At 41.6% G+C, this 72,089-nt stretch overlaps 2 protein-coding genes and 1 non-coding gene across 3 annotated transcripts; 1 reads left to right on the plus strand and 2 right to left on the minus strand.

The window, feature by feature from the left end:
- The first annotated feature begins 1,437 nt into the window (after positions 1-1,437).
- On the plus strand, positions 1,438-1,556 carry LOC145391795 (5S ribosomal RNA). The gene has a single exon (XR_013895910.1). It is a non-coding gene; the product is annotated as a 5S ribosomal RNA (ribosomal RNA).
- Positions 1,557-9,650: 8,094 nt separating this feature from the next.
- On the minus strand, positions 9,651-33,981 carry nes (lysophosphatidylcholine acyltransferase 3 protein nessy). The gene is made up of 11 exons (XM_080266227.1): positions 33,879-33,981; positions 32,375-32,482; positions 32,103-32,225; positions 31,115-31,230; positions 30,473-30,613; positions 29,043-29,183; positions 27,033-27,141; positions 21,991-22,138; positions 12,026-12,173; positions 11,503-11,651; positions 9,651-10,326 (listed from the first exon to the last, which is right to left on the minus strand). Exons 1-11 carry the CDS (start codon positions 33,979-33,981, stop codon positions 10,188-10,190), a joined length of 1,425 nt encoding a protein of 474 aa, XP_080122353.1. The 3' UTR covers positions 9,651-10,187.
- Positions 33,982-37,417: 3,436 nt separating this feature from the next.
- Positions 37,418-46,787, minus strand: LOC145391759 (uncharacterized). Its single transcript, XM_080266297.1, has 4 exons — positions 46,701-46,787; positions 43,145-43,421; positions 40,258-40,476; positions 37,418-39,168 (listed from the first exon to the last, which is right to left on the minus strand). Exons 2-4 carry the CDS (start codon positions 43,397-43,399, stop codon positions 38,539-38,541), a joined length of 1,104 nt encoding a protein of 367 aa, XP_080122423.1. The 5' UTR covers positions 43,400-43,421; positions 46,701-46,787; the 3' UTR covers positions 37,418-38,538.
- Positions 46,788-72,089: the final 25,302 nt, after the last annotated feature.

Raw genomic sequence — 72,089 nt, forward strand, 5'->3', positions numbered from 1 at the left:
TCCTCGGTCATCTACAAAATCCAAAAAATATATTTTTTGTCGTCTTGGGATAAAATTTTCATTGTATACATTTGTGCTAATACACTAGAAAATGTCAGAACTTTGTTTACTTGCGCACCGCATATCTCCGAGCCTAAATCACTTCTCAAGTGATTGCTTGAATAGAATGTTTCTTGTACTGTATATGTAAGCAGAGTACATATACAACAAATGGAGGTGGTGAAGGCCGATAGGCTTCACATACACCTGTGTTACCCTATCATTTAAGTCTTGTCCTCCATTTTATCAAGAGACCTTCTTACTCCACATCTTTGATGAATAGCGTTCACACACACACACACACACACACACACCGCTCGCTGGTGCAGTGGTAACGTTCCCGCTTGCCAACTGGTGGACGGGAGTTCGCGCCTCGCTCAGGTTGCGAAAAGTTCCACTGACGAAGTGGGTGGTTAGTCCCCCTTGAGCAAGGGGACGGGTGTGTGCGTGTGTGAAAGTCACAGCCTTGCCCTTAGATCGGACTATATGAGCTCTCAGTTCCCTTCCGGGAGGGTAAAAGCTGATGATCACGACCATCAAGTGATCCTGACCGACCCGGTGAATTACACACTGTTAACGAAGACATCAATACACTTTTCTGCAAACCCAATACACAAGCAATGAAACAGAGAGACTGACAAAAGGTGTATATAATTTATTTGTAGGAATTTGTAAACAGCCTGTAATGGTGTTCAATGTCAATACAAATTTCATGAGGTTGTAATGTAGTACATGCATACCATCATTTATGCATACACATATATATATATACTGTATATACTGCATATATATATAAGTATATACAAACACACTTGCTTGGTACAGCCATGAATGAGTATGTCTTATAAGGATGGCTAGTGCTGAAAATGGGCACAAAGAACATGCTACAGTAGAGACTTGATTATCCAAATAAAATTGTATCCAAGGCATTTGCATGGTCAGTTGTTAAAACACCCCAATTGGAGGTTATGGTCCTGCATAGGTGTGATTCCTAAGAGGCTATAATTTTTTTCTAATCATGTAATGCCATCAGTGGAATAAGCTGGTCATTTACTCATCAATGGAAGTAGGCTGGTCATTTGTCCTTAACTGTACTGGACTAGTCTCAGGCCCCTACACCTCAAAATGGATAGTGGGGGAGTGGCTGATACCGTTTGTAATTCTGTAAAATCAAAGAGCATCAGCTTACACTTAACTCTCTCGGTACATATGGACTGCTTTTAAGTAATCATTTGTTAACTGATGAACAAAATGGTGACAAAATTTGGATTCATGACACAGAAACAGCGACAGCTAAGTCCATATTAATTACCCTTTATAATTTGTTGGGACCCAAGATTAGGCTACCAGTCAAGCAATTAGGGGCAGGTAACTGTTCTAGATATTTGGTGGCATTATGCCAACGGCCATACCACGTTGAGTACACCGCTTCCCATCCGATCAGCGAAGTTAAGCAACGTTGGGTCTGGTTAGTACTTGGATGGGTGATCGCCTGGGAACACCAGATGCTGTTGGCATCCCTACGTGTCAAGTGGGGTTGGTGGAGGATTAGTGCCCCTCCCTGTAAAACAATTAACTCTAAGCCCTTGGCCATCCCGTTTGGGATACATGGCGTCTGGCAATGAATGAATGAAATGAATATGCTTAAAAAGTCACCCACTGTCTTCCAAGGACTTGAACCTGCATGCAGCACATCATCATCATCATCACCCTGTTTCCCAACAACACATGCGGTGGGAGGAATACACGAGAACATGCAAATACAGACAGTCCTTGTTATAGGCCAGGGATGTCTTGCTAAATATCAAAACTACACAAAATAAACTGTAAATTGAAGAACTGGAGAAATTAGTGCTATTGGTAGCAAGGCAACTTTCACGGGCAATTTTTCTTGAATCTGCCAAGGACTTAACCCTTTTACAGTTCGGACAGGTCTAGTACTCTTTCCTTCTAATGAATGGCGGTTTCATTCAGCTAAGTGCACCACAAGAGACCGAGAATATTAATACTATGACCATTGCCACTCATGGTAAGGACAATTCAAGTACTGTACAGGATTCTATTTCACCTAATGCAAGATGATTTTATTCTGATCAGAAAAGCTCACACTAGCCTAAGAGTTAACAGCCAAGAATGTCATGAAAGGTTGGCTCACAAAGACTTACTAAATGGTGCTTGATAATCCTTGGAGATAACCTAGTATCTGAATAATCACACCTCTACCATATCATAGGAGGAAGATATACAAAATGGTACATTTGTTAAAACTGGCTCTGTTATCTACAACACACACAAGACTTGCTACAAAAAATTGGCCTCGGTCATAAAACCCATCTATGGTACTGTACTATCGGGAATTTATGGATGAAAAAATTCTTTACAAAACACTGGTTGCTACAACTATCCGTGTCTCTACTTTGTTCTCTAGGAATTGTAATGATATATATTTTTCTTAGTAAAGATATAAACAATGTGTATGATTTACAATAACTTTACATAAAATACAGTTTATCTTGGCTATTACAACAAATCACTGTACTTATAACCTTGGAATAAATTATCTTCACTTCAAAACAACCTACATTTGTCTAATCTCACTCAACATCTATCTACATAAAAATTTCTTACCTCCAAAGGTATATCATCTATCTGAATAAATTAACTTTGTCACAACAACCTAACTTCGGCCATCAAACATGAGAAATTCTCCAGCAATGGCCGTTACAGGGAATTATTACTGGATGATGAAAGACCTTAAACCACTGACATATGGTGAATTAAATGCATACATATTACAACATTAACCTCTTCAATCCTGGTGACATCTTTACAGTTTACTCCAGCTGCTAACACACAGTTTTATTCAGCTTAATAACAAATTCTTTCAACTGGAGGGGTTTCCCACAGTAGCAGTAGTAAACTAGTACCATAGCAGTAACTGCAGTCCCAACTTCTTTAGAAATGTGAACCCAATGGACTGCAGGCTGAAATTACCCTTCTGTAATCCACCAACCTCTTTTTTTTGGGGGATATAGAGTGAAAGGAGGGACATTTGCATAACCAAGCATTAGAGCAATCTGGTCGTCTTCGTACCCCCGTGTGAAGGCGTCCCTCTCCAGCACCATGAGTTAGATGTTACATTAATAAACACCTTCCATATAAACGGTCTTTCCTAAGTTGAATAAAATCATGTGGTAGTACCAAGACTAAAGTAAAGTAAATATTATGTCATCAGGATTCAAAGGGCTAACCCCTTCAATCTGAGGATGTATTTTTAATGTTCTTTTTAATACCCCCAGATGATTATAATTCAGCTTAGGAGACCCTCTAATGGTGATGATGTGGTAAAAGAAGTCTCTATCTAAACCCCAAGTTCAGAAAGACTCTCCCAGACTACTGTGACATTGCCTGGAGATCACAAAATTAAAAATACATCATTGGACTGAAGAGTTTACATGGCTACAACAGGCTACATGAGATTAAGTACAGGATTCATGTTGGCTAAATGTTCTCATACAATACTAGTAAATACAGCAGAAATTATTTGTCCACAATGAAACGATCCTCAGGCCTTTTCAAATACTTGAAATTAACATTACTGAATTGCCACTAGTTCTGCACAGTATCAGATACCTTTTTATACCATACACTATTTTCTTTCTGCAAACAACCTGGTAATAAAGAACTGAAAAAGAAAAAGCCAGAATCACCATCATTATCCTGGCCTTTCTTCCCACTGAAGTATGTGGTAAGAAAGCCAAAATTTTGAAGGGATGGGGGGAGAAAAATAATACTAATAATACTGGGACCAGCTTTCAGGCAGGTAAAATTCAAGTATAGAGATAGTCCATATTATCAGTAATGAAAGTGTTACAAAATATCACAATTTATTCCATACACCTGGTCCTGTGCAGGGAAAGAACTGGATAAACAACTTCATAGGCAGCACTGGAACTTTAAGAGGCAATCTTTCTGTATGATCATTTGAGAGAAGGGAGAAAAGCAAAATAAAAGGGAGGAATTATAGTGAGAACTTCCTTTACAGTATGTTCGAGAAGATAACTTATAATTACATAGGCTATATGTTTCTGGTTCATGGCTGAGGTAAAAAATAAATAATACAATAAATCATGAGCCAACGTTTAGCCCTTCACTATGATATCTTCTACATCATATTCTTGGTGACATCAGATTATCTTAGCTTGGGAGGGATTTCGTGAGTTAGAGGGGTTAGATACAGCCTTCCTCAACCCCTACCTTAAAACAAGTCTCCCTCACTTTAAATAAAGCATCTGGAGGTACAAAGTAATAAATATACCATCACACTGAGGGGACTGGAGTGAAACAAAAAGTTAATCATCCACAAAATTAACCCACTGAGCCAAGGGATATCATTATCATATTATTATCTTGAGACTATTTTATTCAGCTTAAATTTCCAAACAGGAAAAGTTATTTATACAGCACTAATAAACTCCTTCACTATCTGGCCTTTTCCTCATTACCCTCTTCACTGCTACACAAGAAGACCTTTCTTAAGCAAAATAAGACTGACTGGTAATGAGAAAAGAGAAAAAAAAAGAAGAAAAAGAAAAAAAAAGTCCTCTGACAACCAAAATATCTTGTAAGCTGAACAAAATCCTAGTACTGTACTAGCCTAAGTGAAATATTTTAATGCATCCTTTGAAAGCATATTAGTTATCTTTTGCATGCAAAATAGCAGGCTATCTGTCACAGCCACATTACATCAGTTATGCTGATAAAAAACAAGCAATACTAAAATGAACCAACAACACAATCAAAATAACTTATTTTAATATTTGCTAAAAGATGTAAGCAGCCTGTCAGATCATTTGAGACCTGGAAAACAAATACTGCATTATATATATATATAACTGGTAGGTGGGGGCGCTCACCATCCACTCACTCGATGTAGTGCTGCTCTCGGGTGTCTGCCCTTTCCTCTCCTGCATCCTTCTCTCCTTCCATCCTCTTCTGTCTTTCTTTCCTTCATTCGTTCCTTGTCCTTCTGCCTACGGTTGTCTTTACACTCTCTCTTCTGTCTTTCCTTCCTTCATTCTTTCCTCTTCCTTCTGCCTGTGGGTGACTCTACACTGAGTGACAAGCCAAATGGTTTCCTGTACACCATGAAACCATTCATTACACTGGGTGGTAACCATATAACCAAATTTTGGCGCCTGGTGGTTTAATGGGTAATTGTTGTGCTCCAGTCGGATTGAGCTGGTGAAGGTTTATATCCAAGGGATGGTTGGGGTTGATAGCTCATGTAATGCCACTCAGGGATGAGTGAGGCTTGTCACTCTCATCTTAAATGTCGGGGCCAACTGCCTAGCCCCGGGCTCCTACGTTCCTCATGGGGCAATGCAGGATTGGATGATGGATGGATATATATATATATATATATATATATATTTGCTACATTCCTGTTATTTCTAGATGATTTACACACAACAGCTCTTTCAAACAACAGCAATTACAGATATCCTTCATTAACCCTTTCACTACAAGAGATCTACTTATAGCTAAACAACAGGCATCTGGAGGGAACAAGAATATGAAAAATGTCTTCGGGCAAAGCTTATCCCGTGATATTACACAATGAAGTAATTTACTCTTGCTACTTCCAAGCAATTACATTCACTTTAGGAATAACATCTTGTATTGCAGAGGTTAATTATCTTAAAGTTAGAAATGATTTTTTGTGCCTTTATCCCCTACGCCATGAACCAGAAACATGTCTCACTTCAAAATGCTTCATTAAAAGTAGAATTTTACCTGCACACATCCTAGACATTATAAACCCTAGGTGGCAACATGCCCATCAGATGAGTGCCGTTGTATAGGAGATCTGGGAAAAATGGTACCTTTTCACTTTCCAGAATTTTCTGACAAATACAGTACTAACCATATACTAATAAAAACCAATAAACAAGTAAATTCATCTTTCTACTTGCAACTGAAACAAACTGGAAGACTTTATGTGCCACTATTAACATGCAGTGAGTTGGAAACACTGACTGTCAGAGCATGTTTTGGTCAACTATTGCCTAGCCAAAATAGCCACCATAAGTCATGGTGTGTGATACATGTTGCATAAACCTGTGTCTAATCAGTCATTAAACACAAATACTTTGCACCACATGAAAATCTAGAAAATGTGAAAGATTATGCGAGATTCTGGAAGGCACACTGCGACTACTGGAAATAAACAGAATGGTACTTATTACCAATAACAGTAGCATTAAAAGTTAACCCCTAAACCACCATAACATCGTTTACTTAATTCTTAATGCCACCAGGCAGTTTTAATCAGCTGAATGAATCAAAGCCTGAGAGTTATGACTGTCACCATTAACCTTCTCATTGCTTAAAACAACTCTAGTATTCCAGCTAATGCCAATTTTATTCATTTGAGGCATATTAGATAGAGCCAAGATTCCAGGGCTTGAATGATGAGTGAATGGAAGTGTGACTCATTGGACTGAGCAAACTTGGGCTGTCTGGATGTTGCTACTCCTAACCCTGCCCTGGGGTGAGAAAGGAGGTCTGGATGATGATGATGATGATGATGATGATGATGATGATGATGATGATGATGATGATTGATGATGATGATGATTATGATGATGTGAGTTATAGGAGCCTGAGTTAATAATAATGATAAGAAGTGATATAATGAGGATTAACTGTACACGAGCCAGTGGACATACAACCTGAATATTCCTGTAGCTTAACAGCTGGCAGGCAGTATTATTATACATCTGAATCTGGTGATGGCTTTATAATGGTTTATTTTTGCTCTCTCCAGACAACTTCATTCAGCTTCAATTTTTTTTTTTTAATTACACTGGCAAGGTCATCTATAGTCTTAGTAAACCCCTTCAATATGAGACTCCTTTTGTAAGCTGTATAAAATTGCCTGGTAGCAACAAGAATTTACAAAACAGGACATCACCTCCATTTGCGAGTTAACAGCAAAAAAGAACAAAAAAATGGTGATTTATATCAGTGGACAAACAACCTTATTGTTCTTGTAGCTAAACATCTGACAGGCAATATTAATCCCTTCAGCCCCAGGATATCTTTTTCAACCATTCTTGCCACCACCTGTCAATCCTTCCCTTTCACCTCACAAAAAGGGGGTTAGGGTGGGTTGGGGGGAGAAATGGTGGGAATCCTTTCATAGAGCTGAATGATGATTGATTCCAAGTCCTTCACTGTTAGAGGTTTCTGTAAGTTTAACAGTGTACTTTGGAGGAAACACAAACAAAATTTTAAAAGATGCTACCTGTACCTTTCTTCAGCTTAATTTATTTAGGCCCAGATGATTTTATTCAATTTAGGAAACAACTCTCATACTGAAGGGGTTTGCACTCCATAATTCCAACAATGCCTCCCAACCTGGATAAGGTCTTCTGATGGCAGCAAGAATAAGTTAAAATGATGTCTTGTGACTGAGAGGGTTAAGAAGGGAAGACAACCTCAAACTCTGTGGGAAGGAGTGACCTGTGGGAGGGTACGATGTGTAAGGCAGGGAATCAAGTTCTACAAAGTAATGATAAAATATTGATCATTATCCATCTTGACATATGAAGACATGAAATGACAGTAAGTATGATGGTAAAGAGAACAATTACTTCTAACTGAGGGTCACTATGCATTATGGTTTTTGACAATGGCATCAACTTACACTGTAGTTTTCATGACCATTCCTACCCTCATGGTTATTTAACAAGGAATACTTGTATAGTGTTCCATCAAGTATGGTAAATCCCCTTTATTACGGGATTTAACACCTTTAATCTGATGACATATTATAGCTTACTCTTGCTATCTCCACAGTTTTAATCAACTCTGGAGAGACTTTTGAACTGGTGGGGTAAGATTTATTGCAGCCTTCAGTAAATCCTGCAATACTAGTGGGGGGTCTCCCTTAACTCATAGAACATACACCACAGAACTGATGGGATTAAAGAAATAAATTATATAATCTCAAAGTGTTATGGAAATAACTTACATTACAAAGGTCTTTATGCATAAGTCATGAAAACTGACATTCCAGTATCTTTATTTTAAGGAAATGTACCCATTGAGACAAAATAGTATGTGTTCAGAAGTTATGTCAAAGTTCATATGGAGGCCGATCATTGACACTGCAGCCAAGTCTGTCCTGAGGTAACCATAGCTGTCTGGTGATAGAACTGATATAAAATACATCATCAGATTGAGGGGGTTTAAGTCAGTATCATTACAGAAAATGATCAAACTTTTCTGTCACAATAATTCTAGATCAAAGATAAGATACAGTCAGTCCTTGTTTTAAATTAGGGATGTGTTCTAAAATACCACAACATTTTCCATACAATGGGCAGCAACCGCAAGCTGGGGGAACTCACATAGCATCTTTATTCCCCCAACTCTGATGACCTATTCTATTATTCTTCTTACTACTTTAAGAGGCTTATAATCAAGTAAGGGAGAGACTTTTCTACGTGAAATGGTTAGATGTAGCATCCATTAACCAATCCACTGCTAGAAATCTCCCCTTAACTGAAAAGAATACAGTAATCACCAGGCAGCAATGATGTTACAGAAAATGCATCATCAGACCCATGGAGTTATTGGCAGCAATAAAACTTTTCTGGGGAATTTTTCTTTATGTAATATAATACTGATGTAACAGATTAAAAGAACTCAAAAAAAAAAAAAAGTGGCTTATTACAAGGACTTACTGTACAGTTAGGCATTCAATAAATACATCGAATCATACTAAAGATGATGTTAATTTAAAGAGGCTTGGGACTGTCAAGAAACGATGATGGTTGGTTGTTCTAGTCTGCAATTACATTCATTTACAGAACCAGTATAACGCAGCTCATTTTGCAGCATGAGACTCATACTATGAGTATCTATTTACCTCACCTTATTCATACTACCATGTACAAGCTTCTTTCCCACTCATACTGTTCTCTTATTCCATACCTCAGCATTTTTTGTTTTGTTATGCCATCATGACCCTCTATTACTGTCTTGTAAACAACTACTGTTCTCTGTTACCCATCTGAGTTCCTTCGTGTTACTTGGATTCACTGGTCACTTAAAATAACTTAATGCTTAATGTCTGTTCTATAAATCTAAACTACTATATAATAACTTATTGAAGGTTGTACTGGAAAGTATTCAAAATATTCCCTTCCACAATCTATGAATGTCAGCTGTCTGCTTTTTCAGATTTGAAAAAAATAATAGTACTGCATTTAAACTGCTATCTCTTCAAAATTTCCTCCTCATCTCCTTCAAAAGACATGATTTCCTGCATTCTTATTTTAGAGGACTTTCTAACTGTGCTGCTTCTGCCATTGTTATTTGCTTGTTCCCTTCTCCAGTTTTAATTACCTTTCATTTCTTCTTGTACAGTATATTCTTGATTCTTTGGGACATCCTTCATTTTCTTAATCAATTCTTCCTCCTCCATATCAGACATTCTGTTGACCCATTTACAGTACCACCAGTTACTGGCTGTTCTTACATTTCCTTTTATCTCTAAACTTTACTCATTATTCTCCCGTTCCATTTCATGTCATCTTCTGTCCTTTATCTTCCAAACTATTTTTGTTTACTTATTAATATGAAATCTCTTCAATTACCATATACAGGTACCCATATTTCACCTGTGTTAATTTTTATTCCTTCCTCTGTTCTAGCCTTCTTTTCTTCCAATATACATTTGCTTACTTAACATGTATTATTTACTGTTTAGCATCAGTTTGTTTTACCCTGTTCCAGAATCTTCTGTCTCTACCCATATTGTACTCTACCTAGCTATCTCACATAAATCCAGCCCTGTCAACCTCTTGTTATCTGGTCTTTAGCTATCTCAAATAATTCTGGAACTACTGTATTGGTCATTACCTATTTTGCATTCTCCCTAGCTACCTCACATAAATATGGTTGTTGCAGTCTTTTGCTATGGGCATTTTGTGTTCTCTCTAGTCATTTCACCTTCTTCTGGTCTCGTTTGTCTTTCATTATTTTGCATTTCCTTTACCCATCCCACATTCCAGCACCTTCTGTCTTTTGCTATTGTCTGTTTCACATAATTTACCCATGATCACTCATGTGTGTGCTCACTCCTTCTTCTTGTCTATCCTGACTCGTTCACCCGCCACGGTCTTCAGGATAGCCTTCACTGCTGGGGCATACAGTGGCCACCCGGCGAAGAATATGTGACCCGAAAAACATAATGACTGGTAGAATTTCCACCACCTGTGAAAAAATAATTTATGTTCACAATGCTGAATAAAATTACTACTACAGTACTACCACTACCACCACCACCACCACCATTACTACTACAGTACTATTAATCATCATCTCTGACACTTGCTTCCTTCCGGGAACCCCAAACAGGAGATGGGTGTGACAGAAACATCTTCAGGCTACTGTATCCTGAACTTTTTGCTTACATCCTAAGGACCAGGTGAGGTAGAATTCAGAAAAAAAAAAAAAAAAAAAAATATTGTACAGTATCTGAATAAATATCCTATACCCCTCTACTCTTAATAGGATGAGCTGGATCACACACACACACACACACACACACACACACACACACACACACACAAAAGCATATGAATCATCACAGTGCCTAATGTATGGAACCAAAGACCCATTCATTTTTTCAAGCAGTCAAAATTCTTGGCTTTACCCCACACATGAAATGAAACTCACTTATATGCTTCAACTTATTAAAAGGTTCTCATAACACTTGTGAGGTATGGTCTTTGCTTTAATGCAGGAATGTGCTTCTAAATACCAAAACTACTACTGTTACTTGAGAGGAGTATGTGGAGTGACGTGGAGGGACAGGTTGACGAATGAAGAAGTGAAGGAACGTTGTGGGGTAGATGTGGATGTGGTTGAAAAGATTAGGAGAAATACACTGAGGTGGTTTGGACATGTGGAGAGGATGGAGAATGAAAGACTGACTAAGAGGGTGTATGTAGGTGAGGTGGAGGGAGGGAGAGGGAGGGGTAGACCGAGGATGAGGTGGAGGGATGGAGTTGAGAGGTATATGAGGGAGGGGGGGGTGAGTTGGGGGGAGGGGAGTCAAATGGTGGGTGACAGAGTGACTTGGAGGCGTTTTGTCTGCGGCCACCCTTTGTGGGATTAGGGCGTCGGGCTATAGATAGATAGATAGACTACTGTACTTTACAACTGGTTCTATACAACAGGGGAACAGACATATCAGCTTTATAGGCAGCAAAACTACAACAGGGAATTATTAAGGAATCTAAAGCTGACAATAAATACCATATAAAAAGGCAATATATAATGAATAGTAACTGTACAGCCATTCAAGTCATCAATGAAGTGGCAAGGCCTGAAGGGCAACAAACTACACATCATCATCATCATCCAGACTTCCTCTCCTGGACTAACCTGTGTAGCTTCAGCAGTACAAATGGGCCAAGACAGTAACCCATAAAGATGACCACATAAATCTTCAGTACAACAAGCTTTATGTACTTGAGAGGCCCTGCATTGAGGACTGACACCAACCGTGGATACTGGTTCACAAAGTTCGACAGCTGGAAGAAATATTCATCATCATCATCATCCTGATCTCTTTTTCCCATATATGGTATTGTCCATACATATATTATTACTGGTAAACAACAAAATAAATAAACATAAAGGTAACAGCAAGTGCTATTTTACCTCCTGAGAGGTGTAAGGGTTTGAGGCTACATTGATGTAGTTTTAAAAAGTACGTCCTTATGGGATTAAGGTTAAAGACAGATCTCCTGATGGAGAGCTAGTAAATTGCAGTGCAGGCCCAAACAAAAGTTACTACAGTACAATGCAACAATACTCATAAGTCATTATGAAAAAAGTTACCCAAGCATCAGGTCAAGTATCTTAATGGCTTATCAAGACCCATCCATGGCTTCTTGAAACTCACGTCACGCTCAAAGTTCATGACGACAAACTCCATGAAGAAGCAGGCATAGTAGCCGGAGTGGAGCCCATGCCACACTGCCAGGAACACCAGTGCTGACACCTGTGACACATACCGGTTGTTCAGGAACCGCAGCCGCTTGTACACGTATCTGAATGAATGGGTATGGGGTGGAGACAAAACAGAGGAAAGGGAGGAGGAAACAAAATAACAGGGAAGGAGAGATGGAGATAAAATAAAAGGAATGAAGGGATTTTGATGGAAGTGGAAGACCAGGTGGAAGGAGAATAATGGCAAAAGGAAGGGGAAAAACACAAGAAGGAAAAGGAAGGAAGAGAAAGACAAGAACAAAGAAAGGTGGATGAAGATGGAGAAAGAACATGAAAGATGAAGGAAGGTGGAAGGAGAAAGAGGGAGGGGAAGGAAAATGATTAAAGAGGATGGGAATAAGACAGAAGAAGAAAAATCAAGGAAAGAGAACAAAGATGGAGAAAGGAGGAGAAAGGCAGTGGAAGGAGAAGAAAGACAGGGGAACGAGAGGGGAAAAAAAAGAAGGAAATACAAGAAAGACAAATGCAGGATGGGGAGAGGAGGAAAATGTGGGAATTATGAATGAATATTGAAGGGAGGGAGGAAGGAAAGGAAAGTTGAATGGAGCATGGAAAGAAGGGTGGGTGGGAAAGGGGGTGAGGGAGATTGTGATTTAGAGTTGGTGGGAGGAAGAGGGAAGGATTGTGAATGAAGGTAGTAGGAATGGAGAAATGTGGGGAAAATACATGGTGAAAGAAAGGATGAAAGACGAGGAGAAAGAAGAGCGTCAATAAAAGTTGGAGGGAGAAAGGGAGGAGGGAAAAGAAGAAATGCAAATGAGTTACAGGAAAGAAGGAAGATGCAGGAGGGAAAAAGAATGAGAAAGTTGAAGGAAGAAAGTGAGGGATGAGTGAGTGGGAGAAGACAAGAGGCATATATTAATAAACTTTTAGGAGTTTGATCCGAACACCATCTGGTCTTATTACAGCAAAACAATCAAAGTAAACGGAATATCAAATAACTGTATACTGACACACTAATTCCAGGATGTTATATGTGTCCTGAAATACATAAAAACCTAACATGTAATATCCGACTTAAAACCTTTGTTGATGTATTTTAAAGTAATATCCTGTACATGTACAGTACATATATATATATATATATATATATATATATATATATATATATATATATATATATATAATTGTTTTTTTACATCACAGCTAATAAAGATCTAAGGGATATGTAGTGCTTATAAGGGCAAGGTAAAACTTTTAAAAATCTGGATATTTACAGACAAAATCAACTTTTTTTTTTTTTTTTTAATGACTGTCCAAGAAATAATGACCTAGTGCTATGGAAGATCAGCCATGGTGTTTCTGTCTCATCAGACTGACTAAGAACAAGTGATAAACAGTCCTCTCTGAACCATCATTACAAACACGAGACAAATGACTGCCTCCACTGTTAATCTGTTTTTATCTCAATGAAAAGATGATCCAACAAGATAAGCTTCATTGGTAAGGTTAAGTGCTCTTTAAGGATTCTATGGTAACCGTTCCACCACTACTTATATTTATGGTTCATATGCTAGCAGGTATCACTGCCAAAAGTGACCGTTGAAAAAGAAACAGGAATGGAAGGTTCACTTGCTGTCATCTTGACAAAAAGCAGAGACTATGGAAGCACCCTAAAGTTATAAACAATTCTGGAAACTTATCTGAAAAATGAGATACCATGAACCACACACACACCATTTATCAACACTGAAATAATCATCAATAAAATAAGAAATAACAAAACAACATTCAACATGATGTTTCCAAAAGTTACCAAAATCAAACAAAATTGCCAACAAGCTACGAAAGTTATATACACAGCAAAAAATGACAATTACCATCAAGATAAAGGTTCCTTAACACAATTATAAAAAATAACAACAGAAATTACTTTCACAAGATATGAAAAAGATATACTTGTATATTTAAAAAAAATCAAAAGGTGCTAAGAATTAGATATCATCCAATTAACATTATCCAAATTCTTTATAAAGTGACGGAACTGGCCAAAAAATTTACCACTACATTCTACCTAACTCTGAAAAGTAAAACCAAAACAGGAACCAACAATGAAGCACACCTCACACAAAGAATGTTAAATGCGATACAAAGAGTCTCAAACAACACCATAACAAATTCCATGTGATATTAGTTTTCTTAACTTTTTCAGCCTGAGGACATCCCTTTTCATTTTGTTCCACTATTTACTTAACTTAGGAGAATCCCCCAATGGAGAAGGAATTAATGATGCTATATTTTACCCACTTGGTATACAAAGTCTTTCCTAAACAGAATAATACTGTTTAAAAACAGCCACACAGAGATCACATCATCACAGCACAAGGGATATTCAAGGGTAAAGAAGGAAACAGCAACATTAGTTATTCCTGTGATAACCAACACCACTGGCACACAAAAATCAGCATTCATCAACAAAGTGCTCTACCAGTACAACTTCTGAGCCGTCAGCAATGGAGAATCCTGGCTGAAAGGAAGGTATTAATAAAAGCTTTTAAGTGGATGTTGTGAAGATATTTATCAAACCTAAGGAGTAATGGGTTAGTCAGGCGTGGAAGATAAGGGGACATGAGATAGAAAGAAAGAATGAAAGAGAAACATTGACTGAATACCCAACCGCTTAAAGGATATAAACGGTAACCTCTCAATTATCTGGTGTAATTCAGCCAAGCCCTAAGCTGGTTAAAGGAAAATGCCAGACAGTACACAGTTCTGTACCCCCCATCAGCTCAATATTCAGCATTGAGCCGGATAATGCTATCAATCTCAAACCTTTATCCTAAAAACTTTCCCATGAGTACAAGATGAAAATTATGCATAAAATACAATAACATAATGATATCGTGCAGCAATACAGCACCGGTTGGCTGCCGTTTACAAGCTGGTTGATACACCTCAACACTGGATTTTGCACAAAACCGCCAGTTACCTCCCGTTTTGGCACTGGATATTGCATAATTTTGCCGAACATTGCATTAATAGAGCCAAGCCTGCAGTGACGGATTTTGTGTTTGGCCGGATATTGCAACACCGGATAATTGAGGGTTTACTGTGCAGTATGAAGAGTAGATAACCATCCTTGTAATGCACTATATTATCAAGTGACAATAGCACATGAGTGTTGATAAAAATACTGTGTGATGTGCAGCGCTAAACATGAAATGATCAAAACCTATGTGCTAAATTATTATAAAGTGGCCATTCATGTAACAGCAGTACAAAGAATGAATATGACTAGGGGAGCAAAGAGCATATTCTACAACCAGACTATCCAAACTACTCAGGAAATGGCTGTTGTTGTGGTGTCCCTAGCTCGTCTGAACTTGAAGTTGGCATCTTGAATCTGGCCTTATTCTACAGTTTGCCATCCTCCTTTCAGGAGATTATGGAAGGGAATGAGGGTCATTTATGTTACTGACTGTGAACAGTTCCACTATCCAGTCAGATTTGTTCCACCATGTAAAGGAATCCCTTTCCAACACCTATGGTGACTATAGAAACTAAACAATACACACACTCTAGCTATTCTTAAATCATTATGCAACAGACAAAGCTAATGGAACAAAGAACAAGTACAGTGTGATCATCAAATGCTATGTAGCTACAACACTATCCCAGTAAAGTAATACTACCTACAGTAACTCATATACCTACTGCACAACAGCTATCTAAATTACCAAGTAACTGATACGACTACTGAAGCCAAGACAAAATATTTTTGAAATGATCAAAGGCACTGTACTAGAACTAACTATATCCACACAGTACTGCAGCAACAAATGCAAATGAAACCAAGCTAATCTTGATCCCTTCAGTCCAATGACATGCTCTTAGTTTACTTTTGTTATCACCAGACGATTCTGAAAACACTGGTTGTACTGGCAGCGTTAGACACATTCTCCATTAACCCTTCACAACTTGATTTCTCACTCTACACAGGACAAAACTGTCTGAAGGAAACAAGTGGTGACATGGAGGTGAAACATGGTACGGCTGGCTCTTTGGGAACTGCCCCAAGTCAGATGCATAAAATAATAAATACATAGAATAATAAACTCAGTGGTAGGTGGTGGCGACCATCATCCACTCACCTGACATAGTGCTGCCTACTTCTTCCTTCACCCATATCATTATTTTTCTGTGTCTGCCCTCCTCTCTTCCTATTGCTCCCATCTTTCCTGTCACTTTTTATTACTCTTCTTTCCTTTTCAGGTGGCTTTACATTGAGTGACAAACCTAATGGTTTCCTGTAAGCCATAAAAGCATTTACAGTTCTGGGTGGTAACCATATAACCAACCCATGCATGTTCCCTATGTGTCAACAAGTGGGTTGGCAGAGGGTTTAGTGCACCTCCCTGTAAAACAACTAACTCAAAGTCAAATGGCCACCCCTTAAGGGATTATGGCATCTGGCTATAAAGAGATAGAATAATAAAAACTTCAAAATATATCACTGGACTGAAGGAATCACTAACCAACAGACAAGGTGGAGGGATTACAGGACAAAGGCTTACTTACTAGTCTATCCAACTGCAGGTAGGAGGTGGGAGTGAAGGAAGATGCGAGGGGGTAGGAAGGCTGAGGAAGCGGGAGCCTACTTACTGGGCGACCCATGCGTTGGTGTTAGTGTTGAACGAGGCAATCATGTTCCCGAATGACGTGGCACCCTCGTAAAGTCCAATCTTCACGTTGGCGCATCCATCCCAGCGACAGTTGCCCAGCGAATCACGGCCAGAGTACGACAATCCTACCCACAGTGACAGCAATGCAGGTGTGGGACCAAGGAAGGAAGGAAGGGAGGAAAAGAAGGACAGGAGAGGGAGAGACAGACAGACAAAGTGTGAGAGGGAAAGGAAGTGTAAGAGAGAAAACAAAAGGGAGAGTATAAAAGTAAATACAGTACTTTCCAATAAAAGCATGATGCCAATGAACAGAACAAAACAAAATCTGAGAAAAAGAAGAAATAGCTTAACCCCTTCACTATGATGACAAATTTTAGTTTATTCTTGCCAGATAATTATTCTCCACTTGGGAAAACCATCTCTATTGAAAAGGCAAACAGAAGCCATACACATCATCTCTAGTTTGAAGTCTTCAAAATTATGAATAAAATGGCCAGGAAACAGCAAAAATGTACTTTAAAAAATGAATCATAAGATTAAAGATATTAAATTAATGCGAGTGTCAACTGAAAGCAAGACCTGGGAATAACTCTGTAATTTTCATCTTGCCATCTCCTGACAGCTTTATACAGTGTAGGATAGATGCTCCAAACTAAGGGGGTCAGATAGAGCTTCAATAAATGCTTTCAATCCGAAAGGCACTTCCTGAACAGCATATACAGGTAATACTCTGGCAGCGGTAAGAATAAGCAAAAAATGATGTCGCCTGGATTTAAAGGGTTAAGAGGATGCCAAAGTGAAATAAGATGAGGAGTCTGGGAAAAGCAGGGCAGCTAAGGTGAAGTAAAATGAAGGGTAGGGGAAAAAATAGGGGAATCTGAAGTAAGACAATATGAAGCCAGGATGAAGTAAGATGAGGAGTTTGGAGAAATATAGGAAAGTTTGAAGTAAGACAATTTACACTGCACACAAGCTAAGCCTCACTGAATCCCAGAAGGCACAGCATATCTTGTATACAGCAAGCAGTCCATGCCTATGGCAACACCACACTAACAACATGGTCAACTGGAAAACTCAAATTCCACAACAAAACTACAAAACAAAATCCCACTAAAATTCGTCAAACTCAGCCCCATGCAACCAAAATGCCTAAAATACCTAAATCAAGGGAACATATTACAATACTCCTCCTCCTCCTCCTCCTAATCTTTTTTTCTTTCCATGAATGGAAAGAGAAAACATATATTCAGTTAAAACACAAAACTGTACACAAAAAACTGTAAAGTAAATAAACTGCAAAATCCACACAGCTGTACAAGCAGGACAAAAAATTTGCAAACAGTTTCCTCCTTGACAGTTTCTGATATTCAAAGAGTAGTGACAAGTAAGGACGGCTGAACAGAATGCTGGCAAGGAAATTGCTGGTAATTTTTTGTTTGTGACAATTCATTCGGAAGTCATTGTTTCTGCTCACACATTACCACTACCCCTACACTGGAGGACAGGGAAGAAGATGATGGACATCAGTATAACCAGGCAGTTGAGTCACTTGGTTATGTTGGTGCCATCACATGAAGGCATCCCTCCCCAGTTCCAGTGTAGCCTGCAAATACTGCTAACAATTCAAAGCCATGCAATACCAAAACAGCTACAACCACAAGAAAGTCCATCATACAATCATACACAAACCTGAAAGACTGGATACGGGCAAAATTCAAAATACCATGGCAAAAACTTAATGTGCTGTATGATGCAATTTACATAAGGAACAAATAAGGTGCCAGACAGTGCTTGTAGTGAAGGGTGACATCAAGGTACCTATGCATCTATAGTAAGACCTTGATAGTCACCTTTTTTTTTTTTTTTTCAATAAGCTCTTTCAATGTGATGACTAATTTTTTATCATATTCTTGCTACTGATACTGCATTATGCAGCTCTGAAGATACTTTCTGAACTGGAAGGGTAAAATATTGTTTTTATTTACCCCTTCACAGCTGTGTGATATTCTTGAACAGAATAAAATCATCTGGAAGTAGCAAGAATAAAACCAAGAGTGTCATTAGATGGATGGGGTTTAATCATCAGTTTTATATATACAGTGAACTCTCAATTATCCTCAGCCAAGCCATATGCTGGTTAAAGCAAAACACTGGATATTTCACTTCTGGTGCAACATTTGGCTTTGAGGCAGATATTGTGGTTTTATCAGTCTTGACCCTCCATCCTAAAAACTTTGCTATGAGTAAAAGATGAAAACTACGCATATTAAAACAACACAGTAATGACACAGTTCAGTAATACAGTACTGTACATAGCGTAATACTGCACTGTATGTGCTCACCAAGTTTTGGCATCAATGGGGAGAAACAGCACTGGGGGCTTTGCACTCGTAAACAGTAGAGTAAACAATACAGTACAAGGGTAGTTTAACAAGCACAACTGACTGCTAGGACATGAGCACTGACAGGCTATTAGCTTTGCAATACAATACAGTACAGTAACTTGAACATAGGACGCCACATAGTCAAAGCACCAGGGTTTTGCGACCGTATTGTCTTAACAATCACAACTGACTGCTAGGACAAAAGTACCTTACTGACAGGCTATTAGCTTTGCAATACAATACAGTACAGTAGCCTGAACACAGGACACCACACTGTTAGCCAAAGCACTAGGGTTTTGCGACAGCACTGTCAGAATACTGGATTGAGATGACGGATAATTGAGAGTTTACTGTATTTAATGAAAAGTCAAAGTTCCACTACAATCTACAAAGTCACTTCTCCATATTCCCATAATCAACAGAACCAGTTTCTATGCAAAAAGTTGTGATACTTTACAATACATACATGACTTATAACACAGACCACTTTTATTTTACTTTGCTAATCCTTTCAGTATGTCAGTACGGTTTTTCTCTTTTGCTTCATTCTTGCTATAAATAGATGATTTATTTAGCTCTGGAGAAACCTCTATGGCAAAAGACTTAATGAAGGCTATATCTGACCCATCCAATTCAATAAGCTACTCCACTGAATATATTATCAGGACATCAGGAGACAGCACAAATAAATATGACATCAAGGGACAGAAGCGAACAACTGGCAATCCTTTGTACCACATGCATGATCTTAAATCATGTTGGCAATACCATACAGTTTTCCATAACAAGTCAGTACAAACAACATGATGGGTGCAATTTAACTATCAGCCAATGAAAATATGAGTAATATGCACACAACTTTATACACTCTGGACCTGGAATATAAACTTTCACAAGGTGCTATCTAACTTAGTACACACAGTCCTTGTTAAACAGTACATCAGGACAGTTTCCCAAAATATCACAATGTTTTCCACTGAACTGAAACAGTAAATTAGGGGAGCTGACAAAATCAGCTTTATTGCTAGCCATGGAACTATTTAACCCCTAGGCTGCTGCAGCAGGTTCTGAGCTACGTTGTGCCCTGCTGTGCGGCTAGTTTGGGCAAAAATCGGTCATTTTCAACTCATGTTTGTTTACAGTTAGAGACAAAAAAATAAAGGTAAAAAGCACATGCATCAGAAGTCGACACCTTTCTACTTACCTACGAGCATGTTTGTGAAGAGGTAGAGCCTTTTACAGCGTCGTGGAAACAGGTTGAAGAGAGGTCATTTTTAGCTGTTTTTTCAGGTCAATGATTCTGTGGCTGCCTCGCAATTCACCCCGCGCGATTGCCACCAGCCCGGGGATGCTGGGTGACTCAGTAAACCACTGTGTGGCAAATCTGTGCTTGGAGGGGATGATACATACCGCATTCCCACCGAAATCAAAGGCGCAAAATTTAAAATCAAAGAGAGCCTTCTGAGAGGTCTGTAGCAGGCTATCGATAGGTCCGCCTCAGAGGCTCTTAGCAGCCAAAGGGTTAATAGACAAATTTTCTGTACCATTCACTCATGATCATGATGTTATGATTTTCCTAATCCCTTCAATATATTGTTCATATTTACACCTGGAGAGAACTGATCAAGCTAACACGCATAAGTCCTACCACCCGATGGTAGCTCTCTGTCACAATCACCTGCTCACCACTAAAAATCATTTCCAAGTCAATGTAAAATAAAGCCATCTGGTGGTAGTAAGAATAAACGAGTAATAGTGAAGTGATCTGGCTCACTCTTCAGAAGCAAGCCCAGCCACATGGAAATAAAGTCAAAATCTACTGTATGCTGAGATTCTTAACACTACTATCGATCTTATTAACTAAAGGCTATGGAATTTTTGTTTTCCCAAGAGTTTCTAGCAATTGTTGGAATGTAACTAGGTGATTTATCAATTATTTCAGCTTCCAGTCCATAGAAAACATCAGCTGTACCACTGCCAACCTCAATAAGGGGATTCCATAATGGCACCATATGATTCAATTTGAGTGATGAAGTCCTCTGGCTGAAGAAGTCAACAGACACAACACACTAGCAATATGTTCATATAATTTCTTGCAGATACAACAAAGCTCAGTTCCAACCAAACATCCAACTACACCAATAAGAGATGAGGATTAGAGGTAAATCATCAAAAAACAACAGAGATCACCACAACAACAAACCACCAGCTGATGTGAATTAGTGAAACATAGGAACAAATCAGGTAACCAATCCCTTCAACATCAAAACAACTACCGGCTAATCAGCCAAGAAACAACCAATTAATGTATTAATGCAACAACCAGTCAATGAATCAACATCCAGTGTGTTTGCAAACCAACAAATTAATCAACTGCCTACCTACCAGTCAAAACATGCAACTAATGTCAGTGCTAGCACAACCACTCATTCACAACAAACAACCTGTCACAGCAAACAATCAATTAAGTTGCAAAACATATTAATCACACCAAACAATAAGTTAACTCCTTGAACCCAGTGATACATTTTCCACTTTATTCTTGCTACTTGCAATTTCATTCAGTTTCTTTAAGTCTTTTTGAGTTTCGGAAGTCAGGTAGGGCATCCATTACCTCTATACAAAAGAAACCTCTCAAACTAAATAAACTGACCTGAGGTTAGCAATAACAATGGAAAATGGATCATCAGGCTGAGGGGTTAGAAAATTGTTATTGATCCTATTTTCACTGTTGTTAGTGTTGATGGTTAAGTAGCACAAACAACAAACCGATCGGTCAACAACCAACCCACCACAACCATCAATCAGGCACGACAGCCCTCCTCCTCCTCTCTGGATCCATATCGACTTACTGAGCGACCCATGCATTGGTGTTGCTGTTGAAGGACTGTATGATGTGTCCGAACTGTGTGGCTCCCTCGTACCGTATGATCTGGATATTTCTACACCCGTCCCACTGAGTCTCGCCACTCTTAGGGTCTTGCCCGTTGAATGCCAGGCCTGAGGTTTGTTGGGATGAGGTGGTGTTATGGCAGATATAAGGCTTCTCAGGATATGGTGGTGTTATGGTAGACATGAGGCTTCTCAGGATATGGTGGTGTTATGGCAGATATAAGGCTTCTCAGGATATGATGGTGTTATGGCAGATATAAGGCTTCTCAGGATATGGTGGTGTTATGGCAGATATAAGGCTTCTCAGGATATGGTGGTGTTATGGAAGATACCAAGTTTGTCAAGGTGGAGCATGCTCCAGTGTTAAGGCAGACAGAAGGCTCTTCAAGATAGAGTGGTGTTATTGTATATGGGATAAATGATGGTGTTATTCAGAGATGAAGCTGCATACAGATTAATGTCCTCAGCATGAGGACATCATTTTCATTTTATTTGCTATCTTCTAGCATTCATATTTGGCTAAAGATAGATTATTCAAACCAGAGTGATCAGATGTTTAAATTTTTAAAGGTCTTGACCATGCATGCATGTACTGTACAGTATGTACCATTTTCACCCACTGATGGCAAATAAAAGTGATACTGAGTGCCACGTAGTTCCAGCACTCCCAGTGCACCACCAACAAGAAATGTGGGCAAGTTTTCTGCTGTCTGTATGCCTCTCCTGTCACCAGCCCTCATCTATTTTGGGTGTGAATTTGGAATGGTAATTCCCCACCTGGGAGAGGCGCTTAACACTCCCAGGTCGTGGACTCAATCACATCCGTACACAATCAAAGCCTGGACTGAGACTACTACCTATTATACACAACTATAATCTAACCTGTGGGGCTGGCTGGACTCACCAGCTATGGATGGCAACTGATTAAGAAAGAAAACTCCAAACTCAAAACTGAGGCTTAAGGCAAAGGTTGGTGACAGTAAGGACATATGGTCATTTAAAGACTTGTCCAGATGGTGAACTGGTGGTGCTGGAGCTAATGGCACCAAGAACACAGCCTTTATTAGCCTCTTCACTCGTATGAGCCTCTCCTAGGCTGAATAAAACTGTCTGGTTAGGACAAGAACAAACTCTACCAAGATGTTACTGTAATACTAGTTAAGCATGGACCTGAGTCAAAGCATTTGCTATGAGCAAATAGTTAAGGCCTCAGGAATGCATTTTCAGTTTCATGAGGTTAACTGTTTTCTGGCTACAGTTGGATGGCAGTGCTAATGGGAAGGGAATGTGGAATTTTGAAGCACTTTTACATCTTCAGTCCAATTCATTCATTCATCATCCAATCCTACATTGCCCCATGAGGAGCATAGGAGCCAGAGGCTAGGCAAGTTGGTCCTGACATTTAAGATGGGAGTGACCAGCCTCACTCATCCCTGAGTGGCAGTACGTGAGCAAAAAACACCAACCACCCCTTGGATATAAACCTTCACCAGCTCAATCCGACTGGAGCTCCGTAATTACCCACTAAACCACCAGGCACCAAAATTTGGTTATATGGTTACTACCCAGCGTAGTAAATAGTTTCCTGTTGTACAGGAAACCATTTGGCTTGTCACCTACATGCAGAAGGAAGAGGAAAGAATGAAGGAAAGAAAGACAGAAGAGAGAGTGTAAAGTCACCTGTAGGCAGAAGGATGAGGAAAGAATGAAGAAAAGAAAAACAGAAGAGGATGGAAGGAAAGAAGGATGGCGATGAGGAAAGGGCAGACACCCGAGAGCAGCACTACATCGAGTGAGTGGATGGTGTCTTTTATTCTTGTTGTCTGGTGCTGGAGAGGGAAGCCTTCATGCGGTGACACTGATGTAGCTGGACTGTGGAGCTGCACATTTATACAACTGTCCCTCAATTCCCTCCCTATGCTCCCCAAAGGAGGCCAGTGGTCTGCAGGTGGGGGCAACTTCAGCCTGCAATCCACCCGGTTCACATTCAGATGAGCCTGGGATTGCAACTGTTACTACTGTTTTTGCTGTCTCAAATACTCTTGTCCAGCTTTGGAGAGAGACTCTTCAAATTGATGGAGTTAGATGTATCCTTCATTAACTCTTCCAATACCACAAGGGTTCTCCTGAATTTTACAGTCATCTAACAGTCGCAATAATGGAAGAGTAAAACATCATATGGTTGATGGATGTAAGGTTCCAAATTCTCTAAACAAATACTTCAACAGTCATCGCTTTCCTACTTATTCATCACAACCTTAACCTTTCAGTGTGATGACTAATTTTTTATTCCATTCCTTCTGCCGATTTTATTCACCTTGGAAAAGTCCCCTACCCGTGAATGGACTGAAGGTCGTACTCAACTCTCCCTGTTCCAGAAAGTCCATCATGTGCTAAATAAAACCAAGTATAAAATAAAAAGAAAGAATGAAATAATACCAATTAGTTCTCCCTCTACCATGTTATCTCATTCCTTGCTTTTTGGATCCTGTCTCATTCCATCCTTAGGGAAAAGAAAAGAAAGAAAAAAAATCCTGCAGTGAAGGAGCTGATGGAGTTTATCCTAAATAAAACAATCTGGAGGCAAAGAAAATAAAAAAGTACATCACTGGACTGACAGTTAACCCTTTAGATTTATTCTTGTTACCTCTAGACTATTTTATTCAGACATGGAGAGATTTACTGAACCAGAGGGATTATATGCAACCATCACCACTAACCCCTACAATACAAATACCTTTCCAATGTCAAATATAACCATGTGGAGGTCACACAACTATACAGTATTGTGCTATGTTGTAAAAGGTGACATACTCGTGACGGGGGAAGCAGAATGGTATTAGTGGTACTGGGGTGCAAGTACTGATATATATTTTTTCCACTGCACCAGAACTCTGATTATTCAAGATCTATTGTCTACCACACAAGAAAATCATAATGTATTTATTTATTCCACTGCCCTACAAGTCCCATCATTCAGGATTAATTTCCTTCCCTCTTCTAAAATTTCAATTATTCATTTTTTACTACATCATAGCTCTTATTATTCAAAAACTAACTCCCGAGAACAATCACATCATGTGCATTCTGGAGGCCAATATACCATCACAAGAGAATAGTTTCGAAACTTCTTTTTTCCTTCTACGAACACTTTTTGTCAAGTAACTAATATTAATATATAAATGAGTGGGATAAATTAAAAAAAATATAGTAAAATGAAACTGCAGGATGTTAAGTCCTCGTATATGTTGGTGATGTTTAAAAAATTTATGGTTCTTTCCATACTTGTAAACTGAGTCAAACTTGCAAATTGGCTTTATGGGTAGCAATACAACTTTCACAGCAAATATTTCAGTTAACTACTTTGAATTTAAAGACAAAACAATAATAAAAAGCAACATATACTGTGAACTCTCTGAAGCCTAATTTTTGGAACTATATACTTTTTTTTTTAAATATAAGAATAAAAAAATAAAAAAATGTGCTTGATAAGCTTCAAGCACAAGCAGATAATTGGATTTCTGGCGCAGTGAGCAATATGTCAACTTTCTGTCTCATGCATACCAGAAACAAATGTGGGAGCACTTCAAGCCAAAAGAACATACAAATTTTTTTACAGCACTCAACAGTACCATGCACTTCTAGCAGTGGAAACAAAGCATTCACATTCTGTACAATACACTACAAAGTATTATTATATTATCTGTACAGTACTTCAGTGCACAACACAAATGCCACACAGTCATGCATCATCCCACTATGTTCATTTTTTACATGGTATATAATACAAATATCCATTTTATCCCTCAAGCATAGGAACATCTTTTGATCTATTCAGCTTTAGAGACAGCATTTCTTCTTAAATGGAGTAAAAACATTTAACATTAAAACAAAGAATTACGTCCTCTGCTATAAATTACTGACTAGCAAATTGATTATAAAATTCAATTGCAGGGAAGAATGTAATGTACAACTCGAGGTTCTGTAGTGTTTTATAAGTAATTTATATATTCAAGTACTGGTATATCACAACATATGCTTTATCAATGGCATTTTCTAGTCTCTCATCCATGGCAGACAAAACTCCCATGGTACCCTAACCTGACTCACATGGAAATGAATGAAGGGACATCAAGTGAGTTTTTTATATTACAGTATATATCCTTATATATCCAAGGCTGAACAAAAGCTTGATAATCTATCCCCTGAGGATCAGCAGTCCTCCTATATAGCAAACACCTTCACATGTCACCACCCCAGTGCTAAATATCCACCATCCATACTGGACACTTTCTTATTCATGACAGGTGGCGGTATTCTGTGTCATGATGGAGGATGCTGATAAAAATCAGCCAAGTAATTTCAGTCCCAGGGACCCTGGGACTGAATTTGCATTTTTAGACAACTTCTCTAATCATCTAACTGCTGCCATCACTTCTAGTTGTACGGAAGTCTTTCATTTTTGGTCAGCCAGGATGAGTTACAAGAAAATGGCGACTGATAATAAACAGATGCTTGAAACAAAGTAATAACAATTAATTAATTCAGCCCAAAGACATCTTTTATATCTCCTCATGGTTTTATTCTGCTTAGTAGAGATTTTTTGAACGTGACGATTTAGATATAGCCTTCGTAAACCCTTTCACTAGCAGATTTCTTCCATTTGCTGAATACAATCAAGCCACAGCCAACCATCTATGTATATCTTCCATTCCTTCACTGCCCTACCAGAAGCACAGTGGCCTAGGGATAGGTTATTCAGTCCACACATTTATGGAAAGAGTGACAAGTGGCTTTATGCTAGCAATAAACCCATACAGGCCATATCTAGTTGGAAGTGCCTTGATCCACTACACCATCATGCCTCCAATTGTTTGTTTTACTGTATGGCTGATAGTATCTAGAATACGAATATAAAAGATGTAAAAAAACTGAATTGATTAACTGCATAAAATGTAATAACAATTGTTGCCCCCTAACATCCAAATGACCTTGACCTCACCTGACATGATGCAGACACCCTCAGCAATCAGCCAACACGAGACATACTTGTAGAGAGTGATCTTGGCCCACAGTCCAACTAGTACATGTCGCTGCCACAATGTCAGGGCCTAAAAGAAGAGGAAGAAGACAATAATAAATGCATACAGCATAACAAGAAGTCAGTACCATAGAAATGAAGCTTATGTAGTGGAAAGCATACACCACAGTCATCATCAGTAATCAACTTCACCCATTTTCCCATCCAGAGATGAGGTGAGGTAGGTTCCAGAAACTGGGAAAGAGAAATTACTGTACAAAAGTAGACCTCTCAACCGAATGTACAATGATGATGATATGCTGTATATAACAAGAAGTTCAGCTTCAGTATATATGTATAAAAAAAAAAAAAAAAAAAAAAATCCATCCATCCATCCATCACCCAATCCAACATTGCCCCATGACAAGTGTAGGAGCCCGGGGCTAGACAAATTGATCCTGACGTTTGAGATGAGAGTGTTCTTCCTTATTTGCAATTTTGGGTATTTGTGGATTAATTAACCATCTCCAAATACACTAAGCTCTACTATGGGATTATATAACAAACTGTGTTGTTAAATCATCATCAAATTCACATTAAATATGGAGATTCTCAAATCTGATGATGCTTTGGGGCACTGGTTCCTAAGCAATCACATTGTTCAATTAGGTTGTAGGCACTGTTTTTAGGGGTGCTAATTATTTGCTGGATTTCCTCATTCATGGGGGTGTCTGTTATGCATTCCCCAAAAATACGGAAGGATCACTACAATTAACATTTCCTTCCTGTTCTGCTAATTTCTGGATCCACTACTTGGGGCTTGGTAAAATATCAAAATACAGACTTGGGAATGCTCATAAAAATAAAGAACTGATGCCAGTAAGCACTGTATAGAAATATATTCATCATCATCATCATCATCATCCAAACATATTTTCCATACAAGGTGAGGAATAAATAAAATACTCAGATTGCACACCATTAACTCTCCCCCTCTCTCTCTTTCACACACACACACACAGTAATTAAAACTCTTAAACCATTCAACCTCCACCACACACATTCCAATATCTTCATAGTAATTGCACTCTCTAAGCCTAACCCTCCAACACACTCATTCAACATGACTAATCTCCCCTCCTGCAAATGGTCATATATATACCAGTACAGATCATTATCTCTCTCTGTACTAGAAGCCTTTCCTAGGTTATATACAACTGCCTGAAGGTAACAAACAAAATCACCATACTGAACGGGTAAATGGACACCTTCACTGTAACAACACTTCTGCCCCATAACTAATCTCTTGCCATGGGAAGACAAGAGGATAGAGTATTGTACTTTTATCATTTAAAGGTTGATCACTTTACATCCCTAACAGCAGGGTTCAGGGCACAAAAACCTCTGGCCACCTACTTCGAATTCATTCATTCATTCATTCATTGCCAGACGCCATGTATCCCAAACAGGGTGGCCAAGGGCTTAGAGTTAATTGTTTTACAGGGAGGGGCACTATTCCTCCACCAACCCCACTTGTCACGTAGGGATGCCAACAGCATCTGGTGTTCCCAGGCGGTCACCCATCCAAGTACTAACCAGACCCAACGTTGCTGCGAATTGCTGTGTATATATGCATGACCATCTCCAACCCTGAGGCTTATATCACCAGATCACAAGCAAAACAGATAATATGAGCAGACTACTGAAAGCACTAAACTTCCTTTCCATTCCCAACCTCACCAAACTTCAAAATCAATGTGACCTTCTTCCTCATATATGGACAGGTTAAGAGAGAGAGAGAGAGAGAAAAAAAAAAGGGGGGGAGGGGGATTAAAGTATGAACAGCATGCTTAGAAAACTGACACTCATTCTTGCCGTAATCAAGCCTCTGGAATCCTGAATCCATCTCACAGGCTGAAATCAGCCCATTCACTTTCTGATATTTTTCTTTATAGATTCAACTTACACTTGAGAATTTATTGTATGACTTACATTAAAGTCCTCTGAGTTGATGAATGCATCAGGGAGCCAGCTGATGCCCACTTGGTAGATGGCCAGGTACACCAACCCAAGTCCTCCACGCATCACTCCTGGGATCATGCAGGGCGGCAACTCACATCCCATCAGTGTGCCCTGTAGCAGTGACACTGTAGCTAAATGAATCACAATTCCCATCCCATTTCCCAATAATGCTAAATAATGTGCAAACGGCAATCATGACCACCATTACTGTATCATCTTTTCAGCACCAAACTCCAGACTTTGGCAGCACTATAAAAAGAGCTTTAAGATGACTTGCAATAGTGGTACTTTGTTCTTTTAAATTCTAACTTTCGTTCTGTGATAATACAACACTCAGTTAATTTCTATAAGTTGGGGAAATTGTTCTAAAGCCAAACAATATTGTCTATCACTGACTAATAAAAAGTAAAGAAGATATCCTTAGGTTCATGAAGTTATTGCAACTGTTTCTATCCCTGCAGTCCTAGTGATATTCTTAAGAAAGCTGAAAAAAATAGTCTGTTGACATCAAGAATAAAATAATATCCCTTTCTTACACCTTATCCTGCAATTCCTCCTCTCCTCCATGTACTGTACAGACACATGTGTTCCATCTCCAATCATACCTGAAGAGAATCCACACTGGGGTGAAACAGCTGTCTCCAGAGAGGCTCTACCATGGGGAGAAACAGCTGTCTCCAAAAAGGATCCACACTGGGGAGAAACTGTTCTCTCTAAAGAGGATCGACACTGGGGAGAAACTGCTGTCTCCAAAGAGGATCCATACTGGGGAGAAACTACTGTCTCCAAAGAGGATCCACACTGGAGAGAAACTGATGTCTCCAAAGAGGATCCATACTGGGGAGAAACTACTGTCTCCAAAGATGATCCACACTGGGGAGAAACTGCTGTCTCCAAAAAGGATCCACACTGGGGAGAAACTGTTGTTTCCAAAGAGAATCCACACTGGGGAGAATCCATCTCCAAAGAGGATCCACACTGAGGAGAAACTGCTGTTTCCAAAGATGATCCACACTGGGGAGAAACTGCTATCTCCAAAGAGGATCCACACTGGGGAGAAACTGCTGTTTCCAAAGAGGATCCACAATGGGGAGAAACTGCTATCTCCAACAAGGATCCACACTGGGGAGAAACTGCTAACACAATCTCCTAAAAGGATCCACACTGGGGAGAAACTGCTGTCTCCAAAGGGTATCCACAATGGGGAGAAACTGCTGTCTCCAAAGAGGATCCACACTGGGGAGAAAATGCTACCACTAGCTCCAAAAAGGCCCCACACTGGTGAGAAACTGCTATCTCCAAAGAGGATCCACACTGAGAAGAAACTGCTGTCTCCAGAGAGGATCCACACTAGGGAGAAACTGCTGTCTCCAGAATGCACAACATAACAACTATCGTACCTTAACAAAGTCGAGGTAGCGCCTCATGGAGAACTGTGGTCCCACCATGAAGGAAGCAGGGAAGTATGTGTGGCCAGCAATCTCCACCAGGGATGGGGTGAATCCCAGGGCTGTCTTCTGCTGGTCACTTGACAGGCTGACCTGAGTTGAGGCAGATGAAGATGTTATCAAGGAGCCACACATGAACTTGGAGGAAATGCAGCTATATCAGGACAGAGATGAGGATGATACCAACTAAACAAAGGATTTTATTAAATATGACTATGGCACACATCCTTATCATTTACAGATGCTATTTATGAACACCATACCAATTTATTACCCTTGTATGTTGTTCATATGAAGATGCCATGCCTACTAACATGAACCATCCATCCATAACTTGAATAACAAAATCTTGTCTCAACTATGAAACAACATACCTTGAAACAAAAAATAAAATAATACAATTCCTAATACCTATCAACTAAAACAGCACTAAACAAACACTGACAACAGACAACAGTGCTTAAAAAAAAAAAAAAAAAATGTTCTGGAAGTAAACAACCTTACCAAAACAAAGTAAGCACTACAAAAAATATTAAGATGAGTGGATGGATGAATGGTTCACAACCTCCACAACATTTTCCAACAATTACTCACCGGGTCTTTTTTTCCATCATAGACATCGTAAGTGAGTGCAATGAGCCTGAGAGTAAGGACACAGTGTGGCATACTCCATTTTATGTCATATGTGTCTGTTCCTGTCAGGTAGTAGCCTGCAGAGAGAGGGTAAAAAATATTGTAGTAATGGTATTGTAAATTAGGGGAAACCAACATACCCAGTACAGTATACAGCACGGTATTACAAGCAGCAATGGAGGTTTCGTTTCATTTTTGAAGGCTCCAACATGCTTGCATGCATCAGCCTTGGTCACCTAATGGCAGCTCTCCATGCTGCCCAATCTCTGGCAGCTTCCCTATTTAATCCCTTATCCCTGAGGTCACACTCGTCCCACATCTTTTTCAGTCTACCTCTCGCTACCCTACCCTCAATATTAACACTTCCCACTTTCTGCACCCAATTTTATCATCCCCCATCCTCTACACATGCCCAAACCATCTCAGTCTACCTCTCCTCATCACAACAACATCAATATACTCCAGTCCCATCCTACCTCTCAACTCTTCCATGGTAAACTTAGCTCTCCCAGGCCTTGCAATCAGGGACGCACTGCACATTCCCCTAATCATTGCCATTTCTGTACATTTGAGCCTGCAAATATCCTCTTTCTTTACTGCCCATGTCTCGCTACCATACAGCATTACACTCCTAACACATGCCACATACAAAGATCCCTTAGCATGGAGGGAGAGCCCTCACATTGTCAGGAGAAGCAACAGCTCCCTGAGCTTCTTCCAACCACTCCCCACTCTAGCCACTGAGCTAGCTCCAGCCCCACCTCCAGCACATAACACATCTCCTAAACAACAACTCTTCCACACACTCAACAGACTCACCAGCAAGTCCAATCCTTTCATGCCTGGCAATCTCCACATGCTCTCCCCAACACAGGAAAAAAGAGAAAAAAGAAAAGAAAAGAAAAAAAAAAAGCAACAAATACCATAAGTCTTACAAATGTGAACATACCAACAAGCAGGTAAGCCATCTGGAAGACAAAGGAGATAATGACGGAGGCGAGCGTCCCTCCAATAGTCAGAAGAAGCAACCACGCCACCATGATACAAACTGCCGAGTGCACCACATTCTGACCTGAAACACATGGAAACATCATCAGTGTTGTCACTGTCATCATCATTATCACAAGTCTTTTTCCTACTTAACGCTTCCAATGAATGAAATAAAAAGAACACCATCCAGATCCATGGGGTTAGGAGTACAGAGAAAGACTGGCGACATACCATAGTTGAACAGTGCGATGCTGACTCCACTGGCAATGAAGTACAGGTGTTGCAGGTGAGGACTCTTGCAGTATAAGGTGTATCGATGTATCAACACTAGTGGGTACCCTGCAAACATAACACAGATATCAATACTCATCATATCAACTAATTAGCAATATATAACATGCTTATTAGCAGAAGTCTTTATACGTTTCTACAGACCAGATGGCAATCATCTATGTTAAACCACCATAACTTTCTCCAGCTCAACCAACTGTAACTAAATGATCTAACCATAACTGAAAAAAACTACAAAAAATAAAAAAAAAATGGCTAGAATAAATTACAAAATACAGTATGTCTTGTAAGATAGCCTGTAGCAGCCACCCCTAATTACCATTCCTGTATGTTTCTTAAATTTCACACTACAAAGACTATTAACTCTCATATTTTCAAGTCTTTCCTACCTCTGTAGAGATTTTGGTAATCCTGACTAGAATGAAAAACTCAGCTGCAAATTAAATGATTATCAATAAAGATTATCAATACCAGAGGGGAAAAAAAAGTTCAGAAGATATATTACAACAGGTTTAAATGAATTGGTCCGGACATAACATCTTTCAACAACCAAGCAGCTTTCATTAATAAGAGGGAGTTTTCCAGTATGGTAAAAATCCCATCCTACAGACCAAGAACAGCATCACCAGCTGAAAAATATGCTTGTATCATCATAACTATAATTGAGAGGTATATGAGGGAGGGGGGGTGAGTTGGGGGGAGGGTAGTCAAATGGTGGGTGACAGAGCGACTTGGAGGCGTTTTGTCTGAGGCCACCCTTTGCGGGATTAGGGCGTCGGGCTATAGATAGATAGATAGATTTTTCACTATGGATAGGATGAGGGTTAGGAGGCAATATGAAGGTATATACAAAAGTGGAAGAGCTATCAACACCATACCCAGTAAAATATGCAATTACACTACATTTACATACACACCATACCTCTACATTTATGCACTATACCTCCTTGTATTAAATGAGAAGTCTCTTGTCTATTACTCAGAGTTTAAAGGGTAATACTTTGGTGGCATGTCAGGATACACTGGAAAAAACAGGACCGGTAAGAACTATAGTGAAAGGCAAGGTAAGGTATGGTTGGTTTGGTAAGGTCATATAACATTTTTCATTCCTAAATGCATCAGGTAAACTTATCCGATGTCGTGTAGACGGTACATAACGCAACACGGTGCAGGTGCGCCAGACGGTTGTGCAGGATGCTGAAATGTGGATGCCATGACCATGTGCATTATGAAGTGAGATAATAAGACTGGGATAAACACTTCAGGCACCGTCTCTCACATTCCTCATAAATACAGACAAAGCACCGGTGGGACATGAGGACATCTCGTGTCAACATTAAACATTTATAGCAACAGATCCGTTCAAATAAACACTGAACGCCGAGACGAAACAACGACAACCACTCATCTCTTTCCTCATTAGTCGACGAAGTAAAGCCCTTACCTATTAATATTGATATAAGGAGACGCAGTGCCGGCTCCGGGGCTCCCAGTAAGTTAGCAAAAGCTTGGAGGAAAGAGCGATCGTCTGCCATTACCCCGGCCATGTTTGTTGTCGATGGATCAGCTGATGACGACTGGTGTGATGGTTCCACAGGGGCACCAGACACAGATATTTCTTGACCTCTCTGGCCACGCTCATCAACTGAGACGCGAACGTTATCTGATATCTAATCTACAGTAAGTGTATAGCACAACAGTCTCGAAAATATTGTTCTATGGCCGCATGCCACGATTTACTTTGCTTGAGGTATTCTATTTAACTTACGCGGTTGCTAAAACGTTAATGGCACAACAATTAATTCTATATATCCGAGGTATAGGAGCTCGAAGTTAGTTGTTCACTAGCATAAATTTAAGGGTATATGACCACCTACTGCCCTATATGCTACAACTTGATCAGAAAACGTCCCTTCATCTTTAGGGGTTCGATCAACGCACTTGGCAGGGCATCGCCTAGGAGCGATTTAAGCGCAAGACCACTAAGGAATATTAAAGAAAAGAAAATCATGCAAGTCATAATCTATATTAAATGATGGAAAGACGAAGACCATTGTATTCTCCACGTGGACACTGAATACCGGTAACAAAGTGCGATTTCTTATCAGTGGGCTGATAGGAGCACAGTTCACGGTCGCCATGTAGGCTATGCGACGTTCATGAAATCACCATGTGCACAAACTTGCTGTACGTTGAATATTACTTTCATGGAAATGTGAGGGAAAATCGGTGACATGTTGTTATGAACTAAATAGGAGAGGTGGAGAAAGTCAAAACCTCTTGCAATGTCTCGGTGCAACGTTGCAAGCCAAATATAACAATATATAGGCGGACCAGATGAACAGTTACCAGTCCAAGAGATCAGAATTTTTACGAGCAAGTATTCTTTAATAGTTAGACCTGTTTCTTAGACAATGTACACCAAATATAACTTAAACCTACAGTTGCATTGCCTTATTATTCTATCCCCTGATGCTCGAGAGGGAAACTTTACGTGGTGGCGCCATGTAACCAAACTCCAGAGTATAACAATGTCCTTCATCTCCCTCAATGGCTCCCGAAAGGAGGATGGTTGACTGCAGGTAAGCTTCAGCCTGCAGTCCACCGGATGCATGTTCAGATGATCCTGGGGGCAAGCCTGGGAGCACAACTACAGCAGGTTTTATCTCCTTGTCTCCAGTGACCCCCTGTCTACACCCCCTCTACTCTTTAGCCTCTTCACCCCAAGAACGTGCTTTAGTTTATCCCTTCAAACGCCGGGCGATTTTATTAATTAGACTACCGGAACTGTTACCTCTTTCTCTCTCTCTCTCTCTCTCTCTCATTATGAATGAGTTGTTATCCTATCTGCGACTTGTAGATTACGTCGTCTGTGCTCGCCCATCTGAAGTATATATAGATAACACACGAAACGTTCATTAACCTTAGCATGATCAAGATTATCTTCCTTTTGTAGCCTATTTCCCTTAGCTCAGTGGCGGAAGGAGACACTACGGTCTACCTCATTCATCGTGATTATATAGCGCCGATTAGCCTATCTAGTGTTTATTCTTGCTGCACTTCAGTGGCAGCATAAGACAATACTACGGTTCTAAATCGTTTTCATAGCACTACCCCGTGACTAGCACCATATTCTAGTGTTAATTTCTTACTACAGCTCAGTGGCAGAATAAGACAATACTATGGCTCTACATCCTTTTCATAGCACTTCCTCGTGACCAGCATCATGCCGGTGTTTAATCTCTTGCTACAACTCAACATTCACGACGTACAAGGTATGAAGTGTAATATGAAGAATAAACGGCAGAGGACGAGATGCTATGATGTGTCCTATGCCAACATAAAAATAAAGTGGTGTGTTTGGCCAGACGATAAAAATGTGATAAAAAAAGTGATGATAAGTGATGTGATAAAGGGATAAAAGTGACCCTTGATAGCTCCTCTCGTGATGACTTAGATAAAAAGTTCCTGGTTGACCTTTGATTTACAGTTGTGGAGTCTTACCGCTTAATCTTCGGATTTCGTAACACCTCTTCCTTAACGATTTATTTTGCCCATCAAACTTCATTATCCTTTTGTATGTTTTGTATTAATATTCTCTCTCTCTCTCTCTCTCTCTCTCTCTCTCTCTCTCTCTCTCTCTCTCTCTCTTTGCCCTAATGTGCTCATATTCGTACAGGGACGCGTTACTATTGGTGTATCCCACATGCTATGCACCCCAAACATTAAAGTACCTCAGCAGTTCTAAGTGTAACTCTTTATTACTGGATCCTACCTCACCCCATCTTTTCAGGTGGGAAGACTGATGATGATGATGATGATGATGATGTGGTGGTGGTGATGGTGGTGGCGGTGAAGATGATGATTATGATGATGGCGATGAAGATTATGTTGATGGTAGTGGTGATGGTGATGAAGATTATGTTGACGCTCGTGGTGATGATGATGATGACTGCAGAGAGGGTCCTTGAGACAGCCAGTCATGTTTGCTAAGTCCCTCCCTCTAGAACATGACCTACAACAGTCAATGTAAGATGCAGGTCCCTAACTGTACTGCCAGGTGAACAGGGACAAGGGGAGGAACAAACTTTGCCCAACAGTCAGATCGGCGTGAGAAATGTATAGGGTGTAATACAAAGAACTGAATCCTTGGTACGTGAATTAGGTATAATGTATTTGAGAGACATCCAACTTATTTACAAGGTTAGGAAGCTAGGTACACCAAACTCAAAAACATCCTTTTCTACAGCCATATCTACCACTACTACTAACTACTACTCTGCTACTACTACTACCACTACAGCTACTATTACTACTACTACTTCTACCATTACTACTACTACTACAGTCCACGGTAATTTCTAAGTTTAGTTGCAATGCCTTATTTATGGCCAGCACACAAACCATATCTCAAAGGATCTAACTTCACCATGAAAGTCACATACCATGGTCTAAGCCTTGACATTTTTGGTCCTAATCTTGGTAAATAATAATAATAATAATAATAATAATAATGATGATGATGATGATGATGATGATGATAATAATAAAGTCAATGGCTTTCACGGTTATGTTTCGTTAGATTTTCTGAGTAAAATCCATAGATACTGGCAACTAAACTTAATGACATGTTGCACACCCATTGCCTCGAGCTGGACAACACTCTAGTGTTACAGGGACGGCTCAGTCAGTGTTACCAGTGTTTACCCTACAATTTTTCTACTTCCCATGACGCTTTTCGTCCTTTATAGTCTCTGCTTTGTACGACCACTGATTATATACTTACGTACCAAGTTCATAAAGGATTTAAACTGTCTTCGCTCCACACACTAGCAACCTGAGCCGTCTCCACAGCACACAAGATGGGAGGCGCAATATACAGACTATCCTCTCCTATCAGTCCAACTAACAATACTACGAGCGATAACATAAGTGATATAAAAGAGTCCAGGTGACACAACGGCATGAAGTAAATGGGAAGGCTTGTTGATTTGGGTAATGTTTATTTTATACAAAAATATCGTGTGCAATTCAACATACAATATACATAGTTTGGTTAAGCCCTTCACAGCAATAACGGATTTTTGCTTATATTAATCTCGCTTCCTCCAGACGACTTGATTAAGCTTGGGAGAGATTTTCTGAACTCCACAAGACGATTTAATTCAGCTTAGGAGAGACTTTTTGAACTGGAGGGGTTAGATACAGACTTCTCCAATCCCTTCAGTACAAGAAACATTCCGAAGCTGAATATAATCGTCTGAAGGAAGCAAGAATCAACTAAGACGTTATGCTTGTGATGTAGTTAATAGGATTTTGGGTAGTTTACTATCGTACTATCTGATAAGGGTTTGTTATACGTGGCAATGGGTATAGCCAATGTTTAACCGTACAAATAAATAAAAGTTTGGGGCCGCATTCACAAACTTAAGTTTTGCATCGTAACTAATGTTTGTTCTTACAGGAAAAACAAAGGGATGAGAGGGCAGGAGCATCTCAACTTTTGTCCTTCCTGCAAAAAAATGATCCTGCTACGACTGGAGTGACGGTAAGTTTGTGTAGCTCAGTCCTGGGCATGACCCATATTAGGTCAAGGACAATTGTTGACAGATACAAGCATACAGGCGTGGCTGGTCAACACTTGCCTTGCTTACACACCTGTAGGCGAGGTGTCATGGCAGTCCGGGACTACAGTAGGGCAGGGCAGGGCAGGTATTGGGTATAGGGTTGGGTTGAGTAGGGTAGGACAAGGGCAGAACAGAAGGGTAGGATGGGAAGGGTAGATGGGGTGGTAGGTTAGGGAGGAGTAGGGAAGAAGGTATCTAGATTTGGAGAATTCCTTCACAGTATCTCCTTTACAATCAGTTTCCAGAGTCAAAGACATATAAGGTAGGGCAAGGCAGGTCGGATCATGATGGGGCAAATCAGGGGAGGGGAGGGTGGGGTAGGGTAGGGTTGAATAGGGTAGGGAAGGATTGGGTTAAGTAGCACAAAAAGGGCGGGGCAGGGCAAGGCAGGTAAGGATGGAACAGGTCAGGTCAGGTCAGGATGGGGCAGGGCAAGGTAGGGCGGGGTAGGTCAAGGGAGGGGGTCACCATCACGCCTCACACTGCCTTGGGGTCGCTGGAGTTGTAGCTGTACACCTTGCGAGTCTCGTAGCTCTTGGTGAAGGTCTTGCGTTTGGTGCCATCGGGAAGAACCTCTTCGTTGCTGCCCTCAGCGCGGCTCTCCTGCTCCTTACGGTTCTTGCTGCCCACCACCGAGCCGTCCGCAGCCTTCACCTCAGTCTTCTCGTTCAGCATGCGGTTAGTGCGGTTAATGCCTGGTGCTGGAGCGTCCTGCCACCGCTTCTCCTCACGCTCCGTCACGCTATTCCCGCTCCTTGACACATCCCTGGTGGTGCACACTCCCGCAGGAGGCTGGGATAGGGATGACTCTGGAGCTATGGCCACCTCCCTGCCTGTAGTGCTGGACTGAAGGGAGTGTCGGCGCATCATGTCCTCCATCTCTCGCTGGCTCTTCTCCACCATATCATTGAAGGAATCCCAGTGTGGGTTGTTGGGATCCCTCACAGGCACCACTTTTTCCTCCTCGCCGCCAATTGGGGTGTGGCGCAGGTATCGCTTGTCATCCCCGTGTCGTCGGTTGGAGGGCACACCCGCTGCGAAGGATGGACCAGATCCTTCTCCATGGGTGATGGTCACACGACGCGACCCGATGCCTGGTGTCACCTCCTGTTCACACACACAACACAAACCTCTACTCGTTACAAACAACACTACATGCACCACACAAGCAAAAACATTACAGAATAAAGCAAGGTTACTCAAAAGTATATATCACTCTATCAAAACACTGCAGAATAAAGCAATGCTACTCAAAAATATATATTACTCAAACACAGCAATAGGTTACACGATACGTTAAGGCAACACTACTCGAAAATATAAATGTAAGCCCTTTCACCACGAGGAAGGCATTTATATGTTACTTTTACTACCACCAGATGATTTTACTCAGCTTAGGAGATACTTTTTGAACTGGAGGGGTTGGGAACAGTCTTCATTTAACCCTTCAACAGTAGGGCGTTTTTCTAAGCTTAATTAACTCGTCTTGTTGCAGTAAGAATTCAATATGGACGGCCTCCTCGATTTAAAAGAGATTAATGAACGAAATTACATCATCAAAACAGCACAACATAATAAAGCGACACCACAATAACTTGTAGCATAAACCCCTCAGCCTGAAGACGCATTTTATATTCTATTTCTGCTTGTCAGGCGATTTTATTCAGCTTAGGAGAGACTATTCTAACTGAGAAGAGGTTAGATACAGCCTTCATTAACCCCTTCAGTGCCACAAGACTCTCCTCAACTCAATAAATACCGTCTAAACAGCAGCATGAAAAAACTGAAAAATACGTCGTCGTTTTGAGTGAGCTGAAATAATTTAGGCACAAAAAAGGTAGGGGGGGAAGCCCCACAACACATGCTGCTGTTAGTAATGTTTCTAAATCTACCAAAAGGGAAGAAAACATAATAATTAATATTGGTTTACACTACGTTTACAGTTTTATTATTATTTTACTAATTTCGTACCACTACTGGACTAAATTTTTACTTTTACCAATGAATCTTAATATTGTATGTCAGAGAGAGAGAGAGAGAGAGAGAGAGAGAGAGAGAGAGAGAGAGAGAGAGAGAGAGAGTGAGACTAGAATAGGAGAAAATGGTGACTATTAAACTATACCTAAAAGGAAAGCTCAATATAGAAGGGCATAAAAGAGAAAAACTAAAATTTTTAAGAGAGGGAGAGATCCTTGCCTTCTTGGGCGCATTGATAGTCAGAACGCCGTCACGGGAGAGCGCCGAGGACACCAAGTTCAAATTAACAGTTGGTGGGAGCATAAAGCGCCTAGTAAACATCTGGGTGGACACGGCGTTACCTTCTTTCTTCTCTATCTTACCCTCCACCAGCACAGTGTCGTCCACCACCTTGACGTTGATGTCCTCCGGTTTGAAGTCCTTAACGTCAATCATCATCTGCAAATGGAATCCAAAGAACCGAAAATGAGATTTATTTAAGCTCATCTTGTCCAGGACCATCCTCTTTACGTGGTGTGAAAAGCCGAAAGTATTCTGCCCTTATTCTCCCTATACACCAAAGCTCATCAGGTGATTTTGACAGCAAAAGCGACTGTGGTGAAAGGGAGAGATGACGAGCCAATAGCGTGGCGGCATTCATTCTCCTGTGTTTACAGGAGCTAGCTCTACCAATCCCGAGGCCCGTTGCACGAGTGTTGGGCAGTCAGAACGGGTGCTCAAGTAAGGGAAAAGTCAGCATCTTAAACCTTCCCAATTTCTGCTACTTTTACGTGGATTAAAACCCACAGTTATTTCGTCTAGTAATACTGAAAGTGAGGGTGAATGTCGGAAGGTCTGAAGAAAGCGACAACAGCACCGTTCTGAGTAGAAACAAGTGGCTGCTAAGCCTAATGAGACAATGGTGAGGCCTATGTGTGCAGGTCGACAAAAAACAACATCCAAGCGTGACGAGTAGGGCTCCCATGTACGTGTCTGGATAAGTGCTTTCCTGTGTTGGTATGGAGAACATTAATGACATTTTTCATTAGTTCTGGGCATTAAAGGATTGTTATACCCAGACTGCATACATAGTGGGCCGTGTGCACGAGTCGAGTGAAGCGTTCACTTGAATTGAACTACAGTACTTCACGCTTCCAACTCTTCATTAATTTAAGGTATGTGTCAAGTTGAAAAATTTGTGGTATATTTTTACAAGTTGCCAATACACCCCCCAGGTTGTGCAGTACATTTTTCAGGACCTAACTTAACCTGACCTAACCTGATCTGCTGCAGCGGAATGCTTACCTTAGAGTTAGATATCATACCATGATTTTATGATGGTAATATCTCTGAACCGCATATTGGCAACTAGTAAAGTAATACCAAAATTGTCCTGTTATTATATATTTTACACTGTACAGTAAATGTGTAATGGCCTAATACTGTAGTGTTTCTGGTCATAAAGCTGTTTTGATGACGCTACAGTGATTTTGGTTAGGCTAGATACTTAGTTTGGCTTTCTCTTTTTTTTTTTGTATATTTGCAAAAAATCGGAAATAGGATTAACAACCATGTTTTTCGCGTAATACGTTCATTATGTCTTGAATTTTCATTGTGTTTATTAACTCTGGAAAAAAAATATTTTGGGTGCCATGTAGCGTTTTTTGTTTGATTTATGAGTTTTCCATAATTTTAAAAATTTGCCAGAATTCATGGAAGTGACTTATGACAAGTTCTTTTTTTTTTTTGTATCAGTGTGTACAATACATTAGTATCTCACATTTGTATGTAGTAACATAGCGATACTGCAATATTTTTTGCACTTTGAAAATTTTGGAAGTTGCTAGGCAACGAACTTTGAAATAAATACATGAGTATACATTTTTTTTTTCTTCAGGAAATTATTCTCTTTGATCACACAAATCTAATGATATCAGATATGCATATATTTCGTACAAATACAGGGAGGTACGGACTCATTAACTTTAAGGTCAAATGATCTCAAACGTCACCTTTGGTTAAGTCGCCCTTCTACCACCGGACTCCTCTGATACCTCAAAAACTAACTAATTAAATGGAAGAATAAATAAACTCGCTAAAGTTTACGAGAGCGAAATGCCTCCTTTCAGAAAATCATTAGTGAAAGACAGACGGACAGGGTCGCTCCTGGAAATGTCTCGGAGTCTTAAAAAAAAAGAAAGAAAGAAAAAAAAAGACCTACAATGGAAACATGGCTGGTAACATAAAGCAGTAACTAGCTGTTAATGGTACATAATGTTAACACCAGCCTGCTTCATTCGTGAATATACTTACTAGTATTCTACACAAAGTGATATTGTGGCAAAAGACAAGAATATTATCTACGTCAACCTGATCATTCGCTCCTCAAGGAAACATCATAACCGCCTCGACATAGCCTACTCTCAGGGCCGTGACCCGATTCGATTTTAGGGGTACGATTACCAGACCTTTCGTGAGATGGGGCCATTTGTATCGATTAGACAGTTTTGTGTCCGTGTTAAGCGGCGACGACTGCACGTTTTATATTTAATTGAAGGTTCACAAATACCGTTGACATACTGTTAGTTATATCTGTGTAAAGGTCAAGGATTGCCGCAAGATAAACGCAATGATAAAGGCACTACGCTCTGCTCCAACCACATGATATTATTCAGCCTACAAGAGGCTTCAGACAGGAAGAGTTAGAAAAAGCCTTCAATACCCCCTTCACTACCAGGGTTCCCTCTCATGTTGAGTAAAACTGTTTGGTGATGGCAGGAATACAATACAAATGACAGTCTTGGCTGATGGAGATAACCACCAGGGAATGGACGGAATTCTAGGATCGAATATTGTTGATGTACCGGTATGATGAAGATCTTTGTTTAGTACGGTTAAAGATCAGGGATCCTTGTCATGTGTGAGTAGATATTTTATTCTCAGTTTACTGTATCTAAGGTAAAGGGAACTATAAAATCGGACTGTCTGAGCTAGAGTCAGACGTTTAGCCATCTTTCTCAACGCTTGAAGATTAAAAATAAATACAAAAATAAATTGACTGCGGAAGAGGTACTAAGAACCCACCTAACCTAACTAAATAGGCTTGGTAGTTACACAGAAACCCCACCTTGTACTTGTCATCCTCTTCGGTGCAAGACACAGCCTGGGAGTCATCTGAGGAGATATTGGAGGACCTGATCTGGCGGTAAATGTTCCTTGTCTCTGGCCTGGTGGTGGTGGTGGTGGTGGTTTTGTCCCAGCGGCTGACCACGTCCTTCATGGCCTTGTCCCACTCTTCCCATGAGTCCTTGAAGAACGGGTCATCGTCGAACATGCCTTTCCTATGCACCGTCACGGTTTTGGTAGTCTTGGTGCCAACCATCTTGATCCTTTACCGTGGTTTCCTGAAGAAGAGAGACAATGTTCGAAAATATATCATAATTTGAGTAATCTCACCGTAATAAACATGTATTGAGTTAGAAGGCAAGGTAACACCCTTTTGTCAAACTATTAACACTCAAGCATTTGGTTAAAATAATCCACTGCAGAAAAAGAAGAAGAGAATCCAGAGAATGCAACACCTGGAACCTGCAATCTGTCTGAAATACTGACCTCCAATACATCACTTAATGTCTTAGAGTATTAATATCTAGGCGAACGCGGTAACCATCGAGCCACAGTTCTCGCATCAAGCATTTAAATAGCTCATGACTCTTTACTTCAGTCGGTAATCTTGTAGGCCTATAAGGACTCCATAAACTTGCAAACGCTAACCAAAATGGATAAAATAGCAACAATTCAGCTTACTTGACGGAAAATGTCTTCAGCACGCAAACTCTAATTATAGAGTAGAAGTCAGCAGCAAGATACACCCTTGCCCTTCACAGACTGACTTTCTCGCTCAAGGTGCCCCGCCCACACACACACACACACACACACACACACACACACACACACACACACACACACACACACACACACACACACACACACACACACACACACACACACACACACACACACACACACACAGCCTTACTCCCTTAGCCCTCCCGTACCCCCTCATGCCCCCCCCCTTCCTCATCCCCTTTCACTATCCATACCCTCTCCCTCACCTTTCCCTACCCACCCATGCCCCCCTTCCCCATCCTTTACCCTCGCGATCTTTTTCCCATCTATACTCCCTCATTCACCTTACCCATAACCCCTACATACCTTACCCTCTGTCCCCTCTCTTCCTCCTTACCCACTCCTGCCCTCTCCTTCCCCCCTACCTCTCCTACCTACTCCCCCTCCCTTCCTTAACCCACCCACGCCCGTCGCCAACTCTCAAACAGCATCCCTCGCACTGGAGATAAAAAAGTGAAAGATGCGGCAGGTGAGGGGAGCTGGCGAGGTTCCAGTGTATGGGGAAAGGTGTGCTGGCTCTCTCTCTCTCTCTCTCTCTCTCTTAAAATACACATTGGATTCCTTCAAATCATCTAGTGCTTCTAAAATGGAATTTTTTATTTATCAGCGCAAGCCAGTTTCTTCCTTAACATTCTCATTTAGCCATTCATCTATCCTCATATCTTTCTATCTATCACCGCATCATACTATCCTTTCTTCATAACTGTCAGCGTATCTGTCTGTCTATCTATCCGTCTACGTGTGTCTATCAGTGGAAAACCATTTACCCATCATCACCTGCATATGTTTTTGCATCTACCATACTCACTCTTGCTGTCTATCCATCTATCCATCAAGACACCAATGTTCATTAATCCATTTTTGACAGCTATATTCTACATCTTCGAGCGTTGGCAGTCACTACCGTTTATCTATCTATCTATCTATCTCAGCTTTTTTCAGTCGATTTTCACAGCTATTTTCTGTCTCTTCCTACTGCATGCTCACGCGGTCCCATCATCGCCTCAAATAATACGCACTAATCTCATCTGCTGCTTTACCGCGTTCTCCCACTTCATCCCCATATTTCTCTATCTCTGTCTCCCTGTCTCACTCCATCTCTGTCATTAACGTTCTAGTCTCTTACAGAATAGCTTGTCCATATTTAGAACAGGTAACACTAAAGAAACCAGCCAATAAGAACTGCATTTACCTCTTTGAACACATAAGCCTTGCCAATACTATTAAGGCCTAACCATTCTAAGGTCTATGTATCCATGAACTCTGTGTAACTCTTCCTGTTTAACTCCCTCTGTATCTCCCTGCCTACCACCACATCCTCTGACTCTACCGCGGCGTGTCTCCCGGGGTAAGGGTGGAGTCAGAGGTGTGTGGGTGTGAGTGTGGGCGTAGTGTGGGTGTATGAGGGTGGAGGTGTCACAGCCTTACATGGTCACCAGATGCCTTGCCCTGCCCTGCCTCTCACCATCACCGCTAATTTTTTACTCGTCCTCACTACTCCATTTTTTCACTCATCTCTTTAATTCTCTCGTACGGTACCCTTACCACGTACCCTCATCACTCATTCTACTCATTTCTTCCTATTCATCTCCACTTCTCAGATATTCTTAAAACCTCACCTCTAGAGTTTCCCACTTAAGCTCTCACTATTCACCCTATAATGAGTGGATGGGAAAGGTGTGAGAGGATGAGAAGTGAGGGTGAGAGGGAGAGAAATGGCGAGGGAGAGCGAGTCAGGATGAGAGACGGGAGTAAGAGACTTGAATGCCGGCTTCTGTTTACATTTTTGTCTCCCTGACTCGCCCTCTCTCACCCCTCTCCCTGCCTAGCTCTTCATTACCCTGCTCTCTCTCTCTCTCTCTCTCTCTCCTTATTTTCAAACACAATGTCAAGTTCAAAAACATGACCCAGATGACGCACAGAAGTCCTCGGTAATCAGGTTCAAAGCAAAACTTACACAAATGTAAATTAATAATGATGTTCAAATAACTCAAGCAGTTTTACAGTCCTATGCCACGCATATCTCAAAATATCATCCTAATTAAAAGCACATGCGAGGTTAATTAGGAATGCAGTTGGTTGCCAAATTGACGGAAGGTGTATGATTTGCCAACTGAGTGGATTAATGTGTGTGTTGACAAGTGACGCCCACACACAGATATATAGAGGCAAAAACCTCCACATTTCGACCACATATGCGAGTTCCCAAAGACTTAGGGAGAGAAAATGGGACGCATTTTCGTTGGCATTCTGTAGGAAACCGTAGCACTCCTTCCTTGGCGATTTATTTTGCATGTTCACCCAGTGGCTAGGCAGGTCATTACAATTGAGGGGTGAGAGCCCTAATCGGAGGATGGGCCCATTGCTATGTGCAAATGGGGGGCCAGGGACCTGCCAGGGCCCCTTTGGCTACGATGTTGGGTACATCTTGTTATTACCTTTCATTTTATGTACATCTTTTAAATATCGACAATGTGTTAGTCATATGCAGTTTAATGTAATAGACAAAATAAATCACTGTGGATGAGTTGTTACGAGAATCCAAGTCCAGCGCGAATACAGCCCAACGACGCCCCTCCTTCAGTATTCGTCAGTGTGGACGAAAAGGTGGTACCGTATTTAGCGGTACACCATTCCTATTTGTGTGTGTGGCTACGATCTTCATTTGTTTTTGACGCGAAATGATGTACGATTCCTTGAAGTGTGTTGTTGACGTAATCCAGATGTGTCATACCGTTATTAAGACTAGCGATATGATGTCACCACAAACTCACCTCAACCGAACAACAACGCACTTTTTTTGCTTTTTGGCACCACGTTCTCGACGGTCCAAAGCTCTGCAGGCACACGCAACCAGTGACTAGAGACAACTGTGGGGCCAAGGGTAGGACGCGGGCATTATATACCCTCCCCCATGCCCCGCCCACAGACAAGGTCGCCGTCAGGGCACTACAATCGCCTGGAACTCGCTGCTGATCAGGCATGCACCTGGTTCGCTAAAATTATCGAAAAATGGCTAATAATTCCATAGAGTCTTAGGATAGAAATGGAAATCTTGTAAGCTCGAGGGGAATTGTGCGTAATGCAATATGGCGACTGTCCTCTTTGGCGGACTTTCTCGCTGGCCGCGGGGGTTCCTAGCCAGACCTAGTAAAGCAGCTACGGACGGTCTGTGGGTGTTGGCGTTGCTGACGTCACACACTACGTCATACGCTATTGGGGCGGCTGACTCACCACTACCCACGCCGTCACCACCTCCACCACCACACCACCGCAAGCCTCAAACTTTTTCTCGGTGACAACGGAGGGATGAGAGGATTTAAGGTGGAGTTTTTAGGGATTTTAGGGCTCAGGCGTGGAGTGTGGCGGATCGGGCGTTGGGCGTAGGGCGTGTGGGGAGGGTCGGACGTGGCAGCCGTACAAGGGTCGCCGCCACAGCCACCAAACACGACCAAAAATAGGCAATATGATCCTGGGGCGACCTCGGCAGGATGCTCACACTCGCCCACAGTCCTCCTGCCCCTCACATACACACTACTGCCGCTAACATCGCTTTGCAACACTTAACACCGCCTCCCACTACCCCATAGCACCTTACAATGACTCACAAAACCTCACAAAGCTACCTTAGACAACTCACACTCGCATTTGCCTACAGTCCTTCTGGTCTTCACACACTTTTCCCGCTAACACCACTTCAACATTTCACACCGCTCCAAAAAACATCTCAAAGCCTCACCTAACTCATTGGTTCTCCAGACAACTCACTTCGCCTCCCATAGGCTCACAGTAACTGACATCTCAAAGCCTCACCAAACATCACATTGCTTCCTCAGATATCCCACATTATCTACCATTTTCTCAGCCATTGTCTTACAGAAACTGACATCTCAAAGCCTCACCAAACCTCACACTGGCTCCCCAGACAATCCACATCGTCTGCCAGAACCTCTCAGAAACATACTCTCTTCCAAAGTTCCTCTGCCTCATAGACTCCCGGAGTAAGCACCATCTTGCCGTAACACCGCACCACAAATCCTCACAACACTTCCTTCAATTTCCTCAGAAAACTCACATAAGCTCACTGTACCTCATTTTCCCCCCAGAATATCACAAGACCGCACATAACCTAGCATTTGCTCACATTTCTAATTACATCGTCTCACAACACCACATCACCTTAAAACATAACACGCAGCTATCTCAGGCTACTCACAGCACCACACAACACCCCATACCACCTTACAGAAACCCACAGACCTTCACACTTGCTCACAATCCTTTTATTCATCGCACATTTCTAGGGCTAACAGTCTAATAGCAGTTCAAACCTCACAGATTCTCAAAACAAATCATACAGCTCCCTCAGAGTTCATATAACCTAACTGTATCTTACATAGCCTTATAGAAGCTCACACTCGCACACAGTCCTTCTCTCTCTCTCTCTCTCTCTCACACACACACACACACACACACACACACACACACACACAGTTCTGAGACCCGTTGTAGTAGTGAAACCTGGCTCTTTAGAACCCTAGAGTTTTGTCATTGTTTTTCTGCTCCTTTGAAAATTAGTTAGGACCACGTAAGAGAAATTTTAAGTTAATGTTCACTGAAATGCTTTCTTCTTCTAACTTCTTGATCCTTTCCACTCCCTGTTATCCGTATTAGAGGAAGGGTTATGGTGATGATGATGATGATTATTATTTCTTTCCTGAGTGTCTGGAGATTATCATTATGGTTGTCTAAAGTGATATATTAGAGAGAGAGAGAGAGAGAGAGAGAGAGAGAGAGAGAGAGAGAGAGAGAGAGAGAGAGAGAGAGAGAGAGAAACTTCAATCGCCTCTCAGGTGAATAAAATCGCATGGTGGCAGCAATATCTAAATTCCATGGCAAGTTAACTTTTTTTTTAAATTTAAAATGCATAATATACAAAGCTGTTAAACCTCATTCATTCATTCAGTGTTGCTACCTTACAACTCTCGTAATATTATTTTATATCTCACCTTATTTTTCCTCATGTCACCTGAACCCACCTCACCTCACTTCACTCTGCGTTACCTCATCTCACCTTAGCTCACCTTCCTTTCCCCTCCCCTCACTCCCTTCACCTCCCCTCACTCCCTTCACCTCCTTTTACCTCACCTAAACTCACCTCACCTCACTTCACTTTACCTTCATCTCATCTTAGCTCACCTGTTAATTATCTGACACTCACCTGGTCCAATATATCTGAGGGGTTGACAGGTGAGGCGGAGCGCTTCCTGGGATGTTTGGTTAGGTGTGAGGTGAGGTGATGTGATGTGATGTGAGGTATGAAAAAGATGTGTGTGTGTGTGTGTGTGTGTGTGTGTGTGTGTGAGTGTACCTATCTAACTAGCCTATATATCTACATCTATATAAGGAGAGAGAGAGAGAGAGAGAGAGAGAGAGAGAGAGAGAGAGAGAGAGAGAGAGAGAGAGAGAGAGAGAGAGAGAGAGAGAGAGAGAGAGAGAGAGAGAGAGAGAGAGAGAGAGGCAAGGGAAAAAAAAAACAGGAAAATTGGAAATTATACAATGAAATAGAGGAAATGTGATTATACCGTGAAATGCGAGATTCTGTGGTAAAGTACGAGACCAGGGGATTATATAGCTACGAGAAAATGCGTGATCAGACGGTAAAATGCGAGAAAAGACGAGATGATAAGGTGAAATACGAGGTAGTGCGACGAAATACGAGAAATGCGAGATTATGCGACGAAATACGAGACAGTATGGTAGCAGGTGACCACGCCCATATTAATGTGCTCTTATCTAAAAACACACAACTACCATCATCGTTCCGTATAGGGGAAATGGGGCAGGGTGGGTGGAGGGTAGAGGCAGAGTGGGGGGTGAGGCAGGGTGTTGAATGAGGCAGGATGTGGGGTGAGGCAGGGTGTGGATAGGCAGAGTGAGGGGCGAGGCAGGATGAATGATGAGGCAGGTAAGGGGGTGAGACAGGGTTGGAGTGAGGCTGGATGAAGGGTGAGGCAGGGTGAGGGATGAGGAGGGTTGGAGTGAGACAGGATGAAGGGTGAGGCAGGGTGAGGGATGAGGAGGGTTGGAGTGAGGCAGGATGAAGGGTGAGGCAGGGTAAGGAAAGCAAACTTCTTTATATAATCAGTACACATATATGACACGCATCAACAAATTACAGTGGAACATAACTGGACTTGATACTGACATACCCCTTATACGATCTGGACAACTCTAGTATTCCATTCCAGTCTAAGCCAGACGATTTTATTCAGCTGGGAGGGAGTCATAGGAGCCTGAGTGTTACTGGATACTATTTCTAAACCCTAGAGGATGAGAGACCAAGCCTAAGCTGAATAAAATCGTCTGGCGTCAGGGAGAATAAAAAAAAATCGAAATATGAAATCCAGGAAGGGTTACTAAGTTAAAGAGAAAATTTATAAAGTTTGCCAATAACTTCTTGCCTGAACTATTCTCTCTCTAACATGCTTTAAAATTGCTATCTCTCCGTGTTGAATGCTGAGTTATAAAAGTAGATTAACGCTAGAAACTAATGCTATGGAAAGGATGTGGAACCATAGCATTGCCTTTTTCTGGCACTGAGCCACGTGAAGTAAGCTGCAAAAGGACGAAAATCTGGGCCAAGTTTTTAAGGGGAATGAACTATAATCCCTGAGTTCATTATGGGTTGAGAGAGAGAGAGAGAGAGAGAGAGAGAGAGAGAGAGAGAGAGAGAGAGAGAGATGGGGCATTAGTCATATCAGAGTTTATCGCCGCATTCCTAGCCCCCTCCCATCACCATTAACAGGTCGTAAAACGCAACTGGATATCATTAACCCCGTCACCCCAAGGACATATATTAAACTGTATTTTCACTAAGTAACCAAGCGTTATTACTGGGCATAGGAGGACATACAAATAGTGAAAAAAAATTAACCTAGACTATGTTTAACCATTCCAATTTGAAAAGTGTCCTGTGATAGTAGCAGGGACGAAAATAACCACTGGAACCCCCTACATCCCTACTCCACACCGAGTGACCCCCAGCAGCACCACCCCATCCACCTGTGGAGAGTAGTGTTCAGGGATCCCACTTTGCCTACGAACTGGTCCAGGTGGAGGTCTGCCATTGTGCAAAATGTTGTTTACGTAAGCGCTCCCGTTTGCCAGAAACGCGTTCTCTGAGAACCACTTCCTCCCCCTCACACACACACACACACACACACACACACACACACACACACACACACACACACACACACACACACACACACACACACACGCTTCATTTGCATGCAGGATTATGAGTTTGTAAGTAACGGGTAAAAGACAGGATAACAGGACCACACTTTTTGAGATATATAATCATTGAATTGTTTAAAATGATTACTTGCGAATGCCTGTAGTTTTTTTTCGTGTTTAAATAATACAAGGAGGATATCGGCTTAATAATGTGGTATCTAATGCTAGGTGGAGTTAATTGGGTTGGCTGAGAAAGGTTAGGAGAGGCTAGGATAGTTTTTGCTGCATGAACGTAGAGGGAAGTTAGGCGACTGTATGGTAGGCTAACGGGTAGATGAATATTTCCCCCGATTATAGGTATAGGATTCACAGTTTGATCCCTGAGGTCCAGCAGTCCATCTACTAACCACATACCTTCACATGTCACCTCTTGGGGGCTAATACTTATCGTCGATAAGGAATACATACTAGACCTATCTCATTCAGGAGTGGAAATGGTATCAGCGAAGGCACTTTCATGGCGTCAGGGAGTCTTGTGGAAGAATCGTATCCGTGTATATTTTAACGAAACTGCATTAATCAAAACCGTTCATTACCCCAGCGTAGGACTGAACCCGCCATTTTTGAGACAACATACAACATATATACCTAATTGAACATCATCTCCCACTAAGGTAATCTGCAGTGGAGAGATGGGGAGAATATATCAGGTAATCTACGACTACACAGAGTAGGTGGGTAGGATGGGTTAAGGGATTCTGTTAGGGAAGGTGGGTAGGACACGTCAGAGTCCGGACAAGAAAATATTTACTAGTTAAGTGGGAATTGGATTAAGAGAATGTATACTGAGTAGATGAGTAGATGATAGGCATAATTTACAGTACAATGGATAGGAGAATAAGGAAACTTCAGGAAACTACATGGGTGTGGGAGGGAGCAAGTGTGAGTTAAGGTATTCTGTATTTAGTAAGTGGGTAGGATAAGTAAAGGTAAGCGATACAGTGTGTGCGTGTGGGTGTCTAACACTTTGATGGCTGGATAAGTTTACCTAGTACATATAAGGTAAGCGTAACGGGTGTAGATGTGGACAGGTGTGGATGTGTACAGGTGTGGATATGGACAGGTGTAGATGTGGACAGGTGTAGATATGGACAGGTGTGGATATGGACAGGTGTGGATATGGACAGGTGTGGATAAGGACTGGTGTGATTATGGACAGGTGTGGGTTTGGACAGGTGTAGGTGTACGTAAATAAAGTTAGATTACGTTAGGCGAAATTAAATCAGGTTAGGTTAAGTTGGGTTACGTTGAATAAAATTGTGTCAGGTTAGGGAGGATGAGGGTAGGTGAGGATTGACTAAGTTTGGTCATATATATTCTCCTTTCGACCTTCCAAAGCAATGTAGGTGTACGTCTAGAACCTTCCAGTGTGTGTGTGTGTGTGTGTGTGTGTGTGAGAGAGAGAGAGAGAGAGAGAGAGAGAGAGAGAGAGAGAGAGAGAGAGAGAGAGAGAATAACTTCCCTTTAAGGTAATATTATCCAGCGCTAAAGTCAGCACATAGCTTTCTCTTGACCAAATTACAGCTCTGTCAGCCACAGTACCGTATCTTTATATTATGCATCTGGCAGACGATTTTATTTTGTTTAGGAAGAGTCCCCTGGTAGTGAAATTTGAAGTGGTTTAAGGAAGGCCCTATCCAACCTCTAATATATGAAAAGGCTATACGACATTTAACATATATACCTTGGTAGCAAAAACTAAATTATACTTTTGTCACTTAGCTAAGGAAGGGGATGGATATATGGCTTCAGTGGCTGCTGAGTTTTGGGTTTTTGATATTGATGGATGTATGGCTGTAAAATTTTGATGTCTGTGGCTTTGGAGGGATGGCTGCTTCTTTTATATGGCTGTATGGTTGTAAAGATGGCTGTACGGTGTGGCTGCTGGACGTGGCTCTAAAATATTGCCCTAAAATATTGCTGTTAGATATTGCTGTAGGATATGGCTGTTAGAAACTGATGTATTTCCCTTAGACATTGGCTTAAGATAATGTCGTAAGATTTGGCTGCAAGATATTTGTCTCTGTGATGCTGCTGTATGATATGGGTGTGAGATGTGGGTGTAAGATTTGGCAGCGGTTGTATCTTGCGTCTATGGCTATCAGCTTTTTGCAAGTGTTGAAGGAAAAAAGTTGATTTGCTGGTGTGAGATTGTGGGTGTGTCAGGTGTGGGTGTGGGCAGGTATGGCTGAGGGTGTGGGGATAAATGGTGTTGGTGTTGGGAGTGTGGGTGTATGATTGGGAGTGTAGGTGTAGGTGTGGACAGGTGTGGGTGTGGATGCGGGCAGGTGTGGGTATGGACAGGTGTAGATTTAAGCATGGGTGAAGAAGTGGGTATGTAAAGCTGTGAGTGTGGGTGTGGGGAGGTGTGGGTGTCCGCATGGGTGAGAGTGAGGATGTGGAAGGCACAGTGTAGAGACGTGGTGGAAGGTATGGGTGGAGGTCTGGGCAAGTGTGGGAGAGAGCTGCAGAACAGGGGCAAGGGAGCAACAAACTGAGTCCACCAATCTGACCGGCTCGAGAAAGGAACTCTAGTTTTTCTTGTTGTGAAGCGTAAGAGCTATTTTAAGGCAACCCGGTCATATGGAGCAAATGGAAATTGAGAGACTGACTTGGAGAGTGAAATTATATCTATGCCGAAAGAAAGAATCAAATGCTAGCTAGAAACATGGGGAAAGTTGTTGTTATTGGTGGTGGTGTTGATGGTGGTGATGGTGGTGGTGGTGATGGTGGTGATGGTGGTAGTGGTGGTGGTGCCTTCTCCCGTCCAGTAATTCTGCTTAATAACAGATGACTTTTTACCTTTATACTCCAGTAGCTTGTGGTTTTATCATGTTTATAGTTAATTCCTTCCTTTTCAATATTTTTTCCTGTTCTCCCCACAACAGAGCCCCAAACAAGATCCCGTATTTCGAGATGCCTGGACACGTTTCGTTTAAAAGACTAGAGGTCACAGGCGGAAGAAGACACAGACTAGGGAAGACAGTTTTAGGGGTGACCGATTGAATATATGCAGAGCTGAGAGTATCGGTTAACGTTTGCATTAAAGAGTTGTTCAGAAAAGGATGAGAGTGGAGATTTTGGAAGAGGAAATAGTATGCCGAGGGGGAGGTGAAAATAGTGGATGCGCGATGCTGAGTTGATAGAGGAAGAAGAGGGAAACCAAGAAGGCAGTGGAGAAGTGATGGGGAATAGGCTACCGGTATGTAATGGTAAAGTAGATGAGAGAAGAGAAAGACCGACAAAAGGGTGGAGGAACAAGGCGACTGAGGAAGCATGAAAAGAGTGTTTGAAGGAGGATGGTGTGTTGTGGAGCGAGAAGGAGTTATTAAATTGACATGCCCGAAGGTAGTTTTGGAAGATCACTCCTAACTGTCCTCACACGTCACCATTTCGGCACCAATACCCACAGTCTCTCTTGATATACACCACGCATATTACATTCAAAAGTAGTGTGATGGTACGGTATAGGTGGGTCCGTCTTAACCCTTTACAGTCCAGCGTCACACAGGAGAAACGGTGTGGGGCTCTTCTAGAAATTAATTAAAAGGGATGCGTAAAGTTTGAATCGATGACTTTTGCGACTGTGAGCCGGTAGGTAAAGGGCTGTACGCACTTGCAACGATTCTGGGTTTTGAAGGGTTAATGACACGTCGATGGGGCCTATAGAACAACATAGACAGGTGTAAGGGTAGACATGTGTTAATATCGGCATATGTGGAGGTTGACAGGTGTGTGTGTGTGTGTGTGTGTGTGTGTGTGTGTGTGTGTGTGTGTGTGTGTGTGTGTGTGTTTGTGTGAGGCATGCATGGTGTGGGCAGGTGTGGGCGAGGGCAGGTGTGGGTGTGGGTGGGGTGCCAGACTGCATGACCAAGCACCATGCAAGCGTTCAGGCGTAGGCTTGTCCACGCTTATAGGAGGCGTCTTGAAGGTTACAATTTTGCAACCTTTAACAATATCTCTCAACGGCATCATTTGCAGTATCAACTTCAAATTGCAGGCCTTCACGCTCTTAACAATATATATACAAAAATAGGTGTGTTGAAGGTTACAACATTGCAGCCTTAAAAATACTTCAGTTTTTGCTTCTTCAAGATTCATTTATTCAACTTAATAATGATCACTTGTATTAAAGGAGTTCATGAAGGCTTTATGTAATCCCTCTAGTTCTACAAAATAAATCCCAAGGTAAATAAAATCATCTGAAATAAAAAAATAGACGTTCTCAGGCTACAGGTGTTGGAAATAAGGTCTGACGTTAGCAATAAAGGAGTGAAGGGGAGAATAAGATTTTTTTTCCTTTACTCAAATACGTCTCGTTGATTATATAAAGTCGTCAGTACGTAGCAAGAATAAATACTACTACTACTACTACTACTACTACTACTACTACTACTACTCATACTACTTCTACTACTACTACTAAACTGCTAACAGGGGTGATATTGACAGTTCTGCTTAGCGCTCTTGTGTCAGGAACGTAATTAATCCAGCTGTTTATTGTTACGTATGCTACTCAGTTACATTGCCCCCCTCTCTCTCGCTGTGTGTGTGTGTGTGTGTGTGTGTGTGTGTGTGTGTGGGAGGAGAGGACAACGCACTCCTCCTCACCACCACCATGACACTGCACCACACCTACGCGCACACACACACACACACACACACACACACACACACACACACACACACACACACACACACACACACACACACACACACACACACACACACACACACACACACACACTATACATTAAAAACCCACTTCAAGAAAAATGTAGCTTCAAATACCACAATATGACAAGAAAATCATGAGAGAGAGAGAGAGAGAGAGAGAGAGAGAGAGAGAGAGAGAGAGAGAGAGTATATAAAAAAAGACATTACTCATAGCGGTGCAATATAATCGGGCAAGTAGCGGTTTCCCACATGCCTACGCCTCACTTCTGCGTCAGGGATATGGGAGAGGGACGTGTGAACCCCGTCAGTCCCAGGGTGTGTTATTCAGTTTAATATCTCAGCACGATTTCATTCACCTTGTGGTTGACTTATCATTTTTGTTCAATTTTCCAAACTGAAGACGATTTTATGTTTTTTGCCTTCAGAGAGAGAGAGAGAGAGAGAGAGAGAGAGAGAGAGAGAGAGAGAGAGAGAGAACATAATCTACTAAAATAGTCTTCTAATGGCCTAATTTGAATGAAAGAAATAAGTCGCCAGAATGAATGGGTTAAGGGCTTATATTACGACTGGTATCATTGTCTAGCTTTTAAAACTGTTTAAATGCGAAAACCTTTCAAAAGTAGTAGTAGTAGTAGTAGTAGTAGTAGTATTGGTAGTAGTGATAGCAGTAGTAGCAATAATAATAATAATAATAATAATAATAATAATAATAGATCAGTAATCAGACAGGTAACTCATTAAATATTCTGACAGGGTGAGGACAGGGCAGGTATAGGGTGTGGGAGTAGAATCACTTAAAGCACCGTAACCTAATATGCAAGTGTGACGCATACTAACCCCTCTCACGGCCTGCACAGATGCACTTTTTATATAACCTACTATTTCTTGCAACACAATACTCTTTCATTATCTCATTACCCCTTTGGACTTCGTATATAGCCTGTATTTTCTTGTAACTAAATATTCTGGCATTATATTATTTTTTTAAAGCATATTACCGCCTCTCTTAGCCTATACGCAGATGCGCTTTTTAACATAACATTTCTCGCAACCAGATATTCTTGCATTACTTCATTATCTAGTTTTACTCTATGTAACCTGTATTTTCTTGTAACTCAGTATTCTTGCATTATATTATCTAATTTCTTGCACATTTACCATGAATTAGCGATTTTAAAAGTTCGTTTCACGTGAATTAACCCTATTTCCTCACATCTTTTCAACCTATACATCTTTCGTGTTTTTCGGTTTATAGCTAAAAATTTACATTCCTTAGCATCCATCCACCCTTAATTTCCATCCAGGAGAGTAGGGCATCAGGGATAGGGTTCTCGGTTCAAATATTCAAGTAGACAGTGACCAGTCGTTCTTCCCTGAGCAGTATGTGTTTAATAAACCCCCAAATTTCCTCATCTAAACCCTTATGTACCCAACTGAGGCCCCTTAATCCACTAGACCACCAGGCGTCTGTTTGCCGAATATGGTGTCACGCAGAATGAATATATGAAAAGTATTAAAAAGTAAGAAAAGAGAAAGAGACCAATTATTTATCCGTTTTTAATCATTCTTGTTTAAACCGTCAAAGAACTCGATAATTTTAATCATTAAGAAAATAACTGGAGTGTTTATCATCTTATTTAACTCATATGGCTAAACAGGAAGCACATATAAAGATGGACGCGTGTTGGAACCCTACCAACTTCCATGTTCTGTATGTTTACCTCTTCAATACGTCGTCGGCTTCATTTTTACGCAATTATTAACACGGCCAGATGAGTTTGTTTATGGGAGACTTTTATGTCAGAGGAGGTGGTGGCCGAGAGGGAAGTGACGCCCTGCATGACGCGATCTCGGTCATGATGACGCAGTTTGGTGATCTGAATTTCGTTTAAACAGATACAAGACGCATCGACAAGTCACGAAAATAGCCCCGATAATATCTATACACTTGTCCTAACTGAGACAGCCCTAGCATGTATTCATTATGGATAGTGGGTATTAGTGCCGAAATGGAAACATGTGAAGGTGTGTGGCAGGTAAGGGGGCTGCTGGACCTAAGGGAATGGGCTATTAAGTTTATGTCCCTATATTAGACGAATAAAAAAAAAAAAAAAAACACTAACACTTTCACGGCCAGAATTCTTCTAAAGCTATCATGTGAGGATAACAAAAATAAACTACCATAAGACATCATGGTGGAGAACGAACTTAAAAGTCTTAATTATCATCTTTTGTAGTATTGCCAACCCCTGTTCTTACCCGCATACCCCTGCCACGGGAGGAAATGATGGAAATACGCCTTATGACTTGGCAACACATCATGGTCACGCAGGAAAACCAGGAATATGAGAGCACATAAGTTGGCATCAGTGCGGATCTTGCCAAGTCCATTAAATATAGCGTTAATTCATTTCACACCTGCCTCGGGAAAACACCTAAACGCGAAATAAGAAGAATAGTATGCTTTCCTTTCCGCGTGACACCTTAACTGTGACGGAGGATGCATTTTTGTTTTTCCTGAACGGATCTTTAGTCAGTCCTTCACTTCCCTTCTCTCCATTCAACCTCAGGGAACGGACAAGTTACTCTATACCCAGCGTCTCAGAAATATAATTGCCTTTCAACCCAAGAGGCTGTAAAAGAGTAATATCAAGTGAATCAAAGGGTGGAGGGGATGTTACATTGTCCTGGTAAACACTTAATATTACCCAGAATAATAAGATTAGTAAGATGAATAATGTAGTGTTACGTAAGACAGGACGTCACCACAATCCTCTCTCTCTCTTTCTCTCTGCCTGCCAAATCACACGCCTCCTCCAATGTTCCCTTACATATTTCCTCCCTCCATTTCCCACCTTGTCTCTCTCACCTGCCACAGCCTTCAGGTAAGGACACAACCCCCTCACCTCACTATCTTTTGCATCTGTATCTGCATCAGGCCATATTAGGTACATTCCTGGACCACAGACCCATTCGGAGGGAGAGTGATAGAATTAACCCTTGCTCATGCTGGAGAAGTGCGAATTAGGAAGGGGTGAAAGTCGAAGTGTTGTAATGGTTGTGTGTGTGTGTGTGTGTGTGTGTGTGTGTGTGTGTGTGTGATAGGTGGATGATTGTTATTTACTTATACTGAAACTGGTTGGTATAGAAGGGTGTTGCTATATAAGTTGTGTGTGTGTGTAGGAGTGTGCATTCTGACAACACTAGACATTACCCAAACTACTAAACTAACTCTCAGCAGTCTAACCTAACTTCGTCTGACTCTGAGCAACTTCAAAACTAACTAACGCCTAAAATTACCTAACTAACTCTAACATAGCCAGACCAAACATAACATAGCATAACATTAAATAACATAGGAACCTGATATAATCTGAACTGACTTATTTTCTTACACCTGCTACTGCTAGTGTGTGTGTGTGTGTGTGTGTGTGTGTGTGTGTGTGTGTGTGTGTGTGTGTGTTGCAGTGTAGGATGAATTCTTGGAAGGGAATTTCTTGTTCGTGTAGGGGTATTGCTTTCGTTCGTGTGTGCTTATTTTTGAGAGAGAGAGAGAGAGAGAGAGAGAGAGAGAGAGAGAGAGAGAGAATGTATACAGTATGTGTGTGGGTTGCGTGTGCGTGTGTGAGTTGAGTGTCCGTACTCACCATCTGGGTGTGGGTTGCATGTGTGTGTGTGTGTGTGTGTGTGTGTGTGTGTGTGTGTGTGTGCGTGTGTGTGTAATTTCCTAACTGTATGCCTGTGCGTATTTGTGTTTGAATATAGGTGTATGTTAAATTCATTTACGTGTGTGTGTGTGTGTGTGTGTGTGTGTGTGTGTAGGCTGACGGCATGTGCACTACCTAACCATATATGGATACAGAGTGAGGTCATCCTAAGGCACTCGCTAATGTTGGTAGTTGTGGTAGTGTGGGTGGTGATGGTAGTGGTTGTGGTGGTGGTAGTTGTGGTAGTGTAGGTTGTGGTAGCGTGGGTTGTGGTAGTGTGGGTGTTGGTGGTGGTAGTAGTTGTGGTGGTGGGTGGTGGTGGTGGTAGTTGTGGTGGTGGGTGGTGGTGGTGGTAGCTGTGGTGGTGTGTGGTGGTGGTGGTAGTTGTGGTGATGTGTGGTGGTGGTGGTAGTTGTGGTGATGTGTGGTGGTGGTGGTAGTTGTGGTGGTGGTGGTAAATGTGGTGGTAGTTGTGGCAGTGTAGGTGATTGCGGTCAGGTTAGTGTGATATCAGTATGTCTGTCTGATTGAATATTGAACTGTGTATTTATTTATCTTTTTACATTATGATTTGGATCTGATTCTGAACATAGGATTAACAGCCCGTGTTCAAGGTTCTGTATACCGTACTCGTATACATGCATACACGCACGCGAATACGTACACACACACACACACACACACACACACACACACACACACACACACACACACACACACAGGCTACACATACATACACGTACTCTCTCTCTCTCTCTCTCCTGCCGGACGCCGCTTCCTGTGTCGGATCATATCAACAAAAGAAATTTCTGCCCTGCTGAGTCCCTTCTCTTCCTGCCATAACACACCATCCTCCCTCATATACCCTCCAACCTACATTCTTGTCTACCAGTAATTAGCTATTCTGGTTGCCTAGGAGACTTCGCAACACCTTTTCCTTACCGATTTATTATGCATCGTACTCCTAAAACACCGTCATGCTACTTTTATCTGTTTTAATATAGACAAAGTTGGCATCACTAATAAGGGAGTACTGAAATGTAACATGCAAAATAAATCGCCAAGGAAAAGGTGTTTCGCAATCGCTTAAGCCAACCAGACTGGCTGAAAATCGAGTTACAGTTGCGCCACCACGTAGGAGTGTTTTCATATGACGGGACTGGGCTACTCTGACAGTGTGAATACTGTGCTGTGGGAGCAGGAAATTTGATAAGGCTTAATTGTGGGATATGAATGAGTCTGCTCAGTTACTACAGTCCATTCATTTTAACTTGGCGGAGATTTTCGTCTCTTTGCAGTTTATTTCCCGTAGCTCATTGGCAGAATAAGGCAATACTACGGCTCTACACCCTCTTCATAGCATTTCTTCGTGACTAGTGCCATATTCTAGTGCAAATATCTTGTTACAGCTCAGTATTAAAAAAGGGAAAACAGTTTTTCGCCAAACTGAAGTGAATACAGTATAGTGAATCAGTCTTCTAGTCTGGCTACTCTTGGCCATTAATTGAGCTTAAAAAGGTTAGGGATCTTTGTCAGGTTAGTGTAAACGCACTGTAGGCATCTGAGGGTGTATACGGTAGCAACAGTGAAGGCGATGGGGTTCATGGCGGGGCGTCGAGTGTTTGTTTACATTCATCAGCTGGTGGGCGGCTGGAGGGAACTCGGTGCACCCACTTTTTCGTCTCTTGAGAGATATTTTCAGCAGTTAGTCTATTCTCAGTTTATTTACAACTCGTGAGTGCGTTTTAGTTGGTTATTTTAAAGTGCTAGCGTACCCCTTCTTATGACTGAGTGCGTTTGTCTTATTTTAGGATATTTTTTGTTGTTATTGCATAAGTCGGTTTTACGCAAAGTGCTTTTTTGGGAAGGTATTTTCGATTATAAGTGTATTCTCCCTTTATTTACGGCCTTGAGAGCGTTTGATGAGGGTATTTTCGGCTGTTATAATCACTCTGCCTTCATCTGATAGAGCTGACTTCCTTAGTCATGAGGAAGGAATGAGTCTCCTTGGTTACTAGTCAAATCCACACTCCAATCTTCCTACATCTGGCCATCGATTGAGCGGAAAGAGTCTGGGATCGTTAAGTTAGAGTAAATGTGCTGTCTTGTGTTCTACCTTTCGTCTCTCTCTCTCTCTCTCTTTCTCTCTCTCTCTTTAAATCAATATTGATATCGGTGCCAAGTTGACGCCTACCCGAAATCTCCGAAGATTAAACACTAGGCCGGATGTTACAGTTATAGAAGCCGAATGGTTGTGTGTGTGTGTGTGTGTGTGTGTGTGTGTGTGTGTGTGTGTGTGTGTGTGTGGTCACTGCGGCCTTAGACTTACGTAACCCATGATTCATCTAATTTGCAATATTGATCCCCCTCCTCTCTCTCTCTCTCTCTCTCTCTCTCTCTCTCTCTCTCTCTCTCTCTCTCTTTCTCTCTGTTCGTCTGTCTATCAATTTTAAAGAAAATAAAAATTATGAATAGAGTACACACTGGAGAGAGAGAGAGAGAGAGAGAGAGAGAGAGAGAGAGAGAGAGAGAGAGAGAGAGATCTGGGAGTGTGGGAGGAGGTGACGTTACGGAAGGGGAGGTAGGGGGGTGATAAGACGGAGCAGGAGGGGAGTAAGGAAGGAAGGGAGGGAGTAGCAAATGGTTTGAGGGAGAGACGGATTTACGGAGTGATTCTTTAGAAAGGTAATTAACTCTGCGATTACACACACACACACACACACACACACACACACACACACACACACACTTTTCCTCTCTCTCTCTCTCTCACTTAGTTGATGGCCTAGTGCAGTCAGATTGAGGGAACACTTGCATTTATCTTTCACCTAAGTAGTCCTCAATATTCGTCCCTTTGCATCTTATTTCTCGTAGATCAGTGGCAGAAAACGACAATACTACGGCTCAACATCCATTCCAAAGCACTTCTTCGTGACTAGCACCATATTCTAGTGCTAATTTACTGTTTCAACTCAGCACTTACGAAGGAGAGATGACAATTTTAGGCCAAGTTTAAGTAAAACGAGTATAGTAACCAAGGAGACTCATTCCTGCCTCATTATAAAGGTGCACCTGGGTACCATGACACCACGACTTAGTGTTTGAGCTGTAACAGTGGCCCAGTTCCGTCAGATGAAAAAAAAACCGAGGTAGTGGAGTATGATCGATGTGTTGGTGTGCATGGAAACCCTATAATAAAGAAAGGCCTGGACATCTAACCGCCCTTGTAGTGCTTCTATCATCCACTCTACCACTGCGATCGTGTAGTAGTAGTGGAAGTAGTAGTAGTAGGCGTGATGGTAGCAGCAGTAGTAGCAGTAGTAAGAGTTGTAACAGTAATAGTAATAGTAGTAGTAATAGTCCTAGTATTCCGTGGGGACGGCTTAGTTAGTGTTCTCAGTGTGTAACCTGCCTCATCTCTTTATACTCCCACTGGCACACCCACGACCACACCAGCAGACTGTACCATTCCCACAGCACACAAGATACGGTACCCCAGGATGAGTTTCAGTAGTTCGTTCATTTCAATTTGGCCCAGACTTTCGTCGTTATCCAGCTTATATCACGTAGCTCAGTCGCAGAAAAAACAGTACTGTGGCTGTATATCTTTCTGTAGCACTCCTTCGTGACAAACATCATATTCTAGTGTAGATCTATAATAACTCAGTACTGTAGCTGGCGGGATGGCAATTTTAGGCCAAGATAAAGTGAACAGGGTATAGTGGAGTGCTGTTTAAGGATCACCTTTTGTATCTATCCAGGGAAGGCCGTTCGTAGTGGATGGGATAAGCCACTGCTCACCGTATTGGGGAATCCAGGCGTGAGTTGTGCTGGAAAACCCCGTGAGTGAGTGGGGTCGGTATTCTCGTGTGGTTAGGAAGCTCACCAACACCTCTTCCCGTAAATATACAGGCTTACATATCTATCAGTTGTATGACACCTTACTGGTCTATAATCCGGACAAAAACAGATCTGTATTTTATCAGTTCATATACCTGTCGATCTACCTGTCTCTGTTCATCCATCCATCTATCTATCTATCTGTCTACAGTATCTATTTATCTGTCTCTTTCTACATTTCTGATTACTGCTAGACGTCTGATCTGAGCTCATCTCGGACACCCACGGTAGACATCGATAAATCCCACCATAACCATTAATCCTTACTCCCTCCCGCCATTCCACGTCACCCTCCCTCATGTCCTTGCCGCAGAAGGATAACATAAGTACCTATCAACTACACGGGGGCTATTACACACTCAGGCTCCTATGACTCACTACATTGAGTAAAATCGTCATGGCTAGCTGGAAGGAAATAATAGGAACTGTTCAAACCGTGAGAAGGGTAGAACAGACGACCAGTTTCCTTTAAGTCCCAATGTTCCCCTAGAAGGCAATCCACAACAGTCAGAGTTCCATCCAAGTCCCCAGTTGTATTTCTTGATGAGGGACAAAGGGGAAGGCGACAGAACCCAAGACATACCCTTTTATGCAGCTTCTTATCACGGCAACGTTTATATACGGTGCAGGTTGGCTGTTATGTAGAAGACCTCCCCCCTTATAAATACGCAATTTCCTTTTCTGGTTTTATTGATTCTATCCCATATACAGTAGAGGCAAAAATTCGCCTAGCATATCACTGCCCCCCCTTCTCTCTGTCTCTCTCTGTCTCTCTCTCTCTCTCTCTCGTTTCTAAATCTAGTACTGTAGATCTGTGCATGTGTTACTTGTGTGTGTGTGTGTGTGTGTGTGTGTGTGTGTGTGTGTGTGCTGCATCTCAGTAAAACACAAGAACGCATGCTGCATGACCACACCCTCAAGTGACCAATGACTACACATAAAACTCGTCTCACGGCAAAACATATCTTATATTAAGCTACAAACACAACCACCACCACCACCACAACAACAACCACAACAACAACAACAATATGCTCCCCAGATTTACTAACTGGCCCGCAAGTTTATCGTTCGCGTAAACAACCAACTCCAAACCAGTCGTGAAAGTTGATCGGCCACAACGTCAAAGATACACAAACGAGAGCGAAGACAGTGAAAAACTCAACCCTCAAATCGCTCTTAGTATTTAAAGCATCACAAACTTTCGTTCGAGGTTTAAGAACAACTCGCCGCTCCTACAAGGGCGGCAAAAGCCAGTACGTGTCCCAAACTGCGTCACTCACTCACTCACTTGCTGAGTCCACGAATCATTTTGAAGGATGGGGTCCAGGCCTTATGGGGTATGTGTTGAGAGGAGGGGGTATTCGCTGTATCTGGAGTGAGTATGGGACGTGTCTGGGGTGTCTGGGGTGTGTTTGGTGTGCATCTAGCCCATCGTATGCTTGCGTCTTGCCGCACTAGCTGTATGACACAGAGGGTCAGGGAAGGGAATAGGGGTGTGCGTTTGGGGCGTGTCTGTAGGCTGCTTGAGTCGTACCAAAACTGAGACATGACACAGATTGGCAGGATAGAGCAGTGGGGAGTTAGTTCTACTGGAGCGGTCCAAGAACCATAACAGTGTCATTTAAGATAATGATTTCTTTCCCCTTGGAGTACTAAAGAGGTGGGTGCTGCTGTCAGAGGTGTCCCCTGTTTTGTTTTTCATCTCGTAGTGTTCAGTGCGTCATATGATAGCTGATCGGTTGAAGGACACAAAATAAGGTTAAAGAGCGAGCTCAAGTGACTACTAGAGTTGTCCTGACCATGAAAGTGTAAATGATCTCCCTCTCTCTCTCTCTCTCTCTCTCTCTCTCTCTCTCTCTCTCTCTCTCATAAAGGCCCCTTATAAAGCAAGCAAGCAAGGAGGTCAGAGCACGAGAGAAAAATGAACAGGCCAGTGATGTGACCTACTGGTGCTACAGGCGATTGATGGCAGTCGCTACGGGAGATTTAGCAAGGGTGTCACTGCCTGTTTACTCAACCTAGATCACCACCACCACCACCACCACCACAGCCACCACCACCACCACCATCATCATCATCATCATCATCATCATCATTACCATCGTCATCATCACCATCCTGTGTGTGTGTGTGTGTGTGTGTGTGTGTGTGTGTGTGTGTGTGTGGGCGACAGGGAGGTCAAGTGCCGCATAGGTATCCTGACACACACACACACACACACACACACACACACACACACACACACACACACACACACAACCAAAGTAATGAACCATGGAGAGAGAGAGAGAGAGAGAGAGAGAGAGAGAGAGAGAGAGAGAGAGAGAGAGAGAGTTTTTCTTGCCGTACACGTGCTCTTTGCATGAATGTAGTACTTGTGGGTGTTGGAATGTGTGTGTGTGTGTGTGTGTGTGTGTGTGTGTGTGTGTGTGTGTGTGTGTGTGTGGCTGTATATCAGGTATGTAGATGTGTGTGTGTACCTCTTTTGTGAGTGTACAGAGAGGTGTCAGTATGTTTGAGTGTATGTGAGTTCATATGCGTGTGTACATACAGTATACATGTGCGTGTGGTAGTGCCATTCAGTGTACAATCGGTGTGTGTACTCAGAGTTTACATGTTATTCAGAAACTTCTTCAAGGGTACCTAGAGAGAGAGAGAGAGAGAGAGAGAGAATAAACATGATACAAGTGAATGTCACATAGATTAACAGGACAGAAATGAATGACTAAGATAAGTGACTGAAACATACAAATTAGAGAGAGAGAGAGAGAGAGAGAGAGCGAGAGGGTAGTGTGACCTTATATGGCCGGTCCCAGTGGGCGACCTGACCTCAACATCACCAGGGGAGGAGAGAGAGAGAGAGAGAGAGAGAGAGAGAGAGAGAGAGCACTAAAAGAAACATGAGACAGGATAAGAAAAAGAGGAAATGGTAGAGGACAAGTTAAAAAAAAGATTAAGAGAGAGGAAAAGAGAAAGAGAGAAAATTAAGGGAGTTGAAAAGAGAAAAAGAGAAAATGAAGAGAAGAATAGAGAAAATAAAGAGAGAGGAAAAGAGAAAAAAAGAAAAAAGGAAAGTTAAGAGAGAGGAAAAGAGAAAAAGAGGAAACTAAGAGAGAGGAAAAGAGAAAAAGAAAATTAAGAGGGAGAGAAAGAGAAAAAGAGAGAATTAAGAGAAGAAGAGAAAATATTAAGAGAGAGGAAAAGAGAAAGAGAGAAAATTATGAGAGGAAAAGAGAAAAAGAGAAAATTAAACGGGAGGAAAAGAGAAAATTGAGAGAGAGGAAAAGAGAAAAAGAGAAGATTAAGAGAGGAAAAGAGAAAAAGAGAAAATTAAGAGAGGAAAAGAGAAAAAGAGAAAATTAAAGAGAGGAAAAGAGAAAAAGAGAAAATTAAAGAGAGGAAAAGAGAAAAAGAGAAAATTAAGAGAGGAAAAGAGAAAAAGAGAAAATTAAAGAGAGGAAAAGAGAAAAAGAGAAAATTAAAGAGAGGAAAAGAGAAAATGAGAAAATCAAGGGAGAGGAAAAGAGAAAAAGAGAAGAGAGCACAAGAGAAAAAAGTCGGGAGGGAGATTACCTGATGAAGAAGAAAACTACAGAAGACTAAGAGAAAAGAGAGAAATAGGGGCCAAAGAGAGGAAAAAGAGAGGAGAAGAAATGAGAGGAAATGGAGGATGAAAAGAGGGAAAGAGAGGACAAGAGAATGGAGGGAGAGAATGAGAGAGAAGGGGAGACAAAAGTGGTGGGAAAGGGGAAGGGGGAAAATAATTACTGAAAAATGGAAGATGGGGAGAGAATGAAGGGAGGGAAAGGGAGACGGAAAGAGGGAGTGGAGAGAAAGGAATGGAGAAAAAAAGACAGGAGGACAAGAGAAAGAAAGAAAAAAGTAAGAGAAGAGAAGAGAGAGAAAAAAAATGGAAAGGAGAGAGGACAGTGGAAGTAAGTGAGGAAGTAGGAACGGGGAGATAAAGGGGAAAGGAGGGGAGAGAATGAGGGAGAGGAGAAGAGGGAGTTTGGAGAGAGGAGAGGGAGGAGTGAGGGGGGAACGGGAGAAGGAAAAAGGAGACATGAATTAAGAGGATCGGGGAGATGAATGAAAAGAGATAAAGAGAAAGAGGGGTGAGGTATGTATGACAGGGAAGGGGACGAGAAGGGAGAGGGAGAGATGAACTAAGAGGACAGGGGAGAGGAGTGGAGAGGGAAGGATGAGAGAGGAGGCGTGAGGGATGGATGACAGGGAAGGGGACGAGAAGGGAAGAGAGAGAAAGACAAATTAATCCTCAAACCTCGCTAACCCCCCCAATGGCAAGCAAAATAGCGTGGTGTTAATCCGAGTCAGTCCAATTAATCCCCCTCCGAAGTTTACCCATTAAATCTCAGGGGTGATTTTGGCGATTTTATTTTTATTTCCGTCAATCGATACTACTCACGACAGGGGAACCTTTGATGTGTTACCAAGGGAGTGGGAGAGAGGGGCCTCGTGGCTTGGTCTCGTGTTCAAGGGGTTTTCTTATGTGGGTTCGAGTCCCACTGATTGCCACTGAGGGATACACACTCACAAGGCAACACCTGTTCACAATAACCAGATAAATAAAGCAACACCTGTCCACAATAACCAGGTAAATAAAGCAACACCTGTCCACAATAACCAGATAAATAAAGCAACACCTGTCCACAATAACCAGATAAATAAAGCAACACCTGTCCACAATAACCAGATAAATAAAGCAACACCTGTCCGCAATAACCAGATAAACAAAGCAACACCTGTCCACAATAACAAGATACATAAACATAAATAAACCACCATCTGTCCACAGCTTGTTATCAATATCTGTTCTTTTGTAATCTGTGTGTCTACATCTTTTAAGGAGAAGGGATGGGGAAAGAGGGATAACAGGAGAGAAAAAGGAATGGGAGAAGCGGAGGGAGAGAGGGTCGTGGAGGTGAGATGGGAGAGAGGGAAAGGGCAGACAGATAGATAGACAGATGGACAGATATCTTGACAGACAGAGAAGAATAAGGGGAGAGAGGGTTAAGTGTGAGAGAGCGAGAGAATGTCCAAGGGGGTCGACCTAACCCCACCAAAGCCAGTGTGAGGTCACCAAATCTCTCCATATAAGCCCAGCAACCTCGTCCTGCTGGTGTGGGCTTATCTCAGCGACATTTCACTCTCTCACCTCTGTTTTTCCTGCCTTCTTATGCTGCTGAGTGGAAATGTAGGCTTTGGTTCACCCTCTCGGCGTATATATAAAAAAAATATGTACAGTCTGTTTTCATCTAACTGGGCTGGGTCACCTAACTGGAACACACACACACACACACACACACACACACACACACACACACACACACACACACACACACACACACACACACACACACACACACACCAAGCAAAACACTTACTGCTCCAAAAGGCACGATGATATTCACAAAGGCAACTTAAGGTCTCTCGTTGAACCGCTTGAAAGATTATCTAGGACTTTCAGTCTTTTGGCCTTGGTTCCGACCGTGAGATTAGTTCCGACTGTGAGATTAGTTCCGACCGTGAAATTAGTTCCGACCGTGAGATTAGTTCCGACTGTGAGATCATTTCCGGCCGAGTTTAGTTTTGCTTCCCTGAAAATTGACCCCAGTTCCTAGATTTATATACTTATTCATTTATTATTATTATTATTATTATTATTATTATTATTATTATTATTGTTATCATTATTATTATTATTACTATTATTTTAGAATCAGGCCAATGAAAACTACTTAAGCCATTTCTAGTATACTTTCCCTCATATTTTTTCGTATTCATGATCCCGTCTCTCTCTCTCTCTCTCTCTCTCTCTCTCTCTCTCTCTCTTTCTAAGCGGTACTGAACTTCCTGATTAACCACCAAGACAGTAGTAATTAGAATGTGTGTGTGTGTGTGTGTGTGTGTGTGTGTGTGTGTGTGTGTGTGTGTGTGTGTATCCGGATTGCTTACGCGAACGGTGCTATATCATGGCAACTTACATAATGATGACGAATCCTCCATTACACAAGAGGCCGTTCACCTCGTTGAGAGAGAGAGAGAGAGAGAGAGAGAGAGAGAGAGAGAGAGAGAGAGAGAGAGAGGGAGAGAGAGAGAGAGAGACGGAGATAACGAAGGAGTACGGAGAGGATGAAAGAAAGGAAGAAGGGTAGAGAGAGGAAAGAACTGAGGGAAAGGGTAGGCAGAGAGAAGAATAAAAATTGGCAGGAGAAAGAGTAAGGATGGGATGAGGGAGGTGAAGGGGAAGGAGAGAGAGGGAGAGGAAATGGAGAGGAGGGTGAAATGAGAGGAGGAGGAGGGGGAGGGGAGACAAAGAGAGAAAAGAAGAAAAAAGAAAGAAAAGAGTATGAATAAGGAAATACAAAAAAAACTAACCTTTTAAATAACCAGGAACTTTCCAAGAAACTGCCTGTATTAAAATGACTTCAAGCACGACAGGGACTGGGAAGGAGAGAGAAAGAGAGAGAGAGAGAGAGAGAGAGAGAGAGAAAGGGGGGGGCCATGGTCACAGTGTTAATAGACAGGAAGAGAGTAGGTCGGTATGCTGGATGTAGGTACGCATGGACAGGTCTTATAAGGAGGTAGGCTTGGTGGGTAGGCCAGAAGGGGAGGGTAGCAGGGGTGGGGACGGGGAAGGAGGAAGCTGCCTGGAAGTTTGTATTCATTTTTTTTAGCACAAGGTCAAAGGAAGTAGGAGTTAAAGTAATTGATACCCTCAGAGAAACATTAACACTGATTTCTCTGCAACTCACCAACGCGTCATGGCACCTCAAAGCCATTCTTTTCTTAAATTTCTTTGAATAGGATAGAAGCATTTTGTCGCTGTATATAATCCACAACACAACATTATGTAATACCGGAGGCAAAGACAGAGTAGGAAAGACAGTGAAAAAGACAGTGGGAAAGACAGTGAGAAAGACACGGAGGGAAAGAGACTGAAAGAGAAAGGGTGGGAAAGACAGAGTGGAAGAAAGACTGCTTCATAATTAACCAGTCGTGTTGTGTATTTGAAAGACTTAAAATACCAGCAAAGTTTCGCATTTAGAAAGTTAGACGTACTCGTAGATATGAAAGTGAGAATGTGTACGCGATTTGCGAATGTGTTGTTGCTGTAACACTCCTCCGTAAATGTGTAGGTACAAAAACTACAGATCTAGACTGTAATTCCTTAGTTGCGTGGGATTTCTCTGTTGAATTAGGCATTAGACGGATATTCAACGTTTACATTCAACCATCGCAGTCGAGGTTAATGATTTCTCTCAGGTGACACTCGCATCCTATCACCACCTCACTATTTTACGATATTATTCATCTTTGGAGAGACTTTTCGACCTAGATAAAGCCTTCATTAACCCCTTCCTTAAGAGAGGCCCTTAGTAAGTTGGCTAAAATGGTCAGTAGACAGCAAGAATGAAATATAAAACACGTCCACGGGTTGAATGGGTTATGCTTCAACACCCTAGCCTATGTTTTAGGTAGGAAAAAATTAGTACAGGAAGGTTAGGTAGGTAGGTAGACAGGTAGGAGGGTTGACTGGTAACAAGGCCGGCAGGAAGGTTGATAGGCAGGAAGGTAGACAGGAGCGAAAAACAGGAAGGAAGGCAAGCAGGAAGGCAGACAGGTAGATAAATACGAAGGCAGACAAGTAGGTGGGCAGTCAAATAGGAAGGTAGGATTGGAGGAAGGAAGGCAGGTAGAAAAGGTGATAGGTAGGAAGGCAGGTAGAAAAGTTGATAAGCAGGAAGGCAGACAGGTGAGGAGATAGGACGCCAAGTAGCGAGGCAGGTAGGAAGGAAGGCGGGAAGGAAGGTAAGATAGCAAACGAGTAGTTAGGTAGGAAGGCAGGAAGAAAGGAAGAACGACAGAAAGGTATCTATCTATCTCTATCTATCTATCTATATCCATAACTAATATATGTATCTATCTGTCTTTCTGTCTGTCTGTCTGTCTCTCTCTCTCTCTCTCTCTCTCTCTCTCTCTCTCTCTCTCTCTATCTATCTATCTATCTATCTATCTATCTATCGCGAGAGAGGAGGAGGCAGGAAGTCAAAGGTGAAATGTTGGAAGTAAAAATAAACATGAAAGGGAGAAGGTTGAGAGGAGCACACACACACACACACACACACACACACACACACACACACACACACACACACACACACACACACACACACACACACACACACACACACACACACACACACACACACACACACACACACACACACACACACCCTATTTATATATATCTGTCTATGTATATCCATTTGTCCATCTGTATATCTGTCTCTCGACCTGCCTCCCCACTCCTGACCTTGACCTACAGAGAAAAGACAAGGAATGCAGCAACAACAACAACAGCAAAAAAGAAAAAGAAGGAGGAAGAAGAAGAAGGAAATATCTATCTATCTATCTATCTATCTATCTATCTAAAGCCAAAGGCCATAATCCCGGAAGAGATGGTCATTTGTCTTGAGTTAGTTGTTTTACGAGGAGGGGCACTAACCCTCCACCAACCCACTTGTTGACACGTAGGGAACACGTATGGGT

Source organism: Coenobita brevimanus, chromosome 19 (genome assembly GCF_032717465.1).
Source record: "Coenobita brevimanus isolate Jiangsu-jjx chromosome 19, ASM3271746v2, whole genome shotgun sequence".
Classification (NCBI taxonomy): Eukaryota; Metazoa; Arthropoda; class Malacostraca; order Decapoda; family Coenobitidae; genus Coenobita; species Coenobita brevimanus.

Excerpts from the sequence above, each read along its gene's own strand:
- nes (XM_080266227.1), bottom strand. The coding sequence starts at position 33,981 with ATGGCCGGGGTAATGGCAGACGATCGCTCTTTCCTCCAAGCTTTTGCT. Across the intron at positions 12,174-21,990 it reads ACCAATGCATGGGTCGCTCA|ATACGTGTACAAGCGGCTGC; the intron begins GTAAGTCGATAT and ends CCATTCATTCAG. Across the intron at positions 10,327-11,502 it reads GTACTGCTGAAGCTACACAG|GTGGTGGAAATTCTACCAGT; the intron begins GTTAGTCCAGGA and ends ATTTTTTCACAG.
- LOC145391759 (XM_080266297.1), bottom strand. The coding sequence starts at position 43,399 with ATGGTTGGCACCAAGACTACCAAAACCGTGACGGTGCATAGGAAAGGC. Across the intron at positions 40,477-43,144 it reads AAGAGGATGACAAGTACAAG|ATGATGATTGACGTTAAGGA; the intron begins GTGGGGTTTCTG and ends TTCCATTTGCAG. Across the intron at positions 39,169-40,257 it reads CTATCAATGCGCCCAAGAAG|GAGGTGACACCAGGCATCGG; the intron begins GCAAGGATCTCT and ends GTGTGTGAACAG.